Below are 72,089 nucleotides of genomic sequence, written 5' to 3'. Positions count from 1 at the left end.
CAGTCCAATCAGCTTCTAATTTCAAACTAGTTGTACCATCTTCAAAAGTAACCACAGGATATTTCCCTCGTGGGACAGATATCACACGCAATGTCCTGTCAGTTAGAAACTTGTATTTTATATATTTTTATTATATTCTACAGTACAGAAACATATGCATATATATACAAGTGAGTCTTGGAGACCAAGATCCAAGAATCATGCTAGCTATAATGTTTTGCCACTAATAAGGAAACTAATAATGCTAGGCTATTATTGTCTATTAATTATAATTTGATACTGTCATGACAGATCCAAGACATAATGGTTTATGTCTCTAACTCCCCCCTTCAAACTAGTGGTGACAGGATCACCCCAAGTTTGTCTCTAAGTTGATTGAATCGTGTATGGCTTAGGGGCTTAGTGAGACAGTCAGCAATCTGATCAGCTGTAGGAACATAGGCAATAACAATCTCATTTTGTAACACTTTATCTCTGACATAATGGACATCGATTTCAATATGTTTTGAACGAGCATGCATGACTGGATTGGATGCTAATGCCTTAGCACTTAAGTTGTCACACCATAGTATTGGTTTCCTTGGCAATGGAAGCTCGAGTTCAGCAAGTAGCGATTGAGTCCATGCTACTTCAGAAGCCCAATCAGCCAGTGCTCTATATTCAGATTCTGTACTTGATCTTGAGACTACCTTTTGTTTTCTTGAGGACCAAGAAACAAGAGTTTCACCAAGGAAAACACATTGGCCTGCCATTGATTTTCTGTCGTCAATATTAGTGGCCCAATCAGCATCTGAAAACCCTGTTATGTCCAGATCAGTTGATTGCTTGATATGTAAGCAATAATTGATGGTGCCTCTGAGATACCTCAAAATCCTTTTTATGCCTTGCTAGTGATCAACCGTAGGTGAACTCATATATTGGCTGAGTTTGTTGACAGAGAATGCTATGTCTGGTCTTGTGTGTGTCAAGTATTGCAATCCTCCTATGGCTTGCCTAAACACAGTTGGATCTTGTAACTTGTCCCCCTCAACTGTGAATTGCTTCCCCGTTACCATAGGGGTTGGACAAGATGAAGCATGTTCCATGTTGAATTTCTTCAACAAGTCACCTATGTATTTGGATTGCTTGAGGTACATGCCACTTGCATCTCTATGGGCCTCTATTCCCAAAAAATAGTGTAGCTCACCCAGGTTCTTTAATGAGAAAACAACATTGAGTTGTTTGATAAAAGCATCAAGAACCATGGTGTTGTTGCCTGTAACTATGATGTCATCAACATAGATGAGGAGAAAAATAATATGGTTTTTACCTTTGAGTGTAAAAAGAGAGGAATCACTTTTTGTATTTCGAAATCCCCAGCTAAGCAGTGCATTTTTGAGACTATCAAACCAAGCTCGTGGTGCCTGCTTCAATCCATAGATTGCCTTCGATAGTTTGCATATGTGATTTGGTTTAGTTAAATCTACAAATCCCATTGGTTGGTGCATGAATACTGTTTCTTTGAGAGATCCATTGAGGAAGGCATTGTTGATGTCTAATTGCTTGATTTTCCAATTGGAATGAACTGCAATTGAAAGGATGATCCTGACAGTGCTTGCTTTAACCACAGGACTAAATGTCTCTTCATAGTCTAGTCCTGGTGTTTGTTGGAAACCTTTGGCAACTAAACGTGCTTTCCTTCTTTCTATAGATCCATTTGCTTTGTACTTGGTCTTGAAAACCCATTTGCAATCAATGATATTTTCTTGGTTTTGTTTAGGCACTAGTGTCCAAATGTTGTTCGACATTAGAGCTTGAAATTCATTTTGCATTGCTTCTTTCCATTGGGGTCTTGTGAGGGCTTCTTTGGCATTGGTAGGATCCACGTCATCAATACACGTCTCAGTTATTCCAATGTATGGTAATTTTGGTTTGTGAATGCCGGATTTGCTTCTGGTACGCATACGTGTGTCTGAGTCAGTGCTAGGGCCTGCTTCTGCGATGTTTTGATGAGTGATGTTTGGTGCTTCAAAGTGATCCATGGCCTCATGTACTGAGTTGTTTACTGGTGAACTATTGTTTCCATGATCTGTCTCAATGTGATTGTCTTGAACATCTTCAATTTGAGTTGTTTCTTCTGCATTTTCCAGGTTATTGCCAGTTTGAGTTGCTTCTACAATTACTGGTGTAGGATCACTATTTTGAGAATTACCTGCATGATGTAAGGGAAATGAAACAAAATTTTCAGTTAGTGTTTTTAAAGGACTTCTTGTATTGAGAAATCCATCATGGAATGGAAAATGATCTTCATTAAATATGACATGTCTTGAGGTGAAGATTCTTCCATGGGAATTGATGCATTTGTAGCCTTTGTGTGAGTTGCTATAGCCAAGAAATACACATCTGGTTGTGTGAAACTGTAACTTATGTTGATTGTATGGTTTAAGGCAAGGATAACAAGCACAACCAAAAGGTTTTAATAATGTGTAATCTGGTTTCTTATGGTATATGAGGTAGTAGGGACTCTCATTTTGAGTGACTACTGAGGGTAACCTGTTTATAAGATATACTGCAGTAGAGAAGGCTTCCCACCAATAATGTAAAGGCATTTGAGCTTGAGCAAGTAAGGTTAGTCCAAATTCAGCAATGTGCCTATGCTTTCGCTCGGCTCTGCCATTTTGTTGTGAGGTATAGGGACATGACATTCTAAATTGTATACCTGTTTCTATGGCAAGTTTTTGTACTGGTTTATATTCACCCCCACCATCACATTGAATTGTTTTGATCCTTTTATTGAATTGATTTTCTACCAAGTTTTTAAATTGAATGAAAACTTGTGCAGTATCAGATTTTTGTTTCAAAGGATAAATCCATGTAAATCTACTAAAATCATCAACAAAGTGAACATAATATTTGAACCCTGATGGTGATGTTGTTGGTGCAGGGCCCCATACATCAGTGTGAACCAACTCAAGGGTTTCCTGAGCATGGGAGGAGGAAGATTTAAAAGGTAACAAATGCATTTTTCCATATTGACAGGCCTCACAAAAACTAAAGTGATCACTGTGTGACAGTTTCACATTACAACTTTTTAAGACTTTATCTAGGACTTTATTGTTAGGGTGACCAAGTCTTCTATGCCAGCTTTCTTTGACAGATATATAAGCATGTGGATCTTTTTCAATCCCCGAGAGCTGGTATAATCCCTCCTTAAGTGTCCCTCTTAGTATTTCCTTCCCTGTCAGCTTGTCCTTCACAAAGCAAGAATTGGCATCAAACTCAATAAGAATGTTATTGTCAGCAGCTAGTTTAGACACACTCACGAGATTTTTGGTAATGTTAGGCACATATAACACATTATGCAAATTGAGTGATTTAAGTTTGGAGGAACCTGTGGCCACAATTTTTAATTTCTCACCATTTCCAACAACTAAGGAATTCTTACCATGATGCTCAGTCAGATCTTGAAATTTGTCAGTATGATGTGTCACATGGTTACTTGCACCACTGTCAAAGTACCAGTCACAATCTTGCACATAATTTTGTGATGCGTGGAATGCATTGTGTGGTCCATGGTTTCCACCATCTGCTGGTTGGTTTGATCCTTGATAGGCTTTGTCAAACCTGTAGAAGCACTGTACTGCTGTATGGCCAATTTTAGAGCAGACCTGACATGTTGGTTTTGAGTTTCTGCCACGTCCTCTTCCACCTCGCCAACCTCTAGAGTTGGAGCCTCTCCAATTTCCATTGGAGCCAAACTTGTTACCTCTCCAATTGCCTTGGTGATCAGTTTTGTGAGCCAAGTTTGCTGAGGAATTGATGCTTAAGTTGTTGAGACTATTTAGCTGCTCAATTCTGCTTTCAAAACTTAGCAATTGGGATTGCAAATCAATCCAGCTCAAAGTAGTTTGGTCAGAAAGTTTAACAACTACAGGATTATACTCTGAGTCGAGACCATTTAAGGTTTGAATAATAAGATCTGAGTTAGAGACTGGATTACCTGCAAGTTTCAGTTTGTCAGAAAGGTTTTTCATCTTGATGAGATAGTCTTGCATTTTCATCTCTCCTTTCCTTAAACTGTGAAATTCTGACTTTAAATAGATGACTCGAGACCTTGTGTGTGCACCGGCTAGGCTTTGGGCTTCTTCCCAAAGTTCCTTTGAGTTTTCACAGTGTAGAAGTTGTGTTGCAAGATCTTGAGTCATAGAGTTCTTCAACCAACCAAGGAGTTGTTGATCGCATGCCTGCCAGTCTTCATAGGCCGGATTCAATTGCTTGATTGTTACTGCATCAGCATCGGTATTTGTGGTGAACTCAGCAGGACACAACTTTGTCCCTAACATGTATCCATCTAGTTTGCAACCTCTAATTATAGGCAATACTAACGATCGCCATAGGGGATAATTATCCCTGTCCAACTTGACAGAAACAGTTGATGGAAGATCATTCTTGGTGTTTGAATTTGCAGCGGATGCCATGAAAAGAGAAAAAAAAAAGAAAAAGAAAAAAAAAAAAGGAATGGGTCGAGGGCCTTTAGGGCAATGAAGCTCTGTTACCAAGTTAGAAACTTGTATTTTATATATTTTTATTATATTCTACAGTACAGAAACATATGCATATATATACAAGTGAGTCTTGGAGACCAAGATCCAAGAATCATGCTAGCTATAATGTTTTGCCACTAATAAGGAAACTAATAATGCTAGGCTATTATTGTCTATTAATTATAATTTGATACTGTCATGACAGATCCAAGACATAATGGTTTATGTCTCTAACTCTGTCAACTCGTTCGACACTTAAATAAAAATCACCATAATTAACTTGTACAAGATGATGGACCATAAAAATATTAAATAACACAATCAATTGGTAATCCAGTTCGATGCAACATGCACCTATGTCTGGAGGATTGGCTTCCAACCTAATAAAGGAAATTCACTATTAGTAGCTTAGAGTTAGTACAATCAGTCTTACTAGCAACAATAAATCCTATGTTGTTCAATATTTTTCCCTAACACTATCCAATAACTTTATATTTAGGACCTTCCCTAAATATGAGACACTCTCTTACTTTCTTTTTCTCTCAAACATTAACCCCTAGTATTTGGTTTACAATCACTAAACCATAGTGATCAACTTCAATCAAAACTATGAGTGATGTTAAATCTTTCAACTCAACAAGACAAACCTATAACTATGCCAAATTACTGAAATATAGTGTGATGTACATAAAATAATAAGGACTCTTGTAAACCTAGCACTCTAAAATTTTCAATGTGAACGATTGAATTCCAATGCACATTTGAACACCTTATATAGCATAATAATTTTGGGATTTTTTTCATGGATATTTGATTTGATTTCGTCCAAAAGTAATGCACAATCTGTTGGTTATTTGTTACATAAATCTCTCCAACAAGAGATTATTTGTTTCAATTTTAAATATCCATTTAAATTGGAATTAATCTTCTTCCAACTGTCAAACAAATCACCTAATCATATTGCTAAACAATAGCAATAAAATTTGATCCAAAATTTGACCAGAGAATCTCTCAAAATGATATAGCACTGACCTATTGCGCAAGGCTCGGATGTCGTACCATGTTGGGACATCGTGTTAAGCATATGTCCCTTCTGTAGCTTAAGCAAGCTAGAACAATCTTGAGCACTTTGAACACTTCTCCATTTTATTGTTTTACAAAATACAGTCAATCCAAAGAGTCAATCCACAAGGAACTTCAACACGAATATTGTATACCTGCTTGATATTTGAGATGTTTTACAAAAGATAATCTCAGAATTTATAGGACACTCACATTTACTTGAACTGGTGTCATCTCATTTGAACTTCTAGAGATGAGTTTTGTGTTTCGCATCTTATTGTCACAAATGCAAGTCTTTTATATGAACCATGATCGGACCTTCCTATTACAACACCAAACCCCAACTTGGATGCCTCTGTGTGAACCCATTGGATGATCACGAAATTCAAACTCTTGTCCATTTGTAAATTGGTTGCAAACATCTACCTCTTTCACATCATCATGTTTGGCATTCGTGGACACAGTAGATTTTGGAAAATTATCAGGATGCATTATATCTAATACAAACAATAATAGAGAATATTCAGAAAACATATTGAAATGAACACTGAACTATTTCAGAAATGCATAACCGTAGGAATTCATTTAGAATTCATAAATGCATATTCTGACGCAGCGTAACTTTTTCAGTTCAGAAACTAGATTAATGTGAACAATAAAGAATGAAATAAATTATCTTTACCTTAAATCAAGCTTTTTTTTCTCCTTATGATGTGATGCAATATAAGAATAAAGTTTTGAAATGGCAACCTTAATTGAGAATAGAAAGATTTTTTTCAAAGGTTTTAAGACAAAATGAAAGTTGATCATAGAGAAAAACAGCATACATAATTTAATTTTGTTTAATTAAAAATCATGTTTGATTATTTCGGAAATGCACTTGTAACTGACATATAAAGGTGACAGATTTCAAATTCCCACTTCACAAGTTCGAAAATACACTTATAAATTTATCAGTGAATTAAATTAAAAAACATATTAATAGGATGAGTCTAAAGATGCATCTCCGAATTAAATTTTAAGATGAAACTCAGTTGTAGAGTGTTTTGGTAAGACACGGGATATGTCTGAAAATGCATTTTTAAAATCTAAGACATTTTCAAATTTTCTTTGTAAAATATGAATATGTATTATGTACTAATTTGTGCTGCATGTCATTTATATAACTACGTGTACATTTTTGTTATATATATATATATATATATATATATATATATATATATATATATATATATATATATAACACAAGAAAATTTCTTTAGCCACCTCCCTATGGGGGTCACCCCCAGCGAAAATCCCAAAATACCCCTGCTTCGGAAATAAACTTCCGAAGCGCTTTTTTTTTTAAAATTTCCATAATTCGGAAGTGCATCTCCGAAAACACCTCATGGGGGGGTGTCTTCGGAGATGAACTTCCGAAAACACCTCATGGGGGTGAATTCGGAAATGAACTTCCGAATTATGCAGAAACTGTGTTTTTTTTTTATGTTTTTTCTTAAACTGTCTCGCATTTTAATTAAACGCAAACGCCAAATAAAAATAAGCAACAGATAAACTGAAAATACTAATATGATAAATCCAATCCAAAAACACTGTGCGAAAGATACAATCCGAAATCAAAACAAAACAAAACACGTCAAACAAAACAAAAACACGTTATTCTGCCCGACGAGCGTTACAAAATACACATCAAACAAAACAAAAACACGTTATTCTGCCCGATGAACGAACTCCTCCGAATGAAGATAATTATACCAATCCTCATCCCACTCAGTCTCAGAACCATCAGCGTTGATCATGACTCTCACGCCTGAAGACTGAGCCTGCACGTCCGAGCCATGGACCCCCAGAGGACGAGAAGCAGAACCAGTCAAAACCTTCTTCTTCTCCTTCACCTCCTTCACTCCGCGAGAGCACGAGGTTGAAGAACCCTTTCTTCCCTTAGCGTCACCCATTCCTGCGTAAAAATGAAGAAAGAAAGGTCCATGAGACCTCCTTTTATAAAAGAAGAAAGGGGACAAAAACGCTTGGGAAATAGACAAGTCATTAAAGAACAAAGACGTTGGAAACCAGCGACACGCCGTCAAAGAAGTCAGAACGCATGCACACAAACTTCAAAGAAACAGGCACAATAAACAAAGGCGTTAAAAATAAAGTACTTGCAAATTAAAACGGACACTCCCTACCCTCTCTAGCCGACGCAGTCTGGGTCTCCCTACCCTGTCTAATGCGTGCTGATTGGTTGTCTGACATGTTCCTGTAAAAAATTGAAATCGATTAATATGCGAGACAAAATAAAAAACTAAAAAATTTGAACTTCTGATACAATTCGGAAGTTCATTTCCGAAAACTGGGATGGAGGTGTTTTCGGAAATGAACTTCCGAAACATCCATGCGATGGAGTTTTCTGCAACTTCCATGGCAGACCCCAAAATCAAACATAAAACCAATTCAAAAAGCTTCTAAACAACCTAAATACTACTAACAACCAGTCCATATATCATTTATGCAATTGAAACCCTAAATAACATGCATTTGAATAATGAATCTAACAAATTCAAAACTTACAAATTGAGTGATTTGTGGGCTTTTGAATGTTGTATAGCAATGTGATTGGAGCCTTGATGCAGCCTTGGAAGTGTGTTTGCACAAATTTTCGCCTTTGCTTGTTTTTTATTTGAGTTAGGGTAAATGAATGGGGGAGGGGGAGTGTTTTGATAAATCTGCATAACGCGCAGCATTTCGGAAGTTCACTTCCGAAATGTTGTTTTCGGAAATGAACTTCCGAAATAAGACAATTTTTTCAAGAAAAAAGGCGTTTTCGGAGATGCATCTCCGAAAACACCTTTTTCTTGCATTTTCGGAAATGAATTTCCAAAGTCAGGGGTAGTATGGGGTTTTCACCAGAGGTGGACTAGAAGATAGGGAGGTTGGCAAAGAAATTTTCTAACACAAACACTTCTATTAATTGTGTTTGTATTTTATATATATATATATATATATATATATATATATATATATATATATATATATATATATATATATATAAAACAAATTAGTAGTACATAATACATATTCATATTTTACAAAGAAAAATTGAAAATGTCTTAGATTTTAAAAATGCATTTTCAGACATATCCCGTGTCTTACCAAAACACTCTACAACTGAGTTTCATCTTAAAATTTAATTCGGAGATGCATCTTTAGACTCATCCTATATATATATATATATATATATATATATATATATATATATATATATATATATATATATATATATATATATATATATATATATATATATATATATATATATATATATATATATATATATATATATATATATATATATATATATATATATAGTTTTACACGGTTCAATCATTCACTTCTATTAATTGTGTTTGTGTTTGGAAAATACATTTCAAATCTAGAAGAAAACTTATTTATTTTTGGCACCTTAAAACACAAATCCATACAATTTTAAATATTAAAACCTGAATTCCATAATCTTGCTCGTTTCCATAAAACTTCCAGAAAACTGACTTATAATAATTTCCTAATGCTTTTTGTATAACAATTTACCATGAAAATTAAATAGTTGTTTGACGTTAAAGTAAATTTCCTTTTTTTTTTCCCTCCACTCTCTAGAAGAAATAAGACTGTCCATCCATAGAATTTAGAAGTTGCCGATGGTCAATAATTATCAAATAATTTTATTTACGAATTTGACAAAAGAAAAAAATAATGCCGTAGAATGTTTGGCAACAAACTTATAATCTTCATGCAAAGAATATTGAGAATGTGGAAACATTTACTAATTTCTAGTTCACAAATGTCAACAGCTGTACTTCTAACTTTTTTTTTATGGAAGCTGTACTTCTAACTTTTTTTTATGTTTGGAGTTACGTAAAAATCACAGTGGAGACGCACGTTTTGTAAAAGATACCAATAGTAACTTCTAAAAATCACAGTGGAAGGGTGTGAAACGTGAGGTGGCGGTGGCCCATTAGGTTTCCAAACATAGGCTAACTTAGTCAGATAATTTGTGTAGAATTATCGATAAATAGAGCCAATAAGCTACCTTCAATCTATGACTAGAACGCAAAGCTAAAGCTGAAATAATGTCTAAAGCAAATTTGTGAACCTCAGGCTTCACTGCCATTCGAATTAGCATTACTGTCCATTCCCCTGGCGCCAACTGCACCACGTCACGAATGTATTGAAAGCCTTTTCCAATCCTAGCGAGGATAGTACTCTCCTGAAATGTTCAGAAAAGAAAAACTTAAATATATACATTTGTCACCTTCCCCTCCCTCCTTTCTCTCATCCTACCAGACATAACAGACTCAACCCAACCAAAAAACCTTATCCTTCAGCATTGTCAGTGAGGGATATGGGTTCCGGGTTTAAACAACACTAAAAGTACGGTGCCTTATACTACCACCCCATCATCGGGTTCATGTACTTCACCCCACATTGCCATCAAGAACCTATCTACATGACACGGGAGCCATAAGAAACTTTGCATTGCCCTGGGTACACACACAGTTTTTTTTTAACAAAAGACAATACTAGTACCTCAAAGAGAAATATCCTCTGGTCTTGAGGCTTCCCATTTAATGCACAGTCAATCACTTCATCTTGTAGAAACACATCAGCTGCATCAACTATATCCCGGAGAAGGAAAAGACGCACTCTGTGACCCTTCTCTGATAATATGAATAACAAAAGATCTTCAGTCGAATCAACAACAGCATGCATGTCAAATAATTTCCAAACTGAAGGATTTGAGAACTTTTCAGGATTAGGGTCTCCAGTTAGCTCTGAGGCTTGTTCGGATATTGCTGCTACCTGAAACAAGAATGGCAGTCATACTATATTTAGTCCAAAGTTGCATAATAATTCTATCCAGAAGAATATTCAAATTTTACTGCAGAAACAAATGGGATTCGCATTTACAATGCACCATACTTGAGGGTTACTGATTATACATTTCTAAGAGCAAGCCCAGCTAAAAGAAGCTATGATACATCTTAGTGATCATAATTTATGTGCTTACTGTGTGGGTGTGTGGGTGGTTATATATGAAACACAAATGTTATGATATATACAACGCAAGTAGTTATATTTCAACTATGTGAATTTCAGTTTTAAATTGGTGAGCTTTCAAAAACTATTGGAGTCAACATTCCAGATAACAATTACACTGTGTCGCTGAGTAGAAAAAGCCTAGATATATCATACCAGGCGCTCTAGCCGATTCCACCTTATCGAACCATTATTACGAATGACAAGTTCCCTCAAAATTCTTCTCATATCAGGACTTGGGTCTGCTATAAGTCTTCCAATTACAAAAGGATATGCACTCTCGATGACCTTAAAATCAGGATCCAGAGCTTTAGCTGTCCCTTCTAGTGATCCCAGTGCTCTTATAACCAGAGCATAGTCCGGTGGGAGGGAGAAGTTAAATTCATACATGATAGCATATAGTTGGTTCATGACTCCCTGAAATCCAAAGAAAGATTGAACTTTAAATGTGAAGTGGCATGATACCCTGAAATTGTACTTTAGATAGATATGAAAACAAGTGATGGTTGTTGGCGTTATGAGGAAAGCATCAATGAAATTTTATTAATTTAAAAAACAATTTCGAGGCTTTCAAGCCCAGCATGGAGAGATAATAAAGCAAGGCAGATTTTAGAGCACTGTTATATAGATGTCACCAGGCAGTAGGTAAATCATGAGTATCAAGTAGTCCCAAGTTGATTAGAAAAAGTTAAGGTTGGGTGAAGCAGAGATGTCTCTCTCAATTGTGTGGTTCTCTTAGTCCAATGTGATGATCCAACCAAGTGTTAAGGGCTCCACTGAAAGTCCCAATAGTGGCATCAGAGCCCTGTTTGACTTGATGGGGGAGCCGGAGTAGTTTTTAGTGTTGGATCAAGGACATGGAGAGTCTCACACTTGAGAGAAAGAATGTTGTGATGTATCAAGTGTGAGTTAAAAGTCCCACATTAAATGGAAGAGTAGATGTTAAACATCATATAAATGAGAAGACTCATTCACATGATGAATTAAGGTTTTGGGCGAGGATGTGGGGTCTCTCTCTCTCACTTGTGTGATCGCTCTTAGTTCAAAGTGATGATTCAACCAAGTGTTAAAGGCTCCCCTTAAAGTCCCAACAAGTTGGGGGACTATTAAAAACCTAAAATAAATGACAAATGGTAGTTGTCTTGTCACATTTTTGTGTGCGCTTGGTGGATTCACATGAATGAAATTATAATTTATTCAACTTAAATGAAAAAAATGTACAGCAGCATAGAAGAATAAGCCCTTCTCGTGTACAACCACTCCCCTCCTAAAAAATTGAAATTTAGTAAAATGCCTGAAAAGCCAATTAACTGAGTATCGCCCACTAGTCTCTCTACATATTTGAGGCCAACTGGCAACAGAGAGCGAGTATCGTCACACCTGTCTCTCTACATATTTGAGGCCAACTGGCAACAGAGAGCGAGTATCGTCACACCTGTCTCTCTACATATTTGAGGCAAACTGGATACAAAGACCCATCTGTTGACCTCCAACAAGAGGCCAATAAGAGACTACTTATTACTTATCCCAGTGCAGGGTTTGCATCAAAGAGTTAACCTTTAAATTTCAGCCCTTCCTATCTCTATTGATAATCACAATAGAGAAGCATAATTTGTGCACAGCCAGTCCTTCCCAATGTAGTTCCTACCAAGCCTCTCAATTTACAATTGAGAAAATGCTCTGAACTATCTGCTTTGTGATATTAAAGCTGATGACCAAAATATAATACCAGCTACAGCTATTACCCAGCAAACAATTGATCCTTAGATGCAGATAAAATACAAACAAATCAGGAAATCTTGAGAAGCAAACAATTGATCCTTAGATGCAGATAAAATACAGACAAACCTGGAAATCTTGAGATTCACTAGTCCGATGACTCCTGTCAGAAAAGGATGCTTGCAGTGCATCAGAAACTAAATGTATATCAACCCCTTCAGGAATAAATCCCAAAGAAAGGAAGTCATTTGCCAAGCCCAGAGAGTCGCGATTAACAAAGTGCACAATCTGCAAGAGAGAGAGGAACTTAGTACTAGACACGGACAATTAGGGAAATTTGGGTATCTCAGCAAGGTGTTATATCACAGTACAGAGAGATTTCAAAATGAAATAATTAATATACAGACAATGAGAATTCAGGTACATTTCATCCTTGAGAATAAACTTATCAGATATCTGTATCCAATGAATAAAAGGATTTTTGTTAGGACCCAATACGAGAAGGTGCTTAAGTAATTAGTAGAGTGGCTAAGTAGAGTTAATTAGATTATTTATATGTGGCCCATTAGAGTGAAATAATAAAAGGCCCATTAGAGTGAAATAATACAATGTTCTCTTTATTTATATATAAAGGGGAATTGTTAGAAGTCGGAAGGTATGAAGGGAATAACTTTCTTTTAGGGCCATAGTAGGATACCTCTTTGTGTTGTGTCCGCGATTTGCTCATGGAGTAGTTAGAGAAATCTTCTACTACTATTATTGTTCTATTAACAATAAAATACTACTATTTATCCATTGTTATATTTTCAGTAATGTTTACTTAATGTGGGGTTCCCACCAATTTTTTATATTTTCGAATATCATTGGCAACATAAACGAAATTCCCTCTAAATATGCATGAAATTTTCTTGGAAGTTAGACACATAGACCCTCTAAGAGAGATCATAAAAAAGTTATTCCAAAATGAAAAAGAAGACGTAAAGTAGTCAAAATACAACACATGCATGGATCACAAATAGGAAGACCGTTCCTAAGTTGACATACATCACCCACATTAAATGTTAAACTCGTAGAAATAAGTATGAAGCCTCTTACGAGGAGAAAGAAACAACTCCGGTGCCAAATGTTGGTATGTCTATCATCCTTAATGCACATCGACCTTTTCAAACTTTTTTTTCCATTGAGAAATTGCTATCAAATGTGGTGGAAAATATGTTGCACTAACTAATTTAAGTTACACCCATTAAAATTAGTAATGTTCAAACATTTCTCACCATTTGAATAAGTCCAATACGATAATGCCTAGGAATATCCCCCATCATTCCAAAGTCAAAATATGCAAGTGATCCATCATTTGTCGCAACAAGGTTTCCCGGATGAGGATCGGCATGAAAGTACCCATCCTCAAGCATTTGTCTCAGAGAGCAGTATAATCCCTACAAAATCATGAGAAAGATACTAGGACATCAATTGGTAGTACGTGAAGTTTTAAGTAAACATGCAGTTAATTATAGCCAAAAGAAAATGCATGGGCGCATTTAATAATTTTCATAAATATGTGTAAGCATACTAATTTAAATAAATACACGCACACTCAGACGAGCAAAGGCATGAAAGAGATATATCATGCATATAAACTGTTGTTAGCATGAGACCAAGAAAACTTGGGTGGCTTATACCTGGTCAATGAGTTCCCTTCTGTTCAAAGAAGCTTTACTCAAGCCTGTCTCATCTGTAAGTTTAATTCCATCTAACCACTCCATAGTCAGTATAGTGGTGCATGTATAGTCCCAGTATATTTTGGGAGCTTTGATTGATTTTGTTCTATTGTTTTTTATACTACCTCCGCCTGCATATATGTGGCCCTGTTCATCAGCATATAACCAAAAGAAACACTAGTCCAAATTGCATTCTAAAGAACTATGCATCATGTAAGTAAAGGGACAAAAATGTATGACACATTACAAATGCACATTGCCCTCTCATATTTGAGGACAATCATCAGTTCTGAATACCAGCAAGTTAGGGTTTTCATATGTAAATTGCTCCAAAGCGGATATTAAAAAGATCAAGGAGAAAATGCTTCAAGTAAAATATGGTTAAGCATTGAGCATTTTGAATTTGGGATTACAAAATAGGGTTGAACACTTGAACTAGGCACATGCCAAAGGTACAATCAAAGAAAACAGCAAATGGAATTTTTGCCACAGATGTTGAACTTACTTGAAGATGAACAGTAGAGAGAAGCAAATCGCTCAGCATTTTTCCCCTCTAGGACATAATCAATTTCATCAAACATGTGCCTGACCTGTTGCATTAAATTACAATGAATAATATATAAAGTAATTGCAATGTAAACTGAAATATAACTGTCTCCATAGTAGTTGGCTGGTACGGTGATCATGCTTAGACACATTTGAAAATAAAACCATATTTTTTGAAGTGGGTTTCAAATATTATGTTAGGCTCTTTTGAAATAACATAATAGCAAAATGGAATTATTTGTCCCTATAGTTTTGTTGAATTAAAAGAAAGATACACAGAGGAATATACTCCCCTCTCACTGGAATTTTCCAGTCAAACGACTAAGACAATCAGATAATAAAATCCCCCTCTCAAGAATATATATATATATATATATATATATATATATATATATATATATATATATATATATATATATATATATATATATATATATATATATATATACTGAACAACTTAAGCCAGGAACTAACTAACTATCCTAACAAACAACAGAAAGGATAACAGACTTACAAACTAACTATAGAATAGAGATAATAAATTTTTGTTTTTTCAATGATAAACTAACAAAGGCATAGCACGCTGCACAATATCAGCACTCCTAACATATTATTTAATCAATATTAGGTGAAAAATAGGTCACAATATCAGCACTCCTAACATATTATTTAATCAATATTAGGTGAAAAATAGGTCACGTACAAAGCAGATAAAGAGTTTGTGTGCTCTAAGGTAAAGGAACTCACCATTTCATTAACTGCAACTAGAAGATCTTTGCGAGCTTTCGCAAACCGTTTAAATTGGCCCCCAATCATATGGAATAGCAAAGCATCAAGGGTCAACGAAAGTGACATGCCAGGCCTCTGAACTTTAACAGCTACAAGTTCTCCAGAATGCAGGTGAGCTGCAACACTTGAAGCAACAAAAGTAAACACTTCAATCTTCCTCAAACATGTCCATATTACTCTGAAGTTCCAAATTTAAGAAGAGGCCGAACAAATATGCAAACAGAGTAAAATGCTATTACTTTTGCTGGTAACAAACCTTTATAAACCTGCCCTAACGATGCTGCTGCAATAGGTGCTGGGCTAATGTCACTAAAAATTTCATCAATAGGAGCACCAAGTTGGGTTTCAATAGATCTGATTGCAACATCAGTTGGAAATGGAGGTATTTGATCCTAGCATGAATAAAAGTTTATAAGTTTTCGTCAATACAAGATAACAAAAACAGAAGCACGGAAAAAGTCAATATATGCATCTACAGTGCTTGATTGATTTCACTGAAGTAAAATGGAAGAATCCAGTGTACCTGTAACTTAGCAAGTTCTTGACAGTATACTGTTGGTAATATGTCAGGTCTAGTGCTCAATGCCTGCCCGAGCTGTATTCATGTGCAGACTACGTCAAACAAAATAAACATATTGATACATTCAATATAACAAGTATACTTTGTAATGATGATATGTGAAACCCATATTTAAGTGTTTTCAGAAAGAAAAAACAAAACCAAAACAAAACCTCGGAGAGTAATATAAAATAAAAAGGGGGTAACTATTGTTAGAGCTTAAGAACTGGAAACATGATTATTGATTTCTATGAGTAAAGGCAAAATAGATAAGGCAGGTGATTTATTTTGAAATAAAACAGATAAAAAAACATTTCATTCTATAAAATTATGGAAAGCCTTTGAAATGGTCAAGTTATTTTACATAAGGAACCAGACAAAAACTTACTTTAGAGTAATAATAAGTTTGTATGATAAAGAGAATAATGCTAATGAAAAGTGCATATACCAATGCCAAACTACAGCACAAACATCGTAGTATAAAAAAGAGTAAGGCAGTAAATGAAAGAAAAAGACATAACGAAACCAGAAACCAACATGAAATAACCTGTGAAAGAAACTTGCCTTAATGTAGAAAGGACCCAAGCGTATTAGAGTTTCACGAAACTGCAAAAAATTGTACTGATAATATATCACTGTTCATTCCTGTCAGTTTTTTCACTAATAAGTATTAAAAAAATAAATATGCACTCTATTGCAGGAAGAATTGTCAGTGGAAGAAATATATGTGGTTTGTTAAATCTTGTAGGGCTTAAATACATGGTTGACACTTGAAGGCACGTTACAAGACACAATAGTCTTACATTGCCAACCCTTTACCAATATAATGCAGACACATTGTTGTAATTTTAATTTGAAAAATTGCACAATAGTTAAATTTATAGTCTTCGTTATTTGAGCTAGGCATTCTCAAAAAACTTTGTTTCCTTTCTTGACACTACTTAAGTCGACAAAGTTGACACTGTTTTTCTCAAGTGTAAGCATGGGAAAAAGTTGAGGATTTTCTCCCAAATCTGCCACGATTGCAAAGTGCACTGCACATATACAAGGAGGCAGGCAGAAAAATATGGGAAATTGAAGGGAGCAACCAGGTAGCAAGGAGTTAATCTTGCTGGTCCCAACCTGAGTGCTCAGCAATAACAATGACTTCATCTTAATCTTTCTCTGAAGAACCGTGGTGGTAATGAAGGATTAACCTCAAAACACTGCACAACTTGTGCCTTTGAATATTACCTTCTATTTGTTGCCTCCAATAGAGATGAAGCTACAGTGTGATATCAAGGAAAGAGAGTGAATTTCAAGAAGTCATGCCTCTCATTATCAGCTAATGAAACCATATTATAATTTGGAGTCATTGAGAAATAAGAAGAAAAGGTAACAGAAAGTGTATTTGCTCTTTCCATATTCAGTTCTAACTGATTGTATTGATTGGAAAGTTGGTTACAATAGTTTCTAACTGGTTGTATTTATAACAACCAGCTATAGCAGGTGATACAACTGACAACTGTCAGTAACACTAGATGCACTAGGCTAAACTAAGCTAAATCTCCTTATCTCTAAAAAAAGGTAAGAAAATGTACAGAGAATTTCAGAGAAAACTTGAGTCCAATCTTGACTGTATTTTTTAATGAATGCAATGAGAATAAAATTCAGTCTCTATACTTATAGAAGTCCAAATACAAGTGAAAGTGGTTTGCAATAACAAATTGTGACCAAAAATTTAACTACTAACTAGCAACTGAGTTTTAACAGAAACTTAGAGAAAGTATCTTGGGCAACAAGCTGCACATCATAACCAAACAAAACCAAGCTTAATTAACCTAGGCAACAAAAAACAGAAGTTAAAAAGAACCTTATGATCATATGAACAAACAATCATAACAGGATGAATACTCTAACAATTTTCAATTAAATTCACCGGGTATTAAAAGAATAAAAGGCCAGGCTGTTTATAAATACACACTGTGTTAAACTGACAAATTATCAAACATTAAGTGACCAGATTAAAACAGTGCGACAAAATAAGCACCCAGACAAATTCTTGAATGTCGACAGAGAAGGACATGAAAATGTAAATCGAATTGGTACATTGATTTTATCTCAGAGAAACAGAAACTATAATTAACATCACTGTGAAAAAAAATACTTTTACCCTCAAGATTGACAACAAGAAGAACAAGCAAAGCCGCTTCCCACAAAGCAGAATTGGCAGTAAGGATTTATGATTTGATTCTATAATGCCGATATCATGAATTTTACGCGCTTGAAATTTTACTTAAGTGATACAAGTTGCTTTCGGACAATGACCTAAAAATAACATTATCACATCTATCTATGTACTGAAACAGAGGACAAGTTAGTGTCCATGATAGACACCATTATCAATTCATTAATTCATAAGCACAAATAAAATTTGCATATTAGTTTGAGTTGATTCACACACTCAATTTGCTATTAACAATTCCATTTCCGTTTCGTTTGTTCCCCATTTCCCCTGCTAACAGGTTTCCATCTCCAATAAAAGAGGTTGCTTTGATAGTTTCTTTTGGTAGCATAACTGGTTTAAGCTCTCTACAATATCAAGGCAATTTACTGATGAATTTTTCATTTACATATTAAGGTTTTCAATTATTTAGTAACTGCAAATATGGAGTCGAGGAGTCTGCCTCTGGTAAATAGTGTACAAAATAAGGCTACCAATAATATACATGTGATGGATCAAACTCTTTCCTAGACCCTACCATAGTACCGAGTCAGAAGCTACACTGCCTATTTTTTACTCATGGCTAGTTCTCGATCAAATGCATAACAATGTATGTTTGTTTGTTAATTGCATATGCATAGGCTTATGGAAAGCATTGGCAACAGATAATCAATTACCTTAACCGCTCTTTTTTTTATGTCTTGAAGGAACAACTGCCACATAGTTAGCCTGAACACGTGAAATGAAATAATTCCAGCTCTGTACAACGCCAAAAAGGGACCAAACCGGTATATAGCATTGAAACTTTTAGAGCTGTAAGTTCCAAGAGCAAGCCCAAATTTATCTTCCAGCGATTCCCTCCTCCTCCTTGCATAATCAGGAGACGGCGTTTCACCGTGAACACTCGTGAAACCGGTAGAATATCTGAGCCATAATCCACCACAAACAAAAAATTGAAGATCACAAAACATAACCTGAACAAAATTAGTTTATATTAATCAAATCAAGTGTATATATAAGGAAGTAAATTCACTCACGAATTTTGATGCAACAGCCAAGAAGGGGGACAGGAATTCAACTTTCTCAGATATTCAAGCGGTATGCATTTGCCTAAAATAATCTCAGTTGCACTCTCATGTCGCAATTCTACATGAAAAAACCATTCACACTCTAATGAGACCACAACAACAAGCTATAACCAAAATAGAAAACTAACCTAATAAACATTCAATTCAATCATTTCAACAAGTAAATTTTAACTGTAATCATCCAAAGGAAGTTGCGTAATTGCGTTTGAATCGCTGGAAATTTTCTAGGGTGCAATGATCAAATGAAACAAGCAAAGTATTTGAAAGCGATGAGATTGCTGAAAAAGTTAGGTGAAAGATTACTTGCGGAGATAGGAATGGCACCGGCGTGACAGTAGAGAGCGGCGAAGGCATTCCTCCTCATTGATGTGGGGAGCGAAGGAGCTCAGTGAAGCAGGGTGAAAGAAGGGGAAGCATGAGAAAACGATGCACACCAATTGTTTGAAAAAATGCTTAGTCGCGGCGGAGAAGCCATTGTTTCGATTCGATTGTATAGCGGTGGTTAGTAGTGTGAGAAGCTGAAAGCGGAGGAAACTGCCACGTCTGGTAGTGTAATGTGAAGCCACTTGGCAGTTGACGCCAATTTTGTTTGGAGAACGATCTCCAGAGTATATAGATTGAATTTATTATTGATTATTGATTAAACTAGTAGTATATGTTTTTTACTTAGGAAAATAGAGAAGAAATATTCTTACTCCAAGAATATGATATTAACCCTTACTCTAAATCGGACAATTGATTAGAAGAATCAATAGTCTAGATTTGGAGTAAGTGTTAACTTATTTTTGGAGTAAAAATATCCCTCCTCACAAAAATAATAATGCAAACTTATAAGAATAAGGAGAATTTAGGCTGCCACCCAAAATTTGAACCCGAAATCCCAATATTTTTAAAATATCAAAAATACCCCTGATAAAAAAAATAAAATGATTTAACGAAATTTTTTATAGTTCATTTAAAATGTTTGATCGTTTATTCAAAATTTTCAGAAACATACATTTCAAAATTTTGGTAAAATATACAAGAGTTTTTATCGACAATTTCAAAATTTCTAGTAAAAACGCACACATTTCAAAATTGCTAGTAGAAATTTCCAGTAAAAGTGCATACATTTTGAAATTGCTGATAAAAATTTCGTGAGTTTTTACCGGTATTTTTTCAAAATTTTCGATATAGTTTTAAATTTCCGATAAAAACTCATAAAAATTATGATTTTTTATCGAAAATTTTCGATATTTTTTCAATTTTTCCAGTAAAAACTCAAACCTTTTGAAATTTGGTAACTTTAAGCAAGGATATAATGGTAAAAGCGTGCAATATGGGAAGTTGTCATGTATAAGTGAGGGGTGGCAAGTTAGTTCCTCAAAAATAAGACATAAGAGGAGTGGATTGTGGTATAGAGCATTGACACGTATATATGGTAAGATTGATGGCTCTTTAAATTTTGACAATAGTAATGGTTCGCTATGGCGGAGAGATATCCGTAATTTAGATATAGTTGTCATAAGGCATGTTGACCAATATTCGCTTAAAGAAAGTTATAAGATAACGTTGCTAGAAACTAGGATAGAGCATAATAATTGTTAGTGAAAGATTTGACATCAAATATATCTTATAAATTGTTGTGAATGGTATGGAGAATGTTTAATAATAAGTTATCAACTAAAGATTATTTAGTGAAGAGAGGTGTTATTGATCTCGACTCGCATCTTCGTATTGATGGTTGTCATATAGGCGAATCAATGTTTATTCTCCTTTTTTAGTGTCCCACTTTTGCAGGTATATGGTATGTTATGTGTAGATGGCTCGGCGTATACGCAATACTCCAAAGAGAATGTTTGTCTCAACTTGAACAATTCGAAGCTTTACTTGGTAGTTGAAGATCGCATACCAACAAATTAAGAGTGGTGTGATTTGCTTCTGTTTGGAACAATTGGAAAGCAATAAACGATGAAATATCCAATAACAAAGTGGTTTTAGTAGAGCAAGTGCTCAAATCAACACAAAGGAGTTCATGGAATTGGCTAAATGACAAATCTAATTGATTATCATGTTATGTGTATCAATGGTACTTGTCCCCTAAAATCTTCTTTGGCTAAAAGTTTTGAAGGGGAGTTCGAGGAGCTTCTCACGGATGTATTTAGCAGTAGTGTAGTCTCAATTTTTGCACATTATAGGTAACTCGTTCCTTATATTTAGAAGATAATAACCATCATTTAAAAACTCTAGAAATTCGGAAAATCTAATTCACCATCCTTTTAAATTGCACTCTGAACTTATTATTGGCAACAGAGCGGGTTATAGGTACCTCATTCCTTATATTCAGAAGATGGCTTCAACAAATCCATTTTTAGAACGATGATAGTAATAATAAGCCTCCTTTGTTATGTGGTGAATATTATGATTTTTGAAAGATTCATATGCAAGCACATCTTGAAGCGCAAGGAGAAGAAGTTGAGGATGCTATTGAAAATGGTCTTTACGTTCCTAAAACGGTGATCAATGGTGTAGAACAAGAAAAGGTAAAAAGTTATTGGAATAAAGATGATAATAAAAAAATTCTCTATGACGAGAAAGTGATAACCTTCTTCAAGCGGCTCTAAGCGTGGATGAGTTCTTGTCTCTCAATGTAAAACAACGAAGGAAATATGAAATTCTTTAGAAGTCACACGTGACAGCATGGTAGAGGTAAAATGATCTAAACTAAACACTTTAACACAAGAATATGAAATATTTACAATACAACCCTATGTATCTATTCTTAATTTTTAAAAGAGATTTACTCATTTAATAAATCATTTAATGGCTCTTAGTAAAACTTTTACAAAGGATAAATTAAATGTAAAAGTTGTTAGATCTTTGACAAAAGTTTGGCAACCAAAGGTAACAGCTATTACGGAAAAGAAAAGTCTTTCAAAATTGCCTTTTGCAGCATTGTTCGGTAAACTTCAAAAACACGAGATAGAACTTGAAAAACTAGAAAGACATGAAGATGAAAGAAAGGATTCAAAAAGTCTTGCCTTAAAGACTATAGTAAAAAATCATGATAGAAATCAAGAGGGTGAGTCCACTAATGATGAAGATGATGATCTTATCAAGAAGATTGAAAAGTTCTTGAGAAAAGAAAGGAGAAAGGAGATCATTCAAAAAGAAGCACCAATACTAAAGGTTAAATATTTTGAATATAAAGAAATAGGACATGTTAAAATTGAATGTCAAACACTTCAAAAGAAGAATAAATACTTCAAAAGCAAGAAGGATAAAAGGCAAAAAAGTCACATGTAGTATGGGATGACAATGAAATAAGTTCATCTTCAGAAAAAGATCATGCAAGCAATGCATTGATGACATCACATCATTCAAGTGATAAAGAATATGAGGTAAGTGATTCTGAAATTGATAATAGTCCTTCATATGTTGAATTACAAAATGCTTTTAATGAAATACATGATGAAATTTTTAAACTTTCTAGAAAATTTTCAAAACAAAATAAAATTATTTTAAATTTAGAAAGTGAGGCTAATATCACAAAAGTGGAGTTAGACTTAATAAAAAATTCAGTATACAATAATTGTTCATCTTTTGAGTCAAAATCGTGGAATTAAACCAAGTTTTTTCCAAATAAGAAAAAGGGAAAATTGGCTTGGAAAATGTGTTGAGTAGTCAAAGATTTTCAAATAATAAACATTGACTTGACTTTTCTAATTTTGATAAACCTAGTACAAGTTAAACAATCTTTGTAAAGGCTACTAGCAAATTCAACAATAAGAAATCAAAGAAAGAACACTTTTTGAGTCATTATAAAAGGCCTTAGGATAAAAATAATTTTTATGTCCATAAAAGGAATCATATTTTTAGACCGACTTGTTTTTATTGTAATGCAAAAAAGTCATACTTCTAATACTTGCTACATAACAAATTATGATGAGCGTGTATGGGTGAGGAAGGATCTAACCCAAGAGGACCCAAAGAAAATTGGGTACCTAAGAACTATCAATTGTTTTGGAGGTACTTGAAGATCATATGCTAGTGTTGTCAAATCGAGCTTAATCTTTCAAGATACAAGACCATATGATATGATAGTTCCAAAAATTTATCGAATAAAAGATGTTTTGAAGAAACATTAACTTTGATATCAACTTTGACTTCATATGGTAGTATTGTAATGAAGATAACCATTTTTATATCTTTATATCATTTTCCTTCCATTGTTATACTCCTTTAGATTTACTCTTTTTGTTTTTAATAATGTCAAAAAGGGGGAGAAGGTAGATGATTATTTTTGTTATTTTTCCGGATATCAAATAAATCATAGACTAAATTGTAAAAGAAAGGGGGAGATATACAAGATAGGGGGAGAATTAAAGTTTCAAGCAAAAACATCCCATTTATGTGTCTTGTCATCATCAAAAAGGGGGAGATTGTGAAAAAGATATTCATAATTTTGAATGCATTGGTTTTGATGAAGACATAAGATTATCACGGAAGAGATATCAAAGAAGAAAAAGATAAGAATGAGGTTTCAAGTTTGTCAATTCATGAAGTTCAAGAGAAACGATCATCATAAAGGTACCAATAGCAATTGATTTTTGAATATTGATTAGCTTACTTTAATTATTCTGTAAGATTCCAAAGCATATACGTATGTTTACTTTCATGAAACACCTTTAAAAATGCAAGAAAAATTATTTTGGCTTAGATGCAATCAATTGGGCAAGCCATGCAATTGATCGTATGGGATATTTTTAAGCAATCCAATTGATTGGATGAACCTCTACAATTGATTGGACGAGCAATTTTTCAAGCAAATCTTTTTACACAAATTTTTGCTCAATTGATTGTGCTATCCCCCACAATTGATTGGATGCTTCAATTTTTCCCTAGTTTTGATTCCCCACAATCAATTGGGTATTTGCAATTTTTTTCAAATATTTGTAAACCTTGCAGCAAATACAAATATTTTTAAACGTTTCAAAAATTTCAGAAATACTTGATATCTTTTCGTGACATTCTTTTATGGAAATCATTGCATTTCTTTATGAAATTATTTCATAAATTTCATCTTTTTATACAAGCATCATATTGTTGTAAAAGATCAGTTTAGCCGATTTTTCAAACCACCTTTTTCCAAAATATTATTGTGTTCATAACATTTTTTATAGAAACTTTTTTATTGCATAAATGTAATTTTATCCGACAAAAGTTTCATACATATAATGAATACTTAGATTTTATTCATTATAAAATTGTTATTTGGAAAAGAGAAGAGTCAAACTTTGATATATTGAATTTATACATATTATTTGTACATAAATTTATCTGTAACTTTTATTCACCTAGTGTGTGGGACTTTTACTGTAAGAAAAGTGTTTGTACTTTCTACAGTATTGGCAAATAGAAAGTGTTGTATTTTTACTTAATGTGTAAAAGTTCTCTGCATCAGCGATATTCAAAGTCCATAAGGTTATTGGTGTTTTGTTTGAAATCAAGAAAGTGATGTAGCTTTTTTGTTATTGTTATAAGATTGTAAGAGAGTTTGTTGTAGGTTGTACGAAGATCTGACAATATTGGATAATCTCTCAAAGATAGTGAGGGGACTCAATTACCCTTGGTTGGATAAGGAGAACCAGGATACATCATTGTGTTCATTTATATTTCTGCATTTAAATTATGCACTTTGCTTCATAAGTTCATTAACATATTTCTGGAAAAAATAAGAACATAAGAACATTCATTTAAAAACTCTAAAAATTTGGAAAATCTAATTCACCCCCTCTTAGATTTCACTTTGAACTTGCACTTCGATATGATTACCTTTCGTCTTGTAGGACTCTTTCTTGTTGTTGTGCTTGCTTAGATTTGGTCAAGCGGTAAGGTAATGACTAAATTTTTCACATTCATAATAAGTCACTAGATTGTCTTCCTTTTATTTTATTCTTTATTTTATGGATGTAATTTCCTAAAGTTACTCAGATTTTTGTTTGAATGCTTGAGATGATGTTTCTTTATATATTTATTATAGCGTTTGATAAATAAACTCATTTCTTCCTTCTTAGAAGAATCTTCGTTCGAACTATAATCGTCTTCCCCTACCTTTCCTGCCTTGTCAAAAGAGGTTTTCAAGGAGACGTCACATTTCTTATCTTTTAATTTCTCTTTATTTTTAGCATTGACTTAACTTGTTATGAGTCTTTTCAATTCATTCTTAACTTGTAAGAAGTGTGTTTATATGAGGTAATTGAGAATTTTTAAGGAATTCAAAATTTCAAACAATTTAAATGATTCAATTTAAATTCATTCATTCTTTAATTCTTTTGTTTAGATGGAGTATTAAAATAATTTATTGTTTGGGGAAATTTTCATGAATTTTAAAATTTTTGTGCTAAATTTAAAATATAAAAAATAGAGATCAATTTGCAATTTTTGAAAATTTAAAGAGACCAATTTGTAAAATGAAAATCATTAGGGACTTATTTGCAATTTTTTAAATTTGGCGGTAAATTTGAAATTTCCATAAAATACGAGAACCATCTTACAAATTTTGTAAAATAAATAATAAACAATTTAACATTCACATTATATAGAGTGAATGGACAATTTCAAATTCTTTAGTTTTTGTGTCATTTGAAATTTCTTAAATTTAACTTGAATAAAATACTTCATAAATTTACATCATTTTGACAATTCTCCATATTTTTTATCTAAACAATGAATTTTGGTCAAATCATTTTGAATTCTTTCAAAAAATTACTTTCCCTCATTAAAATATTTTATCTAAATCGAATTGTAGTTGGAACTAATTTGATCTTATAATACCGACTTCTAAAATAAAGATCGTCTTTACTTATAAATACATGTTCAAGTAATATATTATCTACTATATATCTTTCAACATTAATTAAGATCAATTTATAAAAATTATTTACATGATTGTTTCATTAGCTTTACTAAAATGAGTAGTGAGCCTTCCCAACAACTATGTTGATTCCTAGATTGAAGCTATCGTCATTTGAATTTTATTTATGTTAATGGTATATTTATTGTCGATGGTTGAATAGCGGGACCGTCTTTGAAGGCGTGTAAGTTGAGTTATCGCACATGGTCTAAGATTTGTCACAGTTAAAATCTAGTTAAATATAATTTCATAAAATATTTGTCACAGTTAAACTGTGATTAAATAGAACTTCTATTTGTTATGTCATAATTAAACTAGGATTAATCCACACGTAATCTTTGAAAACTTAAGACAACTTTGTCGAGCGACATTTTTTTTTGGTATGAGGGATGGCCTAAGCCTAAAAAAGAAAAAAGACTACAAAAACACCACTCTATTAGTGATTAACCCCCTAGAATCATCCTCAAGAAACTTAAGAATACACTATGGGACAACATCAAAGATTCTCATTCCCCCTTGCAGATTCTTTCCAGCTTTAGCTAACTCATCTGCACACTGATTCGCTTTCCTATATGAGTGAGTAATATCGACCATATCATGCATCTCCATTAGTCCTTTGATCCGAGTAATCAAATTTCAACCTGTGCCCTTGTACAGGCTATCCATATTAATGGCATTAATCACTTCCATGGAATCAACACTCAACTCCACCTTCATATATCTCTTAGCTGCAGTGAATTTTAGGCCTTCAAATACACCACATAACTCCGCCATGAACGGGTTACACCTACCCACAAACTTGAAAAAACTACATAACTAGTTGCCCTTCTCATCTCTAATAATGCCACCACAACCTGCAACATTACCAGAGCCACAAGCATCATTCACGTTCTTATTCACCTTGTGAGCAGTAGGGGGAGTCCATCTAATTCTTTTAACTACTTGATTTATTCAATATATTTTTACTCGTTTTCATCGCCTCGGAATACTTAAAGATCTTCGAATTGATATAATTATAAGGATTTATCGGCCTAGCAAAGTTCTCCAAGTGCGCTTCTCTATTCTGCCAATTCCAAATACTAAGGTAACCCAAAGCCCAATAATTACACCAACTTGTGCTAGTGTTTTCACTCTCCGCAATGTTGAGCAAGATCCAGTCATGAAGGGTTGTTGGAAAGTAATGGATCCTCAACTTTTGAGGCATAAAATTCTCCCAAACATGCATGGCAACGGTGCAGTCACGAAAAACATGCAAGGTATCTTCACAAACAGGGCCACACATATTGCAAGTTGCAGTTCCAATACCATATTGATTTTTACGAAAGTTTGTGAGCAACCGATCATGATTCAATAACCAGATAAAACTCCTCACTCTCTCTGGGACCTGCATCTTCCATATCCTTTTCCAAACTTGTTGCTCCTCAGTTCCGTCAATCTATTTCAGCTTGGTATACATATCACTTACATAATAACCACCTCTGTTAGAAATTTGGACTATCATAACATCATTCCCTCGGTCCTCATCAAGAGGAAAATTTGTATAAATTTTGTGAACAATAGCCTGAGGCAACCAACCATCTAACATTTACCAATTCCATTCCCCAGTATCCACCAAATCAATAACTTTGGTTCCTTGAAGATCCTCAAGAATGCTCAGATCAAGATCTCTAATAGAGAAACCTGGAGCCAGTCATTTGTCACCCCACGCATAAACACTTTTCCCATTTCCAATAATCCAACTAATTTCCTCCAACAATTAAGGCATGGTTTTGATAATGGCCTTCCATAGGCTAGAATTGGAGCTTTTAGAATTCAATTCTTCCTGCAGATTCCTGTTCTGAGTGTTGCCTATCATGACTTTACACCACAAGTCCTTAGGGTTATTCATTAACTTGTAACCAAGTTTCATGATGCATGCTTGGTTCATAATTTCAATATCTAAAAGCACTAACCCTCCACTATCTCTTAGCATGGTTACAACTTCCCATGCTACATCATGCAACTCTCTTCTTACTATCTGTATCTCCCCAAATAAAGCTACGTTGAAGCTTTTGTATCTCCCCAATTAAGAATGATGTTCAGTGAAATTTAAAGACTTAAAGTACTAACTTCTTCTTCATTGGCTGGTGGCTACTACATAAAGCAAATAAAATCATAAAATAGATATGATAATGGCTTCAAACAGCCAAAGCTCCAATTAAATCATTACCACCAATATCATCATCATTATCACCTTCATCAATATCTTGAGATGCTTTAAAGTTCCAGAGAAATTGCAATATCTTCAACCGTAACCACCCTCGTGACTACAATTTAAAATTATGCCTCTACTCAAACTATTCTAGCCTTATGTCAAAACAAATTCTGAATTTAGATGTTTTTATGTCTTTATCACCAAGGTCGTCCACTCACCCAAGCTTTCCTTACAACACTTGTACGTAGGTTCCTTATAATTATCATTAATAATTAATTACTTAGTAAAATTTGTAGAAAGTTTTCATGTGAGTAGTGCATTATTTCAAAACAGGCTAAAATATTTTCTACAATAAATCATAAATCTTCTAAACCATTTTGTCATGTGGAAATTGATACATGGGGATCGAGATTAGTGGACCTGATTGAACAATTTTGCATCACTTTTACACAAAATAACATATATGAGTACATACAAGGAAGCATCCAAGTGAAACATACAAGAAAATACTTACACAACGAATGATTGAATTACGAAAACGAACGAGAACAAATCAAAAGCAGAACAAATGCGGCCACACCGTTAATGAAGGAAGGAAGAAACTTTGCTAAAACAAGAGACTAGGAGAGATACTTTCTAATTCTCGTACAAGAAAAAAAAAGTTTTTTTAAATAAAATAAATTATTTTGGGGAATTTAGGCCTTTTTTTCAGATTAAAATAAACAAAATTAGAAAAACTTATAGACCCGTAAACTCATCATAGACTCGCGAGTTTATACGAGTTTGAGCGAGTCTACCTGAGTCTGCTCGAGTCTATCAAACAAAATTATATGCACGAGTCTACTCGTTTTTGCTTCCTAGACTCGTAAACTCGTACGAGTTTACGAGTCTACCCACGAGTTTGACAACCATGATCACAACCACTTCTTAAATCAAATTAAAAAAAAAAATAAAATTTTCTTGGGTTTTGATACAAGAATTTTTCATTACATGTAAAAGTTTATTTGCATAACAATATATAAAAATAAAATTATTCATTCATGTATATTTTTCAAGAGTTTAATTTATATGCACTGACGTGTAAAATTATTTTACACTATCATCTAATAAAAAATTAATAAAGTGCATTAACATTAAAAGAACTTTTAAATTAAAGTGAAATACTTTAGAAAAATCATTTAATAAAATTACATCATATTTATGAATGTGAGCCTGGTATTCTTTTGTATTGACGGATTCTGGTGATCGATCAAAACCTATACACTGCTTATTTGGATTTGTTACATTTCATACAATATGGCACGAGAACAACACTCATCTACGCCACCATGGTTACTCGACGCAGGACCTTTATTTCTCGTTCTTCTAATAGGAGCTCATGTTCTCGGACTGGTAATTTTCTTCTTCAATTTTTTTTCACGCTTCCGTTTTTATCTATTCGCAAATCACGGTGGTCTTATCCGATTTACTGCAGGTGTATTGGATTTATAGATTAGCGACTCAGAAACAACCGCAGCAGAGGCGAAAGGCTCATTGAAGGAGAAGGTTGGTGATTGAATATTGAACCCTAATTTATATGTTTATGAAATTGTTACATGCTACGCGTTGTTTTCTTTCTACTCAGGCAGTGTAATCATTTGAATTGATGTAAATGGATCGGTTTGAAGTTTAAATTTGTATAAGTTGTGTTAGTGTTGTTTCCTTATATGATTATTCCATTTGGTTGCATTGTTGGGGTTTTGATTTATTGTTTCATGTAAAACACAAGTTGAGTTTCACAAAAATTTAGGGTTGATCTGAATCCGCAGATGAGATCTAAGTAGTAAGTAGGAATCCTTAAGTTCTAATAATGCTTCTCCAAAATCATAGGAGTAAACAGCTAACTAGTACTCCCTCTGTCAGACTTTGTTTGAATTAATGGAATCAGATGAAATGGAGTGGTATGAGAGGGAGTGGTGTTTCATTGTATGGGGACTATATTTGGTTATCATGAAATGTACGGAGCGGAATGGAATGAGCGGAATGAGGATTCAATTCCATGTTTTGGGTATTTTAGGACGAGGCAAAGTCAATTCTCCATTCCGCCCAAATTGGAGAGGAATAAATATGATGGGTAGTGATGAAATGGAATGAAATCCGTACCACTCCATTCCGCTCCGCTCCATCCGATTTTAATTGATCCAAACAATGGAACTTCATTCCACGTCATTCTGTCACATTCCATCAATCCAAACATACCCTAAAATTGGATGGAGCGGAGCAGAATGGTACGAATTTCATTCCATTCCATCAATTATCATCTTCCCCCAAATAATTTGCCTTATTTCGTCCTAAAATTTCCAAACGATGGAATGGAATCTTCATTACGCTCCGCTTCGTTCATTTTATAATATTCAAACATAGCTTATTATAAGACCTTCTTACTAAGGGTGGTAATAAATTTGTTAAAATGTTGGAACTTTTGCATATTTATCCTTATATTTGTTGATATCATGATAGCTAAACATGATTTACATTTTCCAATGGTACTTTAAATAGAAGATTTTTGTAAAGAAGTAATTAGTTAGATGTTGAATTTTGTAAATGAAAGGGTAAGTAAGAATATAAGAACTTGAGGTGTAATTCTTTTTGTAAATTCATGGCAGATGATTACTGTTGAGAACTTTTTTGATGTTTCAAGTTTGGGTTCTGGCTTCCCAATTCAATAGAAGATTAGTTTTATACATGCAATTCAAAAGTAGTGGTTTCTATTGTCTTAAAAGAAAATAATCTCCATGGAAACTGCAATTAGCCCGGGCTTTATCCTTGTTAAAGCCATGATTGCTGAAGTTGTGATATAGTCTGGCTTGCAACCTAGCTGAGGCTTTTTCCTTTACTTATCATGGCTTTTTTAAGGCATCATGTTGATAAAAGAGGCCGGAGATTGACTAGAAGTTAAAAATTAGCAAATGCAGCCTGGCAGTGGTACTTATTGATTGTATAAACTATAATGTTAATGAGCTGTGATTGTGCATTAATAGTGTTAACATGTAGTGGTTTAAGCATGGTTGGGTTAGTATCTTACAGTGTCGTGAATCAAGGTTCAAATTCCAACTAAGAAAGATGCTCACATTTATCAAACAATGTCTTAAGTAGAACTACGCCCTGTTGAGAAAATTTATCAGAAAAAAAACTCAATAAAGTTGGTCTATAATTAATACTATTTGTTAATGAAACATGCCCTGTTACTGTCCATTGCCCAACAATATATTGGAAGTTTAGGTTATGTTATTCTCACAATGAAATGTCCCTGCACGAGTTTTCAATTTTCCTGCCTTGTGCAGTTTTTGAGACTACGTGAGCCAACCTTGGAAATGTGTTTTTTTTTTTCTTTTTTTGACAGGAAAAGAATACTTCATTTTATCAATGAAGGTTAGGTATATATGTGGCTACTCTTGCTAAGGCATGAGCGAGCGACTACATTTGCTTCTCTATTCTCTCTTAGGGAACTCAACATGAGAATTTTTTAAATAAAGACTCGCCAACACTCTACAATCCTTTAAAATAGGACAAAATCTTCTACCACAAATTTGACATCCAACTAAAAAATAACAGCATGGACATTTAGCTCCATCCTTCCCAAACAAGCTTTGATATAGAGTATAGACGAAAAACTTCTCCTTTAATAACAGTTATCTGGGGTGATGAAAGAAAAATTTGACAGCTATAACAGCTTCATTTTCATTTTTTAAACAAAATCCAATCATGCCAGTGGTATTTTGATCCATTTGGGTTTATTGTGGCCAAATACTTTGTTCTTTAAAGTACTAACCAAAATTATGAATAGAATATGTTAAATTTTTTAACAACATTTAAGCAAAAATGCAATTCTACTGTGTCTGGAAATTTGTTGTAGTTTTTGCCAAACTAAGGCTTCCGATTTAGCAAATTCACTGTTTGTCTTTTGGGAGTAAAGGTTATGGTCATATGAATGTGAACGAATGTTTCAACAATCAAAGATACATATCTGTCATCTATGTGACTTTTGTTGAATTGAAACTACTATTCAGCAAAATAATTTATTGTATTATATTTGCAGAAACAAGTTTGCATCCTTGGAGAAAGGAAATTTTGCAGCTGACTGCTTTGGGAAATTGGCAATGCTCAGAAATGGCAAGCTATAAAATTTGATAGTTTTTCTTTAGGTCTTCTAAGATTGTTGAAGTAGAATCTTTTCTAGAGATTTATATTTGGTCCTTGCTGCATGTGTTACTTGTCAGTTGTCGTTAGTTATTTATTAGTCAATCTTCTTTTATAAACTAACACAATTTGAGTTGATGAATTGCTTTATTAGTAGTAGAATAAATAATTCAAATTTTTGTTCTAATTCTTATTAATTTGTTGATATGCCTTGAATATGTGTAGCAGTATAATATTGGAACTCACATAACAGAAGATGATGTTTTGTAAATTGATAACAATGGTGTGCTTTCCAAAATCGTAGCTGGTTTTTAGTGGTATTGTCATTCTTATTCTTATGACTTGTTCTTAGCGAAGTTTCACATGTGTATCCACAGATCAAGATTTGCTGCAGTCAGAAAATCCTGCAAATAAAATTGGATTTGTTCTTAGTGGAATTTATCTGATCCATCCGGTCATGATCAGAGTGCAAATTAAATCGGCCAATAAAATCTTAACTGTATAGCTGTGTAAAAACAGTGTCTGCATCAGGTTCAAATTACCATGCTAGCTAGCACCCTTATGGCTTTTGCAATGTGTTTTGGTAACTAAATATCAAATTGACTAGTGTGGAGTACTTTTTAAAAAAATATTATCATGTGAAAAAAACAATGAAAAAAGATATGTCGACAAGGAAACCATCCGTAACGACGTGATGCTTAGCTGGTTGGTTTGTCTTTAGGTGGCTTGATGACTTTGACAGTTGGCGTGAGAATTAACAGCCACGTGCTCAAAAATCTTTTCATGAACTATCTAGTGAAAGGATAAAATGATGAACGGAAAAATGGGTTTTGGTTATAATATCATGCAGCATTTTTTTCACTTTACATATGTCCTTTTGTGAATACGTCATTGACTTAGTCACCTACATCTATTTCAATTGCTTAATTTAATTTTTGTCCACGGAATTGCTGTGTAATTACAAGTCTACGACATGCAAGTCAAACTTACTATAGTTTAAGGATTTAAGGTTTTGTACGCGAGTTTGGAGGGGAGGGGAGGGGAGGGGAGGGGAGGGGAGGGGAGGGGAATACATTGGAAAATAGAAAGGATAAAGTGAAAAGAATAGAAAGATTTTGGGTTGGAGGATTTTAGAGGATTCAATTTTATTTATAATACCAAAAACCCTTTAAAATGGGGAATTCAAAAATTGTATTGAATGAAGATTTTGGAGAAAATAAATTTTTAAAATATTTTTTAGGTTGTTATAGTATTGTGAAAATTAAAAATACAGTAATGATAATGACTCTCATATCATTCTAAACAAAATTATTTTTTTAAAAAATGTTAATTTTTTTTTTTTTTTTACTTTTGTTTTCAGAACCTCCTCTAAGCCCGCAAACAAAATCTAATTGAATTTATTTGTTACTAGTATATGTTCTGATTTATAGTTTGGTTTTGTACTTTTAAAGGACTTGTTGTGCAATTTTCCATTTTTTAAATGATGTCATTTTTCATTCTATTAAAAAAAGAGTTATTTCCCCCTTGATGTTAGACTGTGAGGAACCACATTATGTAGATATTTTTGAGTTATAAGTTTTATGTTGTCCTATATCATATTTTCTTAATTAATTGCTTTCCTATGTCATATTGTTGTAATATGTATTGTAAATATAAATCCAAGGTTATCCATACATTAAAATCGAAAAGCATAGATTATATGATATGGAACACACATTAAAATCTAAAAGTATGGGTGTTTTGATATGGAATAAGAAACGAGATTGTAGCGAGATATTTCATTGTGATGGTGAGTGTTTTTATATGAAGGAAATGAGTGGATCTGCAAGATTAACACTTCAACGTTTAAATTTGTGAAATATTTTAGAAATGATTTAGAGTGAAAGTGGAAAAATTATCTTAAACATATCTGTGTGGAGTTTAGATAGGGTGGGTAGTTATAATCACCATCATTGAACTCGATGCATTGTGTGTAACATCATTTAATTAGATTTGACGATGTAAGATAGTTTAGAGCTCGGGATTGCATGCTTTGTATTTAATTGAGGTCTCACATGTCTCTGCTTATTGCTTGTGGTTTCTGTATTGGGCCTCATGACTGGGTATTTGTCCATGGGACTTACGAACGGTCTAGAATAATTGCCACTGGTTTTTGGCCTAGTCTCCCGATGATGGAAGTGGAAAGGTTTTAGGGGGAATTTGGTTGCATTGAATGCTCTTCTAGTAATTGCCACCTTTCGTGGGATAAACTTGACGCGTGGTTCTAGGTCAGACAATGATGGTGACCCTTTATTCTAAGGTACTCAGGTTTTAGCATAAATCGAGGCAAATCATGACCATTAGTGCAAGGTTGTCTTCTTCGATGTTATCTAACTTTAATTGCGTGACAATCGTACAAAGGAATTAAAGGTAATTATTTCCCTTTTTGCCACTCTTGAGATCTGAGATTTTTTTAATTGCTTTTTTGAAGTCGTTTTTAGTTTTTATAAGCACTCCTTGTGGGGTTTCTTTGGTGTTTCCTTTATCTATGTGATTTGCCAATGTCACTTCTTTCGAGGTAACGAACAAAGTCTCTTTCTCTTCTATATTTGTTTCCCCTTTGCTAGGGTTTCTTGTGGTTAGTAGCCTCGATCTCAGGGAAGTTGTTGGGGTTTCATGCTTTACCTCTGGTGAACCCAACTGTTGTGGATGACATTGAGCAAGAACGCAAAGCCCAAATTTCATTAGAGTGCATTGTTCTGTTTTTGGTTGTGATCTCACAGACAGTAAAGTAATATGGTGGTTGTATTCTCAATCTCATGCTTATACTTACAGTCGTAATTCTTTTATGTATCATTACTAATCCTACAATAGGCCATCATGCTCGTGAAGAAACTTGAAATGAGAAGAAGAACAATTCGATTGTGTGGGTAGATCATGAAAATGTTGGATGTTGTGTCCGTCTTTGCAAGTGAGGGCGGTATGGATCATGCTTTCATTAAGGTAGTTTCTCCCTCGGATTGGAGGGTGCCTCCTCACAAAGGGAATAAAAGGGTATGCAACAAATTTGAGAGGTGACCCCTTCATTTTAATGGCGAGGTGAGCATTCTTAACCATTTGAGATTTTCCCTTTCGTAATTGCATTTGATGAGTTGGGTCTACGTCAAAGTCTTATAGTAGTGGTGTGAGTATAAGAAAAATACAGTGACCTTATGTTTTTTTCCCACCTTTTGCACGTCCAATATCGGTCGGTCGTGGATACATTTTATTAGATATTATATAATGTGTTTAATCCAATTAATGTGTTTAAATGTGTGTAATTGTATTGAATTGTGTTACTATTTTATTTATAATTAAAAAAACTATTAAAACGATTTATTATTTTACGTACAATTCATGAACCTAATTTAACCCAACACGTAAATAGTTAGGTTGGTTTGGTTCGATTTTGATAGGAAAATTACGGGTTGGACAAGGAAACCAACCAATTGAAATGTGAACAATTAAGTTAGGTAACATGTTACAAACCCGGTCCAACTCAACCTGTGTACAACTCTACTTTTACACGAACCACCGGGAGCTGCAATTTTACCAACTTGGTATATCTCCCTCTCAAAAGTGACCGTCAACTCAATATAAGTCCATGCGCGAGTAACCCTTGTTAGAACAAGATTTGTTCTGATCAATATTCTTAGTTTTGATGATAACAAGGATATGAATTTTGTGTGAGATAATGTGGTACTCTAATACATTGCAATTTCCCTTTCAGGAAATATATATAGAGTATGCACAAATCAGCGCTCAGAAGCTTTGTCTCAGAAGGTTCAGCATGCAACATCAGAACATGGTCTGGCAAGACATCAGAAGATGGTCAAAGCAGAATCAGAACATGGGTCTATGGAAGCATCAGAAGCACTGAAGTTCTAATGGTATCACGCTCAGAAGCACTTCAAGGTCAGAAGACAAGAAGATGCTATGCACCAAGCTGTTTGACTCTGATGATATTCAAACGTTGTGTACACAAACATCAGATCAGAAGAAAGTACAGGTGGCAGGCTACGCTGACAGACAAAAGGAACGTTGGAAGCTATTAAAGGCAACGTCAATAGACACAGCGTGAACAAGGCTCGAGGTAGTTGACAAAAGCGTGAAACATTAAATGCAATGCTGTACGGAATACGCAAAGCATTAAATGCTCCCAACGGTCATCTTCTCAAGTGCCTATAAATATGAAGTTCTGATGAGAAGCAAGGTTACCAATTCTGAACGAACTTATTCTGAAAAACTTGCTGAAACGCTGTTCAACTCAAAGCTCAGAAACTTCATCTTCATCAAAGCTCACTACATTGCTGTTGTAATATATTAGTGAGATTAAGCTTAAACGTTAAGAGAAATATCACTGTTGTGATTATAGCTTTTCAGAAGCATTTGTAATACTCTTAGAATTGATTACATTAATTTGTAAGTGTGAGATATTGGATCGAACTCTAGTATTGTCGAAGGGTAGCTTCTTGGTTCGACAGTTCGACAGAGTTAAGCATGAAGTCGAAGGATTGTTCACATGCTGGTGTCGAAGTGTGCATGCTGTAGTCGAAGATGGGTCTAGCATGCAGATGTCGAAGATGCTAGGGTTGTTAGCATGTTAAATTAGGTTTTAGTGTTTAAACCCTAATTTGTTAAGTTAGCTTGTTTATTAAGTTGGCTTGTGTAATGGGCCTTGCTGAAAAAGCCCATTAGTTAGTATGTTAGGTTTTATTATAAATAGCATACTAGTCTCTCATCATTGCTAAGCTGCAAATCCTAATTTAGGGTGAGAGAGGTTATTTGTTATTCTTGTAAACTTGTAATCTTGTTTTAAGAGAAAGTGAAAGAATAGCAGTTATAACCAATTCTTGTGTTCTTATTCTCTTCCCTAATTCCCTATTATACTTTGTTATTGGTATCGTTTTTCACAACAAATTGGTGCGGTGAGCGTGGAGAAGATGCCTTCAACAAAGTATGAGATTGAAAAGTTCACCGGAGTGAATGATTTCGGTCTGTGGCGCTTGAAGATGAAAGCCCTACTGGTTCAGCAGGGTTGTTTGGAAGCGTTGAAGGGAGAGGCAGCCATGAATGCAGAATTGACGGCAGCGGAGAAGACAAATATGATCGAGAAAGCACACAGCGCAATTTTGTTGAGCCTTGGTGATAAGGTTCTCCGGCAGGTATCAAAGGAGACGACGGCATCAGGGTTATGGGTGAAACTTGAAAGTTTGTATATGACCAAATCGCTGGTAAATCGACTCTACCTGAAGCAAGCTTTGTATTCATTCAAGATGATTGAAGACAAAGTATTGGCTGAGCAGTTGGATATGTTCAACAAGCTGATTCTTGATCTTGAAAATATTGATGTAAAGATCGATGATGAAGATCAAGCGCTGTTACTATTGTGTTCTTTGCCTCGATCACATGCTCACTTCAAAGAAACTCTCTTGTATGGAAGGGAGTCCCTGACGTTTGAAGAAGTTCAATCAGCCTTGTACTCTAAGGACTTGAATGAACGAAAGGAGCATAAACCTTCGACTGTTGGCGAAGGTTTGGCCGTTAAAGGAAAACTCTTACGAAAGGATGGTAAGTTTGACAAGAAGAAAGGCAAAAGCCAGTCGAAGTCTTACAGTGGCGAAGCATCTGGCATTCGATGCTATCATTGCAAGAAGGAGGGTCACACAAGAAAGGTGTGCCCTGAACGCCTGAAAGATCATGGAGGTAAGGATAATGGCAATGCAGCCATTGTTCAAGATGATTTTGAATCATCTGATGTTCTTGTAGTTTCAAGCAGTGACTCGAGAAGAGAGTGGATTATGGATTCAGGGTGCACTTGGCACATGACTCCAAACAAAGACTTGTTCGAGGAATTATGTGATCAAGATGGTGGATCAGTATTGCTGGGAAACAACAAGGCTTGCAAGATTGCAGGTATTGGATCTATTAGATTCAAGCTCCATGATGAGTCAATAAGGTTGTTGACTGAAGTCAGGTTTGTTCCTGATTTGAAGAGAAATCTGCTTTCTCTTGGTGAATTCGACAAGAAAGGATATGTTTTCCAAGGAGAGAAAAGTATCCTAAGAGTCATGAAGGGTTCGAAGGAAGTCTTGAGAGGCGTGAAGAAACAAGGCTTGTATACCCTTGAGGCTGAAGTTGTAAGTGGTTCGACAAATGTTGTATCCACGAAACCTTTGTCGAAGACAGAAATCTGGCACATGAGATTGGGCCATGTCAGTGAAAGGGGTCTGGTCGAATTAGGGAAACAAAATCTGCTTGGTGGAGACAAAGTCGAAAAGCTGAAGTTTTGTGAACCCTGTGTACTTGGAAAATCTTGCAGAGTGAAGTTCAACAAAGGCAAACAAAGAACACATGGATCCCTTGATTACATCCATGCTGATCTTTGGGGGCCTGCAAGGTGTGCATCACATTCAGGAGCAAGGTATTTTCTATCCATAGTAGATGATTATTCCAGAAAATTATGGGTATTCATCCAGAAGACTAAGGATGAAACTTTTGAGAATTTCAAAAGTTGGAAGACTCTGGTTGAAAATCAGACTGGCAGGAAGGTCAAGAGGTTGAGAACCGACAATGGCCTTGAATTTTGCAATGAGGCATTCGACAGTTTTTGTGCTGCCTTTGGTATTGCAAGGCACAGAACTACTGCAGGTACTCCACAGCAAAATGGTTTGGCTGAAAGATTTAATCGAACTATTTTGGAGAGAGTCAGATGCATGTTGACTAGTGCGGGGTTAAAGAAGGTGTTCTGGGCTGAGGCTGTTTCGACAGCAACATATCTGATAAACAGATGTCCTTCGACAGCGTTAGATATGAAGACACCTGAAGAAGTTTGGTCGGGACATCCACCAGATCTCGACAAACTGAGAGTATTTGGCTGTGTAGCCTATGCTCACATTAGGCAAGACAAGGTCGAACCTAGAGCTCTGAAATGCATGTTCATGGGATACCCTGAAGGAGTCAAAGCTTATAGGCTATGGTGCCTAGAGCCAGGTCACAGGAGGTGTATCACCAGTCGAGATGTAGTTTTCAATGAAGCTGAAATGGCTTTTAAGAAAACTGATGATGTTGGTCGAAGTACAGAAACATCTGACGAAGAGCTGGAACAGGTAGAGATTCCTGTTGAGGTGGAGCATGTTGATGCTGAATTGCATATCCCAAATGAAGTCGAAGAAGAAGCAGAAGATGCTGAAGTTGAGGAAACTGACGATGACTACCTATTGTCGAGAGATAGGTCGAGAAGAGTCATCAAGCCACCTCAGAGACTTGGATATGCAGATCTTATAGCTTATGCCTTAATCTCTGCAAGTGAGGTTCTAGACGAAGAACCTAGAGACTATAAGGAAGTTATGAGGAGTCGAAATAAGACTGAATGGCTGAAGGCCATGGATGATGAGATGAAATCTCTTCATGATAATCATACTTGGGAACTGATCAAGAAACCTGTTGGGGCAAGGTTAATCAGCTGTAAATGGATTTTCAAAGTTAAGGAAGGAATTGAAGGAGTGACGTCGAAAAGATACAAGGCAAGGTTAGTTGCAAGGGGTTTCACTCAGAAAGAAGGTGTCGACTTCAATGATGTGTTTTCTCCTGTTGTGAAGCATAGGTCCATTCGAATGTTGCTTGCCATGGTGGCACAGTTCGATCTTGAACTGGAACAGATGGATGTGAAGACTGCGTTCTTGTATGGTGATCTAGATGAAACGATCCTGATGAGGCAACCTGAAGGGTATGTTGAAAAGGGGAAGGAAGATTATGTGTGCAAGTTAAAGAGATCTTTGTATGGTCTGAAACAATCTCCTCGACAGTGGAATAGGAGATTCGACAAGTTCATGGCACGCATAAGTTTCATTAGAAGTCAGTTCGACCACTGCGTTTACTTCAGATTTCGACCTGGTAATTCATTTGTTATTTTGTTGCTTTATGTGGATGATATTCTCATAGCAAGCAACAGTGTCGAAGATGTGATGAGGGTGAAGGCTGAACTCAATAAGGAGTTCGATATGAAGGATCTGGGAGCTGCTTCCAGGATTCTTGGAATTGACATTCGAAGAGATAGAAAGAAGTCGAAGTTATGCCTATCTCAAGAGGCATATCTACGGAAGATTCTTGAAAAGTTTGGTATGTCGAATTCGAAGCCAGTTGTGACTCCAACAAACCCTCAATTCAAGCTGAGTATTGATCAGTGTCCCAGTACTGATGTCGAAAGAGCCTATATGAATAGCATCCCATATGCTAATATAGTCGGTTCTTTGATGTATGCTATGGTCTGTACTAGACCCGACATAGCATACGCAGTAAGTCTTGTAAGCAGGTACATGGCGAATCCTGGAAAGGCTCACTGGCAAGCATTGAAGTGGATTCTAAGGTACATAAATGGATCTCTAAACAGAGTCTTAATTTATGGTGGAGCCTTGGGTGAAGATAGTAAAGCAGTAATAGAAGGATATGTCGACTCTGATTATGCAGGTTGTATGGATTCCAGAAAATCTATTTCTGGATATGTTTTCACTATGTTTGGCACTGCAATTAGTTGGAAAGCAACACTTCAGAAGGTTGTTGCTCTATCAACCACTGAAGCGGAGTATATTGCCCTAACTGAAGCTGTGAAAGAAACATTGTGGCTTGAAGGTTTTGCGAAGGAGCTGAAACTTCAAGGTCGAGGTATCACTGTTAAATGTGATAGTCAAAGTGCAATACACCTGTCGAAGAATTCAGCCTATCATGAGCGAACTAAGCACATTGATGTGAGGCTGCATTTCGTCAGAGGAGTAATCGAGCGTGGAGAAGTCCAAGTGCTGAAGGTTTCGACTGAAGACAATGCTGCTGATATGATCACCAAGACATTGCCGAGTTGCAAGTTTTTCCACTGTATGCAGCTGATAAAGCTGCATGAAGAAAGCTAGTTTGTTCCTTGACGTTGTAGAGTTAGGTCCAAGGTGGAGATTTGTGAGATATTGGATCGAACTCTAGTATTGTCGAAGGGTAGCTTCTTGGTTCGACAGTTCGACAGAGTTAAGCATGAAGTCGAAGGATTGTTCACATGCTGGTGTCGAAGTGTGCATGCTGTAGTCGAAGATGGGTCTAGCATGCAGATGTCGAAGATGCTAGGGTTGTTAGCATGTTAAATTAGGTTTTAGTGTTTAAACCCTAATTTGTTAAGTTAGCTTGTTTATTAAGTTGGCTTGTGTAATGGGCCTTGCTGAAAAAGCCCATTAGTTAGTATGTTAGGTTTTATTATAAATAGCATACTAGTCTCTCATCATTGCTAAGCTGCAAATCCTAATTTAGGGTGAGAGAGGTTATTTGTTATTCTTGTAAACTTGTAATCTTGTTTTAAGAGAAAGTGAAAGAATAGCAGTTATAACCAATTCTTGTGTTCTTATTCTCTTCCCTAATTCCCTATTATACTTTGTTATTGGTATCGTTTTTCACAACAGTAAGTAACTAGAGTGATCAAGTGTTGATCAGGATACTCTAGGAAGTCTTAGCTTGTGTCTAAGCAGTTGTAATTAGAGTGATCACGTGGTGGTCAGGATACTCTAAGAAAGTCTTAGCTTGTGTCTAAGCATTTGTTCCTAGAGTGATCAGGTTGTGATCAGGATACTCTAAAAGACTTAGTCGTGGGCTAAGTGGAAAACCATTGTAATCTGTTGCGATTAGTGGATTAAATCCTCAGGTGAGGTAAATCACTCCGTGGGGGTGGACTGGAGTAGTTTAGTTAACAACGAACCAGGATAAAAATAACTGTGCAAATTGTTTTTATCGTTCAAGTTTTTAGACTACACTTATTCAAACCCCCCCCCCCTTTTTAAGTGTTTTTCTATCCTTCAATTGGCATCAGAGCGCCGGTTCTAAGGTGCAAGCACTTAACCGTGTTTAGAAAAGATTCAGGAAGAGAAAAACGCTTCAGTAAAAGATGGCTGGTGAAATTCCAACAAATACATCTGCATCTACATCTGGCTCTGCTGAGCAATACAATGGTAACAATGGTTGTACTAGACCACCAGTATTTGATGGTGAAAACTTTGAATACTGGAAAGATAAACTGGAAAGTTACTTTCTTGGTCTAGATGGTGAATTATGGGATCTTCTGATGGATGGTTACAAACATCCAGTGAAAGCCAGTTGCGTAAGGCTTACAAGGCAAGAAATGAATGATGATCAGAAGAAGCTTTTCAAGAATCATCATAAATGTAGGACTGTTTTGCTGAATGCTATCTCTCATGCTGAGTATGAGCAGATATCTAACAGGGAAACTGCCCATGATATATATGAGTCATTGAAAATGACCCATGAGGGAAATGCTCAAGTCAAGGAGACTAAAGCTCTTGCTCTAATCCAGAAATATGAAGCCTTCAAGATGGAGGAAGATGAAAACATTGAGAAGATGTTCTCAAGATTTCAAACGCTAACTGCTAGATTAAGAGTTCTGGATAAAGGCTACACCAAGGTTGATCATGTAAAGAAGATTATCAGAAGCTTACCCAGAAGATGGGGTCCAATGGTAACAGCATTCAAGATTGCAAAGAATCTGAATGAAGTTTCTTTGGAAGAGCTTATCAGTGCCTTGAGAAGCCATGAAATAGAGCTGGATGCAAACGAGCCTCAGAAGAAAGGTAAGTCTATTGCGTTAAAATCAAATGTTAAAAAATGTACTAACGCTTTTCAGGCTAGAGAAGAAGATCCTGAAGAATCAGAATCTGAAGAAGAAGATGAACTGTCCATGATCTCCAGAAGGGTAAACCAACTCTGGAAGAGCAAGCAAAGGAAGTTCAGAGGATTCAGAAGTTCAAAGAGATTTGAACGAGGAGAATCTTCTGGTGATAGAAGATCTGACAAGAAGAAGGCTGTCTGCTATGAGTGCAATGAGCCTGGACATTACAAGAACGAGTGTCCAAAACTTCAGAAGGAGAAACCCAAGAAGAAGTTTCATAAGAAGAAAGGTCTTATGGCGACATGGGATGATTCTGAATCAGAATCAGAATCAGACTCTGAAGAAGAGCAAGCCAACTTCGCGTTGATGGCTACAGAAGATGATGGATCATAATCTACATCAGAATCAGATTCTGAAGAGGTATTTTCTGAACTATCTAGAGAAGAGTTAGTTTCCAGTTTAACAGAACTTCTGGAACTCAAGGCTCATCTTAGTATCAAATACAAAAAGCTGAAAAAGCATTTTGAATCTGAAACTAAGAAGCTGGAATTGGAAAATTCTGAACTGAAGGAAAAAGTTTTAAATCTATCCAAAGATAGTGGATCTCCTTCTGAAACAGAAAAATCCATTCCTAGCATGAATCATATTCTGAAAGAATATGACTCAAGCTTCAGAAAGTTCTTATCTAGAAGTATTGGCAGAAGTCATCTTGCTTCTATGATATATGGTGTTTCCGGAAACAGAAGGTTTGGTTATGGCTATGAGGGTGATACCTCACATAAATTTGAACCTGTTGATGATCTGAAGATCACATACAAGCCATTATATGATCAGTTCAAATATGGCCATGCTCATAATATTAGGCTCACTTCACATGCACAGAAGTTTAACACTGTTCACACCAAGAAGCGTGTGACACATCCTAAGAAATATCATGTTGACAAACCTAAAGAATATCATGTTGTTCCTCCTGTTAAATATTTTGCTAAACCCAAGTTCAATCAGAACTTGAGGAGAACTAACAAGAAAGGACCCAAGAAATTGTGGGTACCTAAGGAGAAGATAATTTCTGTTGCAGATATCCTTGGCGGCAAAGAGGACAAAAAGCAAAATGTCATGGTACCTGGACTCTGGGTGCTCGCGACACATGACGGGAAAAAGGTCTACATTCCAAGACCTGGTGCTTAAACCAGGTGGAGAAGTCAAGTTTGGAGGAGATCAGTAGGGCAAAATCATTGGCTCTAGAACCATAAGTCTTGGTAACTCTCCTTCCATAACTAATGTACTTCTTGTAGAAGGATTAACGCATAACTTATTATCCATAAGTCAATTAAGTGACAATGGTTATGATATAATCTTCAATCAAAAGTCTTGCAAGGCTGTAAGTCAGAAGGATGGCTCAATCCTATTTACAGGCAAGAGGAAGAACAACATTTATAAGATTGATCTTTCTGATCTTGAGAAGCAGAAGGTGACTTGTCTTATGTCTGTTTATGAGGAGCAATGGGTCTGGCACAGAAGATTAGGTCATGCTAGTTTGAGAAAGATTTCTCAGATTAACAAACTAAATATGGTCAGAGGACTCCCAAATCTGAAATACAAATCAGATGCTCTTTGTGAAGCATGTCAGAAGGGCAAGTTATCCAAACCTGCATTCAAGTCTAAGAATGTTGTGTCTACCTCAAGGCCGTTAGAACTCTTGCATATTGATCTGTTTGGCCCAGTCAAAACAGCATCTGTCAGAGGGAAGAAATATGGATTAGTCATCGTTGATGATTATAGCCGCTGGACATGGGTAAAGTTCTTAAAACACAAGGATGAGTCTCATTCAGTGTTCTTTGAATTCTGCACTCAGATCCAATCTGAGAAGGAGTGCAAGATCATAAAGGTCAGAAGTGATCATGGTGGCGAATTTGAGAACAGATTCTTTGAGGAGTTCTTCAAAGAAAATGGTATTACCCATGATTTCTCTTGTCCTAGAACTCCACAACAAAATGGAGTTGTAGAGCGAAAGAATAGGACTCTACAAGAAATGGCCAGAACCATGATCAATGAAACCAATATGGCTAAGCATTTCTGGGCATAAGCAATAAACACTGCATGTTATATTCAGAATAGAATCTCTATCAGACCTATTCTAAATAAGACTCCTTATGAATTGTGGAAGAACAGAAAGCCCAACATTTCATATTTCCATCCTTTTGGATGTGTATGTTTTATTCTAAATACTAAAGATCATCTTGGTAAGTTTGATTCTAAAGCACAAAAGTGTTTCCTTCTTGGATATTCTGAACGCTCTAAAGGCTACAGAGTATACAATACTGAAACATTGATTGTAGAAGAATCAATCAATATCAGGTTTGATGATAAGCTTGGTCTTGAAAAACCAAAGCAGTTTGAGAATTTTGCAGATTTTGATATTGATATATCAGAAGCAGTAGAACCAAGAAGCAAAGCTGCAGAAGCTGATAGTCTTAGAAGCAATGGATCAGAAGATCAAGTTGGTGCATCTTTAGAGAATCTCAGGATTTCTGAAGAGCCAACAGTCAGAAGATCACCTAGACTTGCATCAGCTCATTCAGAAGATGTGATCCTTGGGAAGAAAGACGATCCCATCAGAACAAGGGCATTCCTTAAGAACAATGCAGACTGTCAATTAGGTCTTGTTTCTTTAATCGAGCCAACTTCTGTTGATCAAGCTCTAGAAGATCCAGACTGGATAATTGCCATGCAAGAAGAACTCAATCAGTTTACAAGGAATGATGTATGGGACTTGGTTCCTAGACCAAAAGGATTTAACATCATCGGCACTAAGTGGGTATTCAGAAACAAGCTAAGCGAGAAGGGAGAAGTGGTAAGAAACAAAGCCAAACTGGTTGCTCAAGGTTATAGTCAGCAAGAAGGGATTGACTACACAGAAACCTTTGCACCAATGGCCAGGTTAGAATCTATTCGTCTATTAATTTCTTTTGCCACTCAACATAACATCACTCTTTATCAGATGGATGTCAAGAGTGCCTTCTTAAATGGTTATATAGATGAAGAAGTTTATGTCCATCAACCTCCTGGTTTTGAAGACTCCAAGTCTCCAAATCATGTTTTTAAATTAAAGAAATCATTATACGGATTGAAGCAAGCTCCTAGAGCTTGGTATGAACGTTTAAGTTCTTTCCTTCTGGAAAATGGTTTCACTAGAGGAAAAGTGGACACTACTCTTTTTTGTAAAACCTTTAAAAAGGATATTTTAATATGTCAAATATATGTTGATGATATCATCTTTGGAACATCTAATGCTACACTTGGAAAGGAGTTTGCTGAGTCTATGCAGGCTGAATTTGAAATGAGCATGATGGGAGAACTCAAGTATTTCCTTGGGATTCAAATCAACCAAACTTCTGATGGAACCTATGTTCATCAAACGAAGTATGTGAAAGAACTTATGAAGAAGTTTAATCTTTCTGAAAGCAAAGAAGCCAAAACTCCTATGCATCCAACATGTGTCCTAGGTAAGGATGAGGTAAGTAAGAAGGTAGATCAGAAGTTGTACAGAGGTATGATTGGATCTCTTCTATACCTAACTGCTTCTAGACCTGACATTCTCTTCAGTGTTTGTTTATGTGCTAGATTCCAATCAGATCCGAGAGAATCTCATTTAACTGCGGTTAAGAGAATTATGAGGTATCTGAAAGGTACTACTGATGTTGGTTTAGTTTACAGAAGATCCAAAGATTACAACTTAGTAGGATTCTGTGATGCTGACTATGCTGGAGATAGAATTGAAAGGAAGAGTACTTCTGGAAGTTGTCAATTTCTTGGAAGTCACCTGATCTCATGGTACAGCAAGAAGCAAGCTACTATTGCCCTCTCAACAATAGAAGCAGAATATGTTGCTGCTGCTGGTTGTAGCACACAAATGCTCTGGATGAGAAGTCAGCTGGAAGATTATCAGATATATGAGAGTAACATTCCTATTTTCTGTGATAATACTTCTGCTATATGTTTATCTAAGAATCCTATCTTGCATTCAAAAGCTAAACATATTGAGATTAAACATCATTTTATAAGGGACTATGTTCAGAAGGGTGTTATATCTTTAAACTTTGTGGATACAGACCATCAATGGGCTGATATCTTTACAAAACCCCTTGCTGAAGATAGGTTTAAGTTCATTCTGAAGAATATCAGTATGGATTTATGCCCAGAATGGAAGATGAGAAGATCTTATGTATGAGTATCTTCTGAAATGAGATTGGATTAGTCTTTTATAAGAAGTTCTGATTGTAATCAATTAGAAGTAGTGATTCTGTTATTACTAATGTTTCATTGTCTAAGTTGACTCAGAATCTCTTTAAAAGTAAAACAGCTGTAACTGGCTATCCAGATGGTAAACACGTGCTCACTATTTCTAGACAAGCGTGCGTGCAGTTGAGGGGACGCCTACTTAGGTAACTGTGCTAATCACTTCTTTTGTCATTATTATCTCTCTTTACGTCACGTAACATTAAATGCTATCCATCATTTCTTTTATTTCTTTTTCTTTTAATACTCTTCAAACGTTTCTTTTCCCTCTTATATTTCTCTCTCTTGCATTCAGTTTCTTTTTCGCTCTCTCTCTCTCTCTTTGCATTCATATCATAAACCCTAGCAGTTTTCACTATCTGCAACTTCATCATGAATCCTTCGTCAAGTTCTGCAAATCAAGAAACTGATCGTAAACAAAAGAGAAAGGCAACTGATGAACCAGAAAACAAACCAAAAAGAGTAAGGATCACCTATGACCCTCTCAAGGTGAATCCCTTTGAAGCTATGATGTCTGGAAACTACTCTAGACGTGTGTATCAACCCCTTGATGGTATCCCTCAATCACCTCCCTCTTCACAGACTTCCACCACCTCTTCCTCTTCTTTCACCTCTCTGGAACCACCATCTCCACCATCTGATATCTCTTCCCCCTCAACCCATCTCACAGATATCTCCTCACCGCTCTCATACCCTTTTCCCACCAGAACACCTAACCCCTACAGTTTTGTGTTTCCTGACTCCAGATTCACTGTCAACCCTCCAACACCTACCACTCATTCTTCTCTAGAGCTTTTACACTCAGATGTAAATAGCTAGTTGGAGATTCTGGGTGCTGCTCACCTTAATCATCTGGATGAGTATGCTACCTGCAACCTCTGGGAAGCCTTTCGCCAGGATTTTCTGGTTAGGGCTACGGACGTCCAGAGAATGATCATGACTGAAGCACCTGGGGCTCGCGGTCTTCGCTTGGAAGTTGGTGAAAGCAGCTATCACCATCTCATCAGGAACAGAAGAGTTCTTGAAGAGAGGATACCTGCAGATGAGATGGTAGAAGAAAATCTCTGCAGAGACATCGTGGTATGGAGACCAAGGTATCTTGTGTTGACTGGAGATTTTCAATGGTTGTTTGATTGGTTGAGAATGAATCCTTCTGAAAGTGCTCCTCACATGGTCTTTCCGGAAGTGGTTTATCCTGCTGAAGTTGCTGGTCCTACTCCTCCAACAAACCTTGCAGCTATTCTTCAGGCGTTGGAAGTTGGAGCTTCTGAGTTGCCTGAACCAGAATATGCTGAGGCTGCTCCTGAGTCAGACTCAGATGTTGAGATGGAAGGTACAGAAGCTGAAGACCTTCCAGAAGATCGTCCTGCTGAGATTGTTGTCCCTGTTGGCAGAAGTTCTGGTGCTTCTTCTTCTGGTGTACCCTCAGCTCTGATGGAGACCTTGGAAGCTCTGCATCAGAATCAAGCTATGCTGGCTTCTCGTTTGGACGCGCAAGAAGCAGCCAACGCTGAGTTTCGCTCCTTCATGGCAAGGCAAACTGCAAGCACTGACGGGGTTCATGACATTCTGGCGCAGATTTTGTCTAAGCTAGGGTCTTAGTCTTTGGTCTTTGTAGTTTTCTTTCTTTTTGCATCTGCTTGTTCTGCATACATCTTTTGTAATTCTGTTTGCTTAATCAATGAAAAGTTTGATTCTGTTTCTTTCCTTTGTCGTTTTCTACATCTGAATCTTTTATATTCTTTTTGATGTTATGACAAAAAGGGGGAGAAAATATATGATAAATGATCTGATTAATATTATCAGTTACTGGGTAAAAGACCCCACATTACTAACAGAACTTGCAAAGTTCTATGCTTTAAGTTGTGTTGTTGCAGGAATTGAAGATTTAAGATCAACATAAGAAGCAACAAGATGAATCAAGCTCTTGGATTCTTGAAGCAAGCTGAGTGCTATGAAGCTTCAGAATCAGAAGCAAGAAGGAAGAATGTTCAGATATTCTGATGATAGAATATGATCTGAAACATTATGTCTATTTGTTCTGATACATTCTATATGGCTCTGATACATATTATGTGTTCTGAAACATATTCTATGTTCTGACTCATTCATGCTGACTTTTGTCGTTTAGTTTTGTTCTGTAACATTTGAGGATGTAAAGATGCTCTGATGATGCTCTGGTACATTCAACAATGTTCTGATACAATCTAGCATGAAGTGATGTAAGAAGAAATTCAAGCTCTGAAGCTATCCCAATGGAAGCAAGAATCAGAAGCTGTTGATGTTCTGAAGATCTAAAGAAATTCAAGTTCTGAAGTTGTCCAATGGAAGCAGAAGTCAGAAGCTGGGAATGTTCTGAAGATCAGAGAAATTCAAGTTCTGAAGCTGTCCGATGGAAGCAAGAATCAGAAGCTGTGAATGTTCTGAGGATCTAAAGAAATTCAATGTTCTGAAGCTGTCCTATGGAAGCAAAAATCAGAAGTCATGAATGTTCTGTAGATCAAGCACTGTGAACGTCTCTACTGAAATACTCAGGGAAGTCTTTTATTATTAAAATTCTTCTAGTATTAATTTCAGGGGGAGATTATTCATCTCAGGGGGAGACATATTCACATGCTTATGCTATAGCTGTGTAAATTGTCTTTAGCCGTCTGCTCTTTCTGATCGCAAATTCATATCATTTATATATGTTTTTGTCATCATCAAAAAGGGGGAGATTGTTAGAACAAGATTTGTTCTGATCAATATTCTTAGTTTTGATGATAACAAGGATATGAATTTTGTGTGAGATAATGTGGTACTCTAATACATTGCAATTTCCCTTTCAGGAAATATATATAGAGTATGCACAAATCAGCGCTCAGAAGCATTGTCTCAGAAGGTTCAGCATGCAACATCAGAACATGGTCTGGCAAGACATCAGAAGATGGTCAAAGCAGAATCAGAACATGGGTCTATGGAAGCATCAGAAGAACTTGAGATCAGAAGCAGAAGCACTGAAGTTCTAATGGTATCACGCTCAGAAGCACTTCAAGGTCAGAAGACAAGAAGATGCTATGCACCAAGCTGTTTGACTCTGATGATATTCAAACGTTGTGTACACAAACATCAGATCAGAAGAAAGTACAGGTGGCAGGCTACGCTGACTGACAAAAGGAACGTTGGAAGCTATTAAAGGCAACGTCAGTAGACACAGCGTGAACAAGGCTCGAGGTAGTTGACAAAAGCGTGAAACATTAAATGCAATGCTGTACGGAATACGCAAAGCATTAAATGCTCCCAACGGTCATCTTCTCAAGTGCCTATAAATATGAAGTTCTGATGAGAAGCAAGGTTACCAATTCTGAACGAACTTATTCTGAAAAACTTGCTGAAACGCTGTTCAACTCAAAGCTCAGAAACTTCATCTTCATCAAAGCTCACTACATTGCTGTTGTAATATATTAGTGAGATTAAGCTTAAACGTTAAGAGAAATATCAGTGTTGTGATTATAGCTTTTCAGAAGCATTTGTAATACTCTTAGAATTGATTACATTAATTTGTAAGTAACTAGAGTGATCAAGTGTTGATCAGGATACTCTAGGAAGTCTTAGCTTGTGTCTAAGCAGTTGTAATTAGAGTGATCACGTGGTGGTCAGGATACTCTAAGAAAGTCTTAGCTTGTGTTTAAGCATTTGTTCCTAGAGTGATCAGGTTGTGATCAGGATACTCTAGAAGACTTAGTCGTGGGCTAAGTGGAAAACCATTGTAATCTATTGCGATTAGTGGATTAAATCCTCAGGTGAGGTAAATCACTCCGTGGGGGTGGACTGGAGTAGTTTAGTTAACAACGAACCAGGATAAAAATAACTGTGCAAATTGTTTTTATCGTTCAAGTTTTTAGACTACACTTATTCAAACCCCCCCCTTTTCTAAGTGTTTTTCTATCCTTCAACCCTACCATTAAAGGCTTGTAAATCAGATTCCTCATATTGTGACAAATTCCCTCTCTTCAACCTGAGTTTCTCAAAAAGCTCTACATGCATGATGCCGCATGAGCTTCCACCGTCGATGAGGAGTCTCGACACATCAAAGATCTCCATGCATGATGTCACATGAGCTTCCACCGTCGATGAGGAGTCTCGACACATCAAAGTTTGTTGTGGTTGATGTTATTACTAAAGGGAAGATTTCATTCGGGTTACCACCCATATTTTCACGATCGTAGAGATCGATGACATGCCTCCATGGTTTTCATTTAGAGGTCGTACCTCTATCTTTACTAATTGCCATCAGCTCATTGATTCTTCTCTTAATTGGTTTTTTAGAGATGTTCTTTTATCGTTAAAGACCTTCATGATATTTTATCGGATAAAATGTATCAAATTTAGTTATTCTGTTTCTTCGATTTTATGAATGTAATGATGAAGTTTTTTACAAAAATGACGGATTCAGAGCAAAATTCGCATGTACATCTCTGAAATGTTTGTTTTAGGTGATTTCAGATATGCATATGCGAAAAAAACCTCTCATATTTTAATTCCAACTATTAAATGATAAATCATTGTAAAAAATATCATTTCGGATATGTATATCCGAAACATCTAAAAATGTGAAAAAATGTGCATTCAGATATGCATATGCGAAAGGTATTTTGAGATTTTCAAGAGTGTTTTTCACCCTATATAAGTGTATAAAGAGATTCTCAAATAAAAAAAAAATTAGTTTTAAACATTTAGCAAATTACTCAAATCAAATGTCAAATGCTAAATGCAAAGTAAAAATGTAACAATAAAATTGAATAACGATAATAATGACGTAAAAGAAAGGAGAATAATAACAAAATTAAAAGATAAAAATTATTCCTATAATAACGAAGAACATAGATTTTAAAATTTCTTGATTCTTTGCAAAATGTGTTAGTAAAAAAAGTTATTTTTGGTTCAGAAATTTGTTGATTCACTGATTTGATCGCGGAACCGGCTGGATCACATCGATTTTCATCTAATCAATTACATATTTACTATTTAGTCCTTTGACCTTTCAAGTCCACCACACCCTTCAGTTCGACCGACCAAATCAATATGGGTATTAAACAGTGCTCTTAATCGATTAAATCATATAAACATTGTATATCTTCTATTATTGGTCCTTAATTGATTAATATCATTGACTTTGATTATATTTTAATTTTATTATTAAATATTTATATTATTTAATATCAAAATTGGTATTTTAATTGTAAAAAGTGAACTTAAAATAATATTTACTATTTTAATTTTTTGTTTCATAAAAGTCACTTTTAATAATAAAAGAAAAAAAATTTTAAAGTTAAAATAAACGAAGTCAGTATTAAATGGGTCTGTTGTTTTTATAAGTTCTTTTTTTAATTTTGGTAGAATGGAGGGCCTAAGCCCGAAAATAAGAGAAACTACAAAGGAACACTCCTAAGAACAAACTCATCCCTTCTATCTTTCTCCATAAGATGAAGAACCCAAGGAGGAGCCTCACTATAATAAATGGAATTACCACTCAACTTTCTACCCTCAATAGCAAGGAGATTAGCACAACTATTGGCCTCTCTATAAATGTGATGAATCTTTACTGAATCCAATTGATTCCTCATCTTATTGATATTGCGAATCGAGCTTCCCACAGCTGTACTCTTGATACTATCCCTGTTAATACAATCAACTGCCTTCTTCGAATCAAATTCAATAACAACCTTAGTAAAACCAAGCCCGGCATTAAGCTTCACAAATGGAAGAATTGGAGCACACCATCGAACTCGCTTATGTTCCGAACCCTTTTCCATGACCTTATTATTTAAAAGCATAGCTTGGTTATAATGAAAAATCTTATTATCATCTATCACCTCCTTAGCCTAAAAAGGTCTGACATAGTTAGGATCATGGACTTCTTTATTTCTCCAAGACCAAAGAGAATGGCAGCTTATAGCCCAAATATTACACCAGTCGGGTAGCCAACAGAAACACTGAAGATGTTTAAATGTAACCAATCTTCCCAACCTGCATGAAAAAAAATCAAACGTTAGCGTAATAGGGATAATGTTATCCCAAAATCCTTTCACAATGTTACAATCCCGCAAAGCATGCAAGGAAGTATCACTGGCAGCTCCACACAACGGGCACCCATCTCGACCAAAACCAGCAACACTAATACGATTGTTTGTGAGCAAACGGTCATGCTTAAGGATCCACAAAAAAGTCCTGACTCTTTCAGGAGCCTTTAAATTCCATATTCTATTTCAATCCTTGCAATCAAGCTCATCATCAAAATCGTCCAGGTATTTGTACGACTGACTGATAGAAACCTGTCCATCTTCGTCTGTGAAAGCACTAAACATATCTTTGCCACTAACCGTCTTTGGAGGAAGCACTGCAGCAATTTTCAATTGGATATTGGCTGTGAGCCAACTCAACATGTTCCAGTTCCACTCTCCAGTGTCATCTATTAAATCCTTAATCGTAGCAGCAGTCATATTATCAAGGATATTCATCACCAAATTAGCTACTACCAAACCATTCTCGATCCAACACTGACTCCACGGGTTAATAATAGAGGAACCATTACCTATTCTCCAGATGCCCAAGTCCTTCAATTGAGTAGCAGCCTTAACAATGTCCTTCCACAAATTTGAGTCTGACTGCTTGAAGTGCAAGTTATCCATGCTGCTATCCACACGATAATTAATTTATATTTGTATGATAACACAATATGTATAATATGTATGGTTGATGGTAAAAAATTATGTGAAATTTAGAAGGGGACATATTAGTAAATAAATAATTAAACTCTTTGAAATTTGAAGGAGAATTTTGATAGGACAAAAAATTTGTCAAAAAAATTATATTTAAAAACGAAGGTAATATAAAATTATATATTTTTAAAATTTATACAAATAGAGTGATGATTCAAAAAATTAATACCACAATCTAAGAAACAATACAAAATTACATACATGCATGTACTAACATGCGGAGATAATTAATGGTTTCAAATTCGTGTCAAATTATTAACAAGCACATGCCCACCCAGAATTCACAGTGTCTCTGCCTCCAATCAAACTAAACACATTAATGCCAGATCGCCAGAGCGTTACTTTTCTCTGTAGCGCCTTCATGAATCCCTAAATTAAGGGATTTTTCTTTACCTTTTCATATCACGAATTATTTAATATAATAAAATATGTTACTCCTAAGAAAACTTAGTAGTATATGTTTGTATAAATACCTTAAAAAATGGCATAATTTTATTATTTCATTTTATCCATTACACAGTCTCTTTTCCCATTTATGGTATAGTTTAATTATATATATATATATATATATATATATATATATATATATATATATATTTCAATATTTATTTATTAAACTTGGTCAAGAAAAAATTACTATATAAAATATTTTGAATAAATATCCAAACTTATCACAAAATAAAGATCAGTGATTTAAATATTTAAAAATTTAATTAATTATTTCAAAGTAAATTGAATGAGACCAATATTTATAAACTAAGATGACATGAATTATTTACTCTAATCTATAATAATTCAATAATAATAATAATAATAATAATAATAATAATAATAATAATAATAATAATAATAATAATAATAATTGAAAATGACTAATTCATGTCAATAAATATTTATTGATTCATTTCAATAAATATCTACACATTGTAAAAATAATTTACTAAAAAGCCTCATATATTTGTTAGTATTATAATTTTTTTTGACACAATATTTTGTGATTATGATGAACTTAATATTTAATACTCAAATATTTTCCTTCTTAAACTGGATTGGGTAGGTAATATCTAATAGTGGCACTTTCGTAGTTTGAAGGAAACGCAGGACCATTTCCCTTTCCTCCTTCTTTCCTTCTTTACTCCTTATTTCACTGTACAACACATGTTGCTCCATAATAATAAAGGAGAGAACTGATTTCTTAGGCGTGTTTCGCTATGTGCAGTGAACATAGAAAAAACAATTAATTCAACTTTTTCACTCTTCAAAACCCCAACAACTAACCACAAATCCCCAAACCTAACTGATGTACACAACCGACAACAGCTCCCGGAGCTCCGGCTCCGATTCAGGATCCACCGCCGATTCCTCCCACTGGACAACCGAAACAATCCACGGCGGATCTCTCCGTCACGTCGATCTAAACACCGGCACAAACGGCTGGGCTTCACCTCCCGGCGATGTCTTCAACCTCCGCTCCCAAAGCTACTTCACAAAACGACAAAAATCCCCCGCAGGTGAATACCTCCTCTCTCCCGCCGGCATGGACTGGCTCAAATCCTCAACCAAACTCGACAACGTGTTGAATCGCTCCGATAATCGAATCTCCAACGCGCTCAAGAAAGCGCAATCCAACGGTAAGTCACTGAAGAGCTTCATCTTCGCCGTGAATCTCCAGATTCCAGGTAAGGAACACCACAGCGCGGTGTTCTACTACTTTACAGAAGATCCGGTCCAATCCGGTTCGTTACTCGGACGGTTCATTGAAGGAGACGACTCCTTTCGGAACCAGCGGTTCAAGCTAGTGAACCGGATCGTGAAAGGACCATGGATAGTGAAAAAAGCTGTAGGTAACTACAGCGCGTGTTTGTTAGGGAAAGCGCTGACGTGTCACTATCATAGAGGACCTAACTACTTCGAAATCGACGTCGATATCGGAAGTAGCGCAATCGCGAATGCTATCCTGCGCCTTGCGTTAGGATATGTGACGAGTGTGACGATTGATATGGGGTTTGTTGTGGAGGCGCAGACGGAGGAGGAGTTGCCGGAGAAGTTGATCGGTGCGGTTAGGGTTTGTCAGATGGAAATGTCTTCTGCTTGTGTTATTGTGGATGCGCCAAGGATAGGGATTGCTAAGGTTAATCATCATGGTGCTTCTGACTCGAGTGAAAGTGAAAATTAAAAATTATTTTTATTTTGTCCTGATAGGGAGGAGTAATAAAATAAATATTTGAGTTTTGTTGAAATTGTTTACTTGTACTTTTTGTTTTTCTAATTTGACAATTGGATGGACTCTGTGTATTTAGAATTTTAGATATTGTATTATTATTATTATTGGCATTGTTTTTTGTTTATTTTTTGTGGGTGGACATTTTGGGTGGGTGGTGAATCTTTAGGTTGAATTGAATGGTAGAAAAGTAGCACAATTTGATCTAGGACTTTTGACCTGAGCTGCCACTATTTATGACTCCTTTAAATAGTACTATTGGCTGGTAATATCCATGCATCACAATTTGATTTTGAAAAAAAAAAAATTGGGTTTCTAATAGTTTTGTTGTTCTTCTATCAAACAGGGACATGCTTTTGGATTATGGATTAACGACTCTATTATTTTAACTATTTCCTCTTGTTTTTCAGGACTTAAATATCGCTTTTTAATCAATTTCGAGCATTATAGTTTTTCAGCTGTTATTTAGACATGAGAATCGATATTGTCTTTCGATATCGCCCTTCGATATCATCCATATATATGAGTGTGAATGTAATATAAAATTAGCAGTCTTTTGTGTAAAACAACATTTATCAGTTGTCAATTATTCTAGCTTTATGGAAGGGTCCAATAGCAAGAAGTTGGCGAAGAAAACAACTTGGCGAATCTGATTCATTTTTTATTCTTTATATTTTTCTCACTTATTTTGTCTCTTTAGTTGTATTTTTCTCTCTTATTTTTGTCTGTTTAGTTATATTACAACGAAACTTATATTTTATTTGGATAGAATCGATTTGTAAACTCGTCTCTAAAGTTAAAATAATTATGTATATATGAAATGAATACTAAATAATTCATAAGGAAAGTAAGGAGATTGACCGAAGGCGTTGGATGATTCTGAAACGTCATGCGTTGGAGGAGGAAGGTGCTGAAACTTAGAAGTTGGAGGAGGAAGAATGACTGAAGGTGCTGAAACTTAGAAGATTGACTATCTGATACAACTGAGATATTACTCTATATCATATCCTCTTAAGGTCTGATGTTCGAATTCGAATTCCACTAGGTGCAACAATTCTTGCGTTGAGACAAATTCATAATTGGGTTCCTACAAGTAGACGGCGAGATTGATTATGCTATAAGCAAACAATTTTTGTATTGAAACAAGTCTATAACGGCGAGATTGATTATGCTATAAGCAAACAATTTTTGTATTGAAACAAGTCTATAACTGAACTTTCGCAAATGAGTGATGAGATTGATCCTTTTGATTATTTGACCGCAAAGTCGAATACCAAAATTAAAAAAAAAATTACTCTATACCTTTCTTTATCTGTCCCTTTTTCAAAACTTGTTAAGTTAAAAGAAAGAAGAAAAATTTTATTCATTAAAAGGACCATGAAAAAAAAGTAAAATATAAACTAATATGGTCATTTGATTTTAACCGATTTCAACAATTTTAAAAAGTAGTAACTTATTAAAATTGTGTTGAATTTAAATTTTACTCAAACAATTTCAAACCTTGTTTCTTGTGTTACTAAAATGCACTTGCCCTTCATAGGGAAAAAGTGGAGTGGCACTATATCTTCCAAATAAATTATCCAACATCATTTCAGTTATAGTATAAAATGAAACAATAATTAGACAACTTCTCAATTAAATTTAAACTTTCAAAATACCCTACTTAACAATGTCGTCTCAACTTTGTTACTTTCAAGTCACACAACCTCAGTTTTGAATCTTCTTCACATTAGTAAATTAATGTTTTGTTTACTTCTACACTTTACTAATGTTCCCTCTCTTTCCACACAAGAGAATTTAATTTGTGGTTTTTTCTTCACCCTTACTCTTTTCCACCTTTGAAGGAGAGACAAAAAAAAAGGTTTTAGAAAAAATATTCTTAATCTACAATAAATGTATATAACTCATCATTATCTTTGATAAGAGAAAGCATGACTCATTATCAACTTTTAAGATTTCATATTTCTCAAATTCAGCCATAATGAATAGAAGAGAGGACAAAAAAGAATTGACAAAGAAACAAGACCAACAAAATAATGTACAAACTACAAAGGATATTTTTCCATAACCTTTGTTATGCACATTTATACAACATTAGTTGCTGTACAAGAACGACGAATTTCGCCCTCCTCGTCAGTCTTAACGCCAACGCTAGTTAGTTTCACGAACGCAGCACCCCAATTGACAAAGAAAAGTTGTTGATCATTTGCAAAATCCTCCACCATTTTCTTCGTGTTAACATCGGTCAACAAAACTGAATCAGACGGGAACAGAACTCTGTGAGCTAGAAGATTTCTGTAGTACTGGTTGTCAAATAGCATAGATGTTTCAGGATCATTGTTCACTGTCACGGATGGTTGTGCAGTTACTGGACACTGTTTCATTAGCTCGTCAGCGTAATCAGTATCAATGGTTTGGTCGACGAGCCTAAGAGTTCCATTCGAGTCTTGTTGGAACCGCGACCTGAATGTGTTGCAATGAGCTGATCCTATTGTATGAGCTCCTGCAAAGGTTAAATATTAGTACGAAATATGTAACGCTAGTTCGATAAAATATAAACGATTCAAAACTTGCGACTATTTTTGGACTTAGGCGAAGAACGTGAACCTGAAAGAATGACGAGATCGAGTAAGGACAATCCTTTGGTGGAAAAGAGCTTAACCATCTCATCCATAGTAAAACTAGTGTCCACAATGTTTGGTCTAACATTTGAAACAATCGAAACCATTCCATCTCTTCTACCTGTAGGAATCTGAACCCTCGGTCCTCCAGCCTGTTTCGCAAAGTGCCTTTTCAGTCAATAGAATGTCAATGTAGAATAGAAGGATAATATAGGAAATGCAGTGGTGAACTTACAATTTCGACTGCATCTCTGGCTGCTAAAGCGATTATGTCTGCACAAGAAACAGTTCCAGGGCAGAAGATCTCAAGAAGTCTTTTTGCTGATTCTATAACAGAAAATCCTCCAACAGACCTGTTTGCTGGATCACTTTGTTCTGTATTGTTCCCTTGTAGCATCAAAGATGCATCACATCCCTGCATTTCAAATAAATAATGTCTTAGACCGTCTTAAGCAACAATCAAATTGAAAAAATCTGTCAAAGTGCCTTGTATGATTCCCTTACTATCTATGAAGCACTGACACAAACATGACACTGACATGTTAAGGACATCAGACGCATCTTCAATATAAAGTATTGATGAATGTTACATAGCTCGCTATTGCATGCAACTTCCAAGGTCATCACAACTTCAAATCTTAAAATTTTGGCTTAGAGTCTGACTTAATCTTACAGAATGACTTGTAAGATCAGGATTGCTTAAACCTTACAAGCATATTCAATGTATCAACATGCATCAATTTTCTGTTGGTGTTCAAAACTGACACGTATAGGACATCAGACACATCTTCTATATAAACTATCGATAGATGCCACATAGCTCACTATTGCATGCAACTCTCAAGGTCATTACAACTTCAAAACTTAAAATTTTGGCTTAAAGTCTACAAACTAACTCGGAAGATCAGGGCTACTCAAACTTTACAAATACATTCAGTGTATCTACATGCATCGATTTTCTATCGGTGTTCAAAACTGACACGTATAGGACATAGCTCGCTATCGCATGCAACTTCCAAGGTCATCATCACAACTTCAAACCTTAAAATTTTGTCTCAAAGTCCGACTCAATCCTACAAAATAACTTGTAAGTTCAGGACTACTCAAACCTTACAAACACTATCTAAGTCTTGTCTCTAGTCAATGTGAAACTTAAAACCACCCCACACTTAGGGACGGACACCTGAAGCAAGGACTAATGTGGAGGAAATAACAAAGATCTCAAGACCAAATCAATTTGAATTTCACATATCTGGATAAACAGCTTAATTACGCATTTATAGTATAAACATATCTATAAATTATTTCTATAATAAAAGCAAGAAAAAGTCCTAATAAGCTATCATGCAAAGCTTATGGACAATTGAAAATAAACAGAAAAACAATTTACAAACATGTAAGAAATTATTTTCATAAGTTATCTCAAACAATCTTACAGAACAAATCTATTTGATGAAGAACACCGGTTGACGACTAACCTCAACGAAACAATCATGAAAAACCAAGCGAAGGAGCTTCCCTGGAACGGAAGGATCATTAGAAGAAGCTGAACTAACTGTATTTCTTATCATCAATTCTGCATTCGGACATGAATCAGCATAAAAGCCGAAAGAGAGAGCAGCCTTAACAGATGAAACATAACAACAAAATATAAAAATAAAAGAAACTAGCATGGAAAGAAACATTGATTTTGTTGTCTCCATAGAACCAGACGTTAGGTACTTTTTTGAGGGTTCAAAGCAGTGCCTGAAGGGCAGTGTGCAGAATATTTTACTACTCTTGACTAGTTAGTGAAACACACAAACATAATCATACAATAAAATAGAGGTGTGGTACCATGGTAACAATAAAAATTGTCGTTATTTAAAACTACATTTATGTGGTTTGGTGAAGTCATTAATAGTCTATTTAATCATTTCACACATACTAAAAAATGTGAAGATGTTATTCTGGCAACTCTTTATAATAGGTGACTTGTAGTGGTAGTAACAATAACTACAGCACATGTTTTTGAGAAATGGTGTTACTAGAATTAAAGGAATGCTGGAGAATTGGCATTTGGTTATAGTTACAGTATGTACTTTGATTTAACACTTTCATCAATAAAGGACTTAATTTTTTTTTTATCATAAACACCGACAGAAAACTATAAAGATAAGAGGGGAATCAAGCTGGACAATAATGTTGATGATTGGCCAATGGACTGGATTGGTATTTAGTATGGGGTCTTGTTGTAACATAACATCAGACTAGTGATGACACACTGGTGAAGGAATCAAAATTTAAGTTTGTTTCAATTATTTTTTTGGGAAGTATGGCATTAAATGTGTTAGAAATTTACAATGAAGGCTAAAGTCAAATCCAGCCTTTTCATGCAAGGATGATGAACCAGGACCATACCTGGGTCACCAGCAATGAGAATGAAGTGTACTTGAAGAGTCCTAGTTTGGTGAATTTGTAGATTATAGGAAGAGAGTTAGCTCACAAAAATTTACTTCTATCATACTAGTTTGTACTAGTAACCTAATCTGGTGTTAGATGATCTATACAAAAAGATGAGACGTGAGAAGTATAAATTATGGGATGCCATTTGATCCCCTTAAAAACGGTTATAACCATTCTGTTTCATTCAGATTCTCTAGCACTATTTACGAGGTTTGGCTACTTTTCAAAAAAAATTCTTAGGCCTAGATTTGTAAGCCCTTTTTAAACCCATACACGAACATTTATTATTGTGATTTTTTCAAGCTAGTGTATTATGTGGTAGCTTAGTAAGAAAAAAAATCTTCAAGTCTCAAACAATGGGGCATTTATTAAGGCAACAAACAACTTACTCCCTCCATCCCAAAATATAAGAGAGAAAATAAAAAACACACTTATTAAAAAAAAGTATAAACATAACCATTTAACTTGTAAGTTTAATGAAATAAAGTGTTTAGAAAGATGTAAAAATAAATCTTGATTGGTTGTTGGTTATAGAAAAGATGAGAGAGAATGTAAACCAAATGCACTATGCATTTAATTTTGTCTTGAAAATATGAAATTAGTTTTTTTTCTCTTATATTTTGGAACAACAAAAAAACATTTTTTTCTCTTTTTTTTTTTTTTTTTTTTTTGGAAATCTTGGTATCCGGCCTTGCGACCGACTATATTCTCTGGTCTTTCCAACTATCTATTTCTTCCTTGTAATTTTATTTTTCTATTAGGGAAAAAAACTTTTCCTTCAACTCTTGCTATATTTCTGTCATTTACCTGTGTTTCCAAAGCACATTGAGCTGGTATCTGATTTTTGGATATAAGGGCAGACCTCAAAATAGAACCAATGCCAAAAATTGTAGCAAATCCCTAGAAATGGAACAAATTTACTCAACACTTGAGCTTTGATGAAAGCAAAAAGGCAAATGTGAGCAACTATAGATTGTTTTTAGCGACGGAACTTTACAATTTTTAAAATAACTTCATACATAAAATTATAGTAACGGAACTTTACAATTTTTTAGAAAATGGTTTTTAGAAAATGAGAGGATCATTACTCAAATCGACCCCACGCAGTTTAGCAGTGTCAATGCAATTGGCAAAACCATGGGTGTCAATGTATTCCCCCAATGCATGACCTAAAGACTAGACAACAGATATTGAAGGGGATAGCCACAAAACTGCATTGTAAGTTGAAACTAGCTGACTTTTGGAAAGGCCCAAGAGTTCTTTTCCCCCCTTTTCAAATGGTTGATTAAAATACATGCAACAGAAATGCAAATTATAGAGTGGAAAACCCACAATCCTGTGTGTACATCCTGAGTCAATATTGTGTAAGCAGCAGCTAGCTAGCATGTTAATTGCAACGACATATTAAAATTCAAGTCTCAGTTTCCACCTCATCATCGTCATCATCCACGTCGTCAATGGGAATGTCCTCGCTATAGTTATCACAAGGGCCTAGAATCATATACATAAATAATTGATTAAGAAAAAGGAGAAAGATGTAAACTATATGCTTACAATACATGCTTACTAGCATAACTTTTGCAATTACAACTGCACATAAACTAAATCAAATAACCCTGCTCAAAGTTTTTCAAATAAAATGCAAATGTAGTTGTGTAAACAGTTGAAACATTCAGAAATGAATTGGCATCCCATGTGTAACCAATATAGAGGATAAAATTTACCTCTTGGAATTAAAGAAGGATAAGATGACATGTCCTTTGCTTCGGGATTTCTATCAAGAAGATATGGAAGTTCCAGAAGTCGCAAAAGATATTCTGTCTGAGGATTCCGAGGATTAACTGCAAAAGATAAAATATTTTAAAATTGAAACTTCTATACTTATATTTTAAGCAATACAACAAATGGCAGTATGGCATAATGAAAATATGGAAAGTTATGAGATACTCAGCCTTCTTTTCTTTCTATATTCTAAAACATAGAAAAATCAATTAGAAAAAAAAGGTATGAATGGAGAAGACACAACACAATAGTACTTAATGTATTTAAAAAATACAAAGATCATACATTTTCAGGGCCCATTCGTGACAGTTTTTTTAATAGAAAAACCAATTTAAGGCCTTCTCATTTGTTTGTTGTAATTTTAAAAATATATATATAGAAATCAAATAAGCTGTTTTTAGTAGCTTCTCTTGAAAATCATTCTCGATACATATTTTTTTATAAAATAATTTTTTCTTAAAAATCTATAAAAATAAATCTATAAATTATTAAACACTTCATGAATATCTGTAACCAGAGAACAAACTAAACAAATCTTATTTTGCGGCTTACAATATAAACATTGTAATTGGAACATAGACATACCAGCAGAAGCACCATCAACACCGGCTTGAGAAGGATCATAACATGGAACTGTTCTAACAAACTCAGAAGGTTTACAACCCCATTCTTGTAGCTTGCTTCTAACCCACTTGCGACAGTCTTCCATTTCAAGATTTACACCTCTGTCAAAAAGTGCATACAGCTTTATTATTTTATAATTTTTTCTTGTGGGTGGAGGCAAGGAAAAAACAAGACAACAAAAGAAAATTATGTTTGACGGCTTAAACCCATAATGATATTTAATCACACACACCGAAAATCTGCACCTTTGGGCGTCAAAGGGAATACATTGTTGAACATCCGTGTTATTGCTAACCATTCTTCATCAATCTGAATCTCATAAGGTCCTGCCTCTGATTCAATTTCAACAACCTAAAGGCAGAGAACACGCCACGATTATAGTTACTAACACAAACAATTATCACAGAAGATTTCCTTTGCGTTATGGTTGTACACCTATACCTGTAAGAAATCACGCCCAGGAAGACATTTATCAAGCGCTAAGAATTTTGTCACAGGACCTCCTTCCCCATGCTGAACAACAGCAGCAAACTTGCAGTGTAAGTGTGCCGAAAACCAGAATTGCGGTTTCAATTTTTCTAGAAGTTGGGCAGCAGCTTTACTCCCAAGTCTATTTCCCTCTATCTGGAAAAATTATAAACGTGACAAATAAAACATTTGTTGTTTATTGTTATAGACAGCCAATGTGCTATATGTTCAAAGCATACATATATATTATCTATATGACTGCTCTAAAACAATTATGCATGCAACGGCTTCCCATTTACCTTTTATAAATTTATATTTATTACAAAAAAGAAATCTGATACTAGTTTACCGACCATTTTCTTAGTCTTCTAAATGCTACCTAAAATTACAAGAAAAATGAATAGCTTTAATTATTACTAAAAGCTTAAATTTCTTTTACAAACGAACATGAATTTTTTTTTTTGTTGCAATTCTTACCTCTTCCCTAAAGAAAGGCTTCCTCCGTAGAAGCGCCTCGCAATCCCCATGATCAGTGATCCTCACCGGCCAATCATGTGATAGAAAAATATCAATAGGTTCCTCAACTTGCATGAGTTTGCGAACATCGTACTCTCGAACATGATACGCAGACCTAATAGTATTTTTATCATAAGGAGGCCTCTCATAGTGCCCTGCTCCAATAATCCAATAAACAGCTAACATCATATTCCTCACTACATCTTTTCAAATCAATACTCTATTTTCACATACAACTACAAGGTAGCAACATGAACAAATAATTGCAATTCATAAACACAATTAGTAAACAAACCTGATTTATAATCAAAATGCTTATAAATTCCCGAGAGCCCGCCAATTCGTATATTCCCAAACTTAACCACACCAGCCGCTCCCAAAAAGTATATGTTAGGTGCAGCCCATCCTCCATAATACCTAAAATAGAACAAAATATAAAATTAAGGCCCTGTTTGGATAAACAGTCAAATTAAGCGCTTTTGATAAAAGAACTTATAGCAAAAGCACTTATCACTCACAGTTCCCAAAGATAATTGGAAGCTTCGTGGTTACCACCAATGAAGATTGTGGGATACGGAGCAACCTGCAACCCGGAATAGTATTTCCAGAAGGAATTCATGGTACGGTATTTCTCTGGTACGGCTAGGCTATTCAAATCGTTCTCGTTACGCACGGCCTGAAAATCGCCGCAACAAAGGAGGAGGTCGATTTTGGTGTTGTGAGATTTTTCGAGGTGTTGGAGGGTTTTGTAGACATTGTCGAGATCGCCATGCATGCATCCTTCTATTGCTATCTTCATCGTTTCAGAGTTTGATCGGAAAACCTGAAGCTAGGGTTTGGGTTTTATCGGTTGCGGTAGTTTATTGTTTTTTTTTTTCTTTCTGTTAGTTTATTGTTACTATGCATGCGAAAGAAAAATTATTTCACTTTCCTAAACCTCTTTTCTTTTTCTAAGAAAATTTATAAATTTTAATATTTTTGATAAAGTTATGAGTATTTATTTTAGAGTTTAAAGGTAGTGTACTGACCGTGTAAACGGCTTTGACTAATATACATAAAGATTTTACTTATGCACCATGCATAAGCCTACATAAGTCATTGGATCATGTATTTAATTAGTATTGAGTATTGAGTATTGAGTAGTGAGGATTGAGTAACAATTGATGTCTAGAATTTGATCCAATGATCCAAGGGTCCATAATAATCTATGCATGGTGCATAGATTTTTATCTATGCACGGTAACTGCACCTAGTGTAAACTAACTTTACACATACAACCAATCAAAATCCTTACACTTGTCATGTCATATTAGTTTTTTTAAATTAAAATTATATTTTAATTGGACACATGATTGTGATTGATTGACAGTGTAAAAATATTTTACACTGTCAATGCATATCCCTTTTTCCCTTTATTTTATTAATATCTTATGGTATTTATTTATTTTAAAAATGATATTTTGTTTAAAAGGGAAAGAAAAAACAAAAAACAAATAAGCTACTCTAATATGGTTAGGGATCAAGACTCATTCTTATGAAATGATATTTAACTCATTTGACGCAAGATTTGAAAGAACGAGGAGATCATTATTCTTCAAAGTAAGATTATATTTGACTATTCAATTTGTTCCCACATTTTCCCTCCCGTCAAGTATGATAGAACTTGATGTGTCAATTCCTTTAAGTCATCTTTCTCATTCTACAAACTAAAGTTGGGAAGTTTTACTCGTCCCCGGTCTCCTAGTTAACCATATCTATTAAGACTTTGGAGTCACTCTCGACCACCTGATTTTTAATTCTCTCATTTCAAGCTATCTCAATCCCATGTAACATCGCCCACACAGTAAGAGTCTCATACAGACCAATTTTTTCCGCATATCCTCTTATCTAATTTTTGAATGAGTCCCTAAACAAGTCTCTACACCCTGTCGTGGAAGTAGACTTCTTGCAGGCACCGTCACAATTGAGCTTGATCAAATTGTCCTCTGGCTGATCCCATTGAATATATGCTTGATCTCTGACTTTTGATAACCTAACATTTCCCTTCGCACAACCACTTGTCAGATAACTGAAAGCCTTTCTCAAAGAGAGCTTTGTTCCTCTACTTCCATAAATACTAATAAGAGATCATAAATATTGACTTCCAGTGGTCTTTGTGCGAATTCCTAATATTTCTTTTAAGATTGTAAGTCATCCAATCTCTGTCAGACAAAGAGTAAAAGTGAGTCACTTTATTAGAAGGAACAAGTTTAATCCATACTTGTATTACATAAAATCAATCTCGAAGCATATGAATTAGGTTCTGCTTCTCGCCATACTTAGTAATGAAAACCTGACACCATAAATCATTAGGATCAATCAATAAGTTTTAAAAAATTTTAAACTAAAAGGCATCATTCATTAATTGAGTTTGTTTGATGTCTAAACTACCTTGATCCTTAGGCATGCAATAAACCTCCCAACTGATTAAATGGGCCTTATCAATCGTCTCTGTATCACCCCTAAATAAACCTTTTTTGTAACTTTTCCAACTCATGACAAATAGTAGTAGGAATTTTAACATATTGAATATGAAAGTAAGGGATAAAATTCAAAACAGATTGACAACGCGTAGTTTATCCTGCCAAGCTATGTAGTCTAATTATGTCAGATGAAATATCTAACAAACTCGAACGAGGGGGTGATGGGTCTATAGTTTATATGGGGAGATGGAGAAGTAGACGAAGTGATGTAATTAACATTATCTAGCATTTTATTATTTAAATAAGAACTAGGAGGAAAATTAAGGGGGGATAAAACTTTAACCTTGTACCTTTGCCTTTTACCTTTTGAATATGTGAGATCAGCAGATTTAACAAGAGCTTTATTGCTACTAGAATTGTTGGGGCAATTTTAGATGTTTGATGTGAAGACAAAAACCCAGTATGATTATTCTTAATATAATGGGAGGAAAATAATCGTGTTCGATTTTTGTTATCCTGTTGTATGGTCATAAATCTAGAAAACCCTCAAAATCGTCTTCTTATTGAGTTGACCTTATGTACTTTAAACCACCCTTTAACGAAACCATTCAAATACCTCAGGACCCATTTCAAAGCTTCCAAATGAACTTGACCAGGATTTGCCATAAACTGACTTATTATGCTGAACGCATATGCTAAGTCCGGTCTATTACAAACCATACCATACATAATACTTCAAATTCCACTTGCATAGAAATTCCTCTTCATTATATAACCGAAAGCATCATGTGACGAACCAGAGGAGTATTGACGGTTTTAGCATATTACATTCTAAACCGCTCCACCACTTTCTTCAAGGAAATAGATTGAGATAAGAATAATTCACTCTTCTTGAGGCTTATTATGGTATCCATACCCACGATTCTTTTAGCTTCACCAAGATATTCCATCTCAAATTCACCATTCAAGATCTCCTTAATCTTACCGATCTCGTTTTGGCTAGAGCTTTTAATCAAAATATCATCAACATATAAAAGGAGGTAGATTATGACTTTCTTGTTCCTCTTCAATATGTATACATAATTGTCATAATTACTTATTACAAAACCATGTTTAAAAGAAGGTAGATTATGACTTTCTTGTTCCTCTTCAATATGTGTACATAATTGTCATAATTACTTATTACAAAATCATGTTTAAGAATAAATTCATCAAAGATAATATCACTGTCTTGGGCTTTGTTTTAGTCCATACAAAGATTTCTTCAACAAACCTACCTTAACCTTATCTTCTACAAAACCTTTAGGTTGTTATACTTAGATTGTAATTTCAATGTATCCATGTAAGATGGAAATCTGTTAATCAAGTACGTTATTGTATCAACAATTTCACCCTAGAAACTCTTTGGTAATCCAACTCCCAACAACATACACCTTATTCTCTAAAAAATGGTTATATTCATGCATTATGCCAAGCTATTTTAGTGATGTTTTCCACTAACGATTATATGCCTTTTGATACCATGTTTCATGTAAAACTCATTGAACTGCTCTGAAACAAACTCCAGGATAATGTTAGTTCTTAATACATTCATTTTAGTTTCTAATTGATTCGCTATAAGAGTATATCATTCATTAAACTTTTCAAAGGTGTCATTTTTACTTTTCAGAATGTAAACCCATACTCTTCTAGATAAATCATCAATAGTAGAGAAGAAATAGAATCCATCCCAGGAGTTGCCACCCTTGTCGAACCCCATGGATCTACGATAACATACTTAAAAGGTCTACCCGAATTATGCACACCACTAAACTTCGCCCTGTGTTTTTTTCCTAAAATACAATTATCACAAAATTCCAATTTATTTATTCTATTTCTCCCTTTCAAACCTTGTTTAGCAAGTACAATAATACCTTTTTCATGACATGCCCTAATCTCCAATGCCACAACTTAGATTTATCAAAAAGTTTAAACTAGATACTGATGCATAAACAATAGCAGTGGAACCATCCAAAATATACAACCCACATATTTTGGACCCTTTAGCCATTATTAATGCACCATACAAAAATTTTCAACACCCTACATTCAATTCTAGTGCAGTATCCTAGATAATTAAACATGCTTATGGGTAACAATTTTTGCTTAAGTTTAGGAATATACCTCACACTGCGTAGAAGGAACTCACGATCATTGAACATTTTCTCTTTGACTGTACCAATACCAAGAAATTTGCAAGCCTTATTGTTTACGGGTCAAACGATTCCACATTCTTTCAGATATAAAGTTTTAAACTATTATTTCCTTGGACACATGTGATAAGAGCAACCTGAGTCCATAATATAACTCTTTTCTGTTTCCAAACCATTTACCATTAGTGCACCAACACTTTCATAACCATCTTCGTTTTAGACAATTGCATTATAAACAGAATCGCCATTGTTCCCTCTTTCAGGACAATCCCTCTTAAAGTGATCAGTTTTGTGACAAGTGAAACATTTAAACTTTGAATTAACAAAAACATTGGACTTGGACTTTGACATGGATCTCTTCCCTTTTTGGTTTCCTCTATTATCACTCCTTCCTCCTGAGACACTTAAGTCTTCACCACTATCATTAACCTTCAAATCTTTCAACTTTGATAACTCATTTGATCTTATGGTCGTCTGGACTTTATCCAAAGTGATAGTTTCTTCTCTACCATAAAAAAAGACATTCTTAAAGTGCTCAAAGGACCGGGATAATGAGCTTAACAAAATTATAGCCTTATCCTCATCTTCAATTTTCACATGCATATTTTGCAAATCATCAATGATCTTGTGAAATTCAACGAGCTGCTCCACAATAGATTTATTCTCCACCATACAGAAAGAATAAAGTTGCTATTTCAGACACAGCCTATGAACCAATTAATTTTTCATATATAATAATTCAAGTTTGACCCACATCTCAGTCGCGGTCTTCCCCTTCACGACTTTCCTTAATACTTTATCTCTGAGGCACGGGATAATGATATTTATGCTCTTATCCACCATATCGATATTCTCTGATTGTGTAAGGATTGCAGGCATTAATGCCTCTCCGTTCAATGCTTTTACACACCTTTTTTAATTAGTATTACTTGTATTTTCACCTTCCACAATTCAAAGTTGTTGTCTCTGAAAAACTTCTCGATGTCCTATTTAGAATCCATGATGCTCACTTGTAAACTTAACCCCTTTTCCTCCACTATAGGTGTCACTTGTTGTGAAATTGATAGAATAATTAAAATCACTCCAAAAGAATTATTAAGAGTTCAATCACACCAAGAAATTTGGTGTGTGGAACAAAAAATAATGGCAACCACACAAATGACCTCAAACAATAAAATAATAATAGGCTAGAACATAGGAAATTTGTTTACCAAATTCGATCAAATCGATCTACGTCTGAGAGAGATAACAACTCTCAAATTCACTATACTTCAAAAGTTGTTACAAGAGATTACAATATGATTTACAAGAAAATAACCTTTGGAGTTTCCAAAAAAAAAAAAAACCCTATTTTCTATCCAATTTTTCTCAATCTCTCAAACTTTCAATATAAGAATCACGCAAATCAAGCCTATATAATGCTTTGTAATCCTCATAATAACTCTCCCCTAGATTTTTAAAATTTATGCACACGGTAGTTTACAAACACCTTTACAAAGTTTCCATTGGAGCATGTACTCAGTTGTAATCTAATTTCTTAATTCATATTCTATTTCCTTGTTGCTTTATCATTCATCTGCTTTTATCTTATGCATATGTCTATGTTTAAAAGTATGTATGTGTTTATCTTCAACATGTGTGAGTAGTTTTATTTAGATTTAGGACCATGGTAATTGTCTAAACGATAGACCTTATGTAGGTTATCAATTCGCCGTTTGTTAACGAGATATTTTATGCTTGCTCTAATCTTTTAGGATTTAAAATTTATATTTCTACGAAAGTAGAGATAGTCTTAGATATCATTCATATATTAAAAGAGTATGTTTGTTATCCGAGCTAGAAAGAGTAGACAGTTAAACCAATACTACAAAAGTGATTGTGGATTAACCGGAAAAAATCCTTAATAAATAGAAAATCTTAAAGGATAATGAAGGAATGAATTACACTACAAAAATAGGTACTTCATTCGTTCAGAACAAAATCATACAATGCCGAAATAATATAGGATCATTTTTACCTATTCATTTATGCAAAAACATACATTCTCGTAATAGAATGATAAACGAGAGTTTACATGAACGAGCCATAGACAAAATTCATAATTCTAAATCTCTCTTTATTATTAAAATCAATCAAAATGATCACTTCAAAACCAAATTGATCATCATGTTAATTAATTAACAAAATAGATAATTTCAATACTCAAAACAATCTCAAGAGAAACCATTTATTTCTTAGTAGTGTTAAAGATAATCTTCAGGTAGTCCTAGATATTTTTGCTAGTTGGCAAGGTACTTCTATTCCATCACACCACAATGTTTTTTTCTTTATTTTTTGACTCAAATAAACCCTAGATCACACCAAAAAAAAACACATGACAATACGTGCACTCCAAATGCTGAATTGGTTGTCATCATATAACGTGTAGGAACATACTACTACTTCATTTATCTGGTA

At 35.0% G+C, this 72,089-nt stretch overlaps 4 protein-coding genes and 1 long non-coding RNA gene across 5 annotated transcripts; 2 read left to right on the top strand and 3 right to left on the bottom strand.

Annotated features, from left to right (window-relative positions):
• Nucleotides 1-7,044: 7,044 nt before the first annotated feature.
• On the bottom strand, nt 7,045-7,942 carry LOC131655186 (uncharacterized). Its single transcript, XM_058925083.1, has 2 exons — nt 7,772-7,942; nt 7,045-7,542 (listed from the first exon to the last, which is right to left on the bottom strand). The coding sequence occupies exons 1-2, from the start codon at nt 7,836-7,838 to the stop codon at nt 7,295-7,297; spliced, it is 315 nt and encodes a 104-aa protein (XP_058781066.1). The 5' UTR covers nt 7,839-7,942; the 3' UTR covers nt 7,045-7,294.
• A 1,439-nt stretch (nt 7,943-9,381) lies between these two features.
• LOC131660702 (uncharacterized) lies at nt 9,382-19,926 on the bottom strand. The gene is made up of 14 exons (XM_058929998.1): nt 19,602-19,926; nt 19,248-19,356; nt 18,888-19,134; nt 16,572-16,613; nt 15,972-16,043; nt 15,705-15,840; nt 15,407-15,564; nt 14,619-14,703; nt 14,075-14,244; nt 13,670-13,831; nt 12,525-12,683; nt 10,833-11,093; nt 10,167-10,439; nt 9,382-9,846 (listed from the first exon to the last, which is right to left on the bottom strand). Exons 1-14 carry the CDS (start codon nt 19,660-19,662, stop codon nt 9,619-9,621), a joined length of 2,163 nt encoding a protein of 720 aa, XP_058785981.1. The 5' UTR covers nt 19,663-19,926; the 3' UTR covers nt 9,382-9,618.
• A 9,655-nt stretch (nt 19,927-29,581) lies between these two features.
• On the top strand, nt 29,582-32,753 carry LOC131660701 (uncharacterized). Its single transcript, XR_009301017.1, has 3 exons — nt 29,582-29,779; nt 29,862-29,932; nt 32,466-32,753. It is a non-coding gene; the product is annotated as an uncharacterized LOC131660701 (long non-coding RNA).
• Nucleotides 32,754-55,402: 22,649 nt separating this feature from the next.
• Nucleotides 55,403-56,608, top strand: LOC131660700 (protein ENHANCED DISEASE RESISTANCE 2-like). Its single transcript, XM_058929997.1, has one exon. It carries the CDS (start codon nt 55,602-55,604, stop codon nt 56,475-56,477), a length of 876 nt encoding a protein of 291 aa, XP_058785980.1. The 5' UTR covers nt 55,403-55,601; the 3' UTR covers nt 56,478-56,608.
• Nucleotides 56,609-58,427: 1,819 nt separating this feature from the next.
• On the bottom strand, nt 58,428-65,897 carry LOC131657733 (lariat debranching enzyme-like). Its single transcript, XM_058927098.1, has 13 exons — nt 65,497-65,897; nt 65,274-65,395; nt 64,940-65,133; nt 64,436-64,618; nt 64,227-64,345; nt 63,956-64,095; nt 63,313-63,429; nt 63,018-63,079; nt 62,396-62,488; nt 60,622-60,921; nt 59,379-59,558; nt 59,130-59,295; nt 58,428-59,025 (listed from the first exon to the last, which is right to left on the bottom strand). Exons 1-13 carry the CDS (start codon nt 65,775-65,777, stop codon nt 58,607-58,609), a joined length of 2,376 nt encoding a protein of 791 aa, XP_058783081.1. The 5' UTR covers nt 65,778-65,897; the 3' UTR covers nt 58,428-58,606.
• Nucleotides 65,898-72,089: the final 6,192 nt, after the last annotated feature.

This window comes from Vicia villosa, linkage group LG3 (genome assembly GCF_029867415.1).
Source record: "Vicia villosa cultivar HV-30 ecotype Madison, WI linkage group LG3, Vvil1.0, whole genome shotgun sequence".
Classification (NCBI taxonomy): domain Eukaryota; kingdom Viridiplantae; phylum Streptophyta; class Magnoliopsida; order Fabales; family Fabaceae; genus Vicia; species Vicia villosa.
This window is presented reverse-complemented; position numbering and strand designations above follow the sequence as displayed.

What these genes read in the sequence shown, in the direction of transcription:
- LOC131655186 (XM_058925083.1), bottom strand. Translation starts at nt 7,838, where the DNA reads ATGTCAGACAACCAATCAGCACGCATTAGACAGGGTAGGGAGACCCAG. An exon ending in GACTGCGTCGGCTAGAGAGG is followed by an intron (nt 7,543 to 7,771) that starts GTAGGGAGTGTC and finishes ATTTTTACGCAG; the next exon opens with GAATGGGTGACGCTAAGGGA.
- LOC131657733 (XM_058927098.1), bottom strand. Translation starts at nt 65,777, where the DNA reads ATGAAGATAGCAATAGAAGGATGCATGCATGGCGATCTCGACAATGTC. An exon ending in AGCCTTTCTTTAGGGAAGAG is followed by an intron (nt 64,619 to 64,939) that starts GTAAGAATTGCA and finishes TAATTTTTCCAG; the next exon opens with ATAGAGGGAAATAGACTTGG. An exon ending in CCAGAGATGCAGTCGAAATT is followed by an intron (nt 59,296 to 59,378) that starts GTAAGTTCACCA and finishes TTTGCGAAACAG; the next exon opens with GCTGGAGGACCGAGGGTTCA.
- LOC131660702 (XM_058929998.1), bottom strand. Translation starts at nt 19,662, where the DNA reads ATGAGGAGGAATGCCTTCGCCGCTCTCTACTGTCACGCCGGTGCCATT. An exon ending in GTTAGGGCAGGTTTATAAAG is followed by an intron (nt 15,565 to 15,704) that starts GTTTGTTACCAG and finishes CAAGTGTTGCAG; the next exon opens with CTCACCTGCATTCTGGAGAA. An exon ending in GGAATCGGCTAGAGCGCCTG is followed by an intron (nt 10,440 to 10,832) that starts GTATGATATATC and finishes TTCTTGTTTCAG; the next exon opens with GTAGCAGCAATATCCGAACA.
- LOC131660700 (XM_058929997.1), top strand. Translation starts at nt 55,602, where the DNA reads ATGTACACAACCGACAACAGCTCCCGGAGCTCCGGCTCCGATTCAGGA.